Source organism: Bidens hawaiensis, unplaced genomic scaffold (genome assembly GCF_021521415.1).
Source record: "Bidens hawaiensis isolate Kalapana, Puna unplaced genomic scaffold, B.hawaiensis_p1.1 tig00012724_1, whole genome shotgun sequence".
NCBI lineage: Eukaryota > Viridiplantae > Streptophyta > Magnoliopsida > Asterales > Asteraceae > Bidens > Bidens hawaiensis.
This window is the reverse complement of record NW_027492052.1, coordinates 549,101-621,189: the sequence shown is the minus strand read 5'-3', so window position 1 is coordinate 621,189 and position 72,089 is coordinate 549,101. Positions and strand designations below refer to the sequence as shown.

The 72,089-nt window shown below is 35.7% G+C and overlaps 3 protein-coding genes and 1 long non-coding RNA gene across 6 annotated transcripts in view; 2 read left to right on the top strand and 2 right to left on the bottom strand.

The window, feature by feature from the left end:
- Window positions 1–19,826: 19,826 nt before the first annotated feature.
- On the bottom strand, window positions 19,827–35,386 carry LOC143541900 (protein CHROMATIN REMODELING 24-like). The gene is made up of 22 exons (XM_077034592.1): window positions 35,326–35,386; window positions 34,065–34,492; window positions 33,368–33,498; window positions 33,169–33,226; window positions 32,975–33,094; window positions 31,770–31,877; window positions 31,631–31,686; window positions 30,747–30,837; window positions 30,389–30,514; window positions 30,229–30,297; window positions 29,472–29,681; window positions 29,322–29,393; window positions 28,784–28,864; window positions 28,593–28,711; window positions 28,197–28,308; window positions 28,049–28,117; window positions 27,847–27,941; window positions 27,217–27,342; window positions 27,062–27,127; window positions 26,853–26,979; window positions 24,917–25,177; window positions 19,827–19,919 (listed from the first exon to the last, which is right to left on the bottom strand). The coding sequence occupies exons 1-22, from the start codon at window positions 35,384–35,386 to the stop codon at window positions 19,827–19,829; spliced, it is 2,679 nt and encodes an 892-aa protein (XP_076890707.1).
- An 11,095-nt stretch (window positions 35,387–46,481) lies between these two features.
- On the top strand, window positions 46,482–52,277 carry LOC143541931 (uncharacterized). 2 transcript variants are annotated; one of them, XM_077034617.1, is made up of 6 exons: window positions 46,482–47,025; window positions 50,031–50,178; window positions 50,274–50,450; window positions 50,546–50,635; window positions 50,712–50,793; window positions 51,719–52,277. In XM_077034617.1, exons 1-6 carry the CDS (start codon window positions 46,637–46,639, stop codon window positions 52,138–52,140), a joined length of 1,308 nt encoding a protein of 435 aa, XP_076890732.1. In that variant the 5' UTR covers window positions 46,482–46,636; the 3' UTR covers window positions 52,141–52,277. The 2 variants fall into 2 exon arrangements, with proteins under 2 accessions (XP_076890732.1, XP_076890731.1); XM_077034616.1 differs by having other exon boundaries at window positions 50,025–50,178.
- A 5,119-nt stretch (window positions 52,278–57,396) lies between these two features.
- Window positions 57,397–59,226, top strand: LOC143541908 (uncharacterized). Its single transcript, XR_013136826.1, has 3 exons — window positions 57,397–57,673; window positions 58,204–58,316; window positions 58,950–59,226. It is a non-coding gene; the product is annotated as an uncharacterized LOC143541908 (long non-coding RNA).
- A 9,641-nt stretch (window positions 59,227–68,867) lies between these two features.
- The window catches only part of LOC143541930 (TNF receptor-associated factor homolog 1a-like), a 5,610-nt gene continuing 2,388 nt past the window's right edge, over window positions 68,868–72,089 (bottom strand). The window contains exons 9-11 of one of the 2 annotated variants that reach the window (XM_077034614.1): window positions 71,921–72,068; window positions 71,000–71,445; window positions 68,868–70,307 (exon numbers count right to left, since the gene is read on the bottom strand). In XM_077034614.1, coding sequence (XP_076890729.1) covers window positions 69,059–70,307; window positions 71,000–71,445; window positions 71,921–72,068 — 1,843 coding nt within the window. In that variant the 3' untranslated portion in view covers window positions 68,868–69,058. The remainder of the gene's footprint in view (window positions 70,308–70,999; window positions 71,446–71,920; window positions 72,069–72,089) is intronic. The other variant, XM_077034615.1, reaches the window with a different exon arrangement.

Genomic DNA, 72,089 nt, shown 5'->3' with positions numbered 1-72,089 from the left:
GGTATGTTCACTGATCCGGAGAAAATACTGAGTATGGGTCGAACCGCTGAATCAGATCAGAAATTCGGTATGGGTGACCTCCATACACTATTTTTTGACCCTAAGAAAGAATCAGAACAATAATTATGCTCTGACGCCACCACGCGTCTCGTTCGAAATTTTGTCAGTATTGTCAAAAGGGTATGTTTAGTGATCCGGCGAAAAAACTAAGTATGGGTCGAACCAATGAATCAGATCAGAAATTCGGTCTTGGTGACCTCCATACAGCATTTTTTGACCCTACGAAAGAATCGGATCAATAATTATGCCCTGACGCCACCGCGCGGCCCGTTCTAAATTTTGTCAGTATTGCCAAGGGGTACGTTCAGTGATCCGGAGAAAAAACAAAGTATGGGTCGAACCGTTGAATCAGATCAGAAATTCGGTCTTGGTGACCTCCATACAATATTTTTTGTCCCAACGAAAGAATATCGGATCAATAATTATGCCTTGACGCCACAACGCGGCCCGTTCGAATTTTTGCCAGTATTGCCAAAGGGGTATGTTCACTGATCCGCAGAAAAAACTGAGTATGGGTCGAACCGCTGAATCAGATCAGAAATTCGGTCTTGGTGACCTCCATACAGAATTTTTTGACCCTACGAAAGAATCAGATCAATAATTATGCCCTAACGCTACCACGCGTCCCGTTCGAAATTTTTTCAGTATTGCCAAAAGGGTAAGTTCAGTGATCCGGAGAAAAAACTAAGTATGGGTCGAACCGTTGAATGAGATCAGAAATTCGGTCTTGGTGACCTCCATACAATATTTTTTGACCCTGTGAAAGAATCGGATCAATAGTTATGTCCTAACGCCACCGCGCGGACCGTTCGAAATTTTGCTAGTATTGCCAAAGGGGTATGGTCACTGATCCGGAGAAAAAACTGAGTATGTGTCGAATCGCTGAATCAGATCAGAAATCCGGTCTTGGTGACCTCCATACAGTATTTTTTGACCTTACGAAAGATTCGGATCAATAATTATGCCCTGACGCCACCATGCGGCCCGTTCGAAATTTTGTCAGTATTGCCAAAAGGGTATGTTCAGTGATCCGGAGAAAAAACTAAGTATGGGTCGAACCGTTGAATCAGATCAGAAATTGGGTCTTGGTGACCTCCATACAATATTTTTTGACCCAGTGAAAGAATCGGATCAATAATTATGCCCTAACGCCACCGCGCGGACCGTTTGATATTTTGCTAGTATTGCAAAAAGGGTATGTTCAGTGATCCGGAGAAAAAACTGAGTATGGGTCGAACCGCTGAATCAGATCAGAAATTCGGTCTTGGTGACCTCCATACACTATTTTTTGACCCTACGAAAGAATTAGATCAATAATTATGCCCTGACGCCAACACGCGTCCCGTTCGAAATTTTGTTAGTATTGCCAAAAGGGTATGTTCACTGATCCGGAGAAAAAACTAAGTATGGGTCGAACCGTTGAATCAGATCAGAAATTCGGTCTTGATGACCTCCATACAATATTTTTTGACCCAGTGAAAGAATCGGATCAATAATTATGCCCTAACGCCACCGCGCGGACCGTTCGAAATTTTGCTAGTATTGCTAAAGAGGTATGTTCACTGATCCGGAGAAAAAACTGATTATGGGTCGTACCGCTGAATCAGATCAGAAATTCGGTCTTGGTGACTTCCATACACTATTTTTTGACCCTACGAAAGAATCTGATCAATAATTATGCCCTGACGCCAACACGCGTCCCGTTCGAAATTTTTTCAGTATTGCCAAAAGGGTATGTTCACTGATCCGGAGAAAAAACTGAGAATGTGTCGAATCGCTGAATCAGATCAGAAATTCGGTCTTGGTGACCTCCATAAAGTATTTTTTGACCCTACGAAAGAATCGGATCAATAATTATGCCCTGACGCCACCATGCGGCCCGTTCGAAATTTTGTCAGTATTGCCAAAAGGGAAAGTTCAGTGATCCGGAGAAAAAACTAAGTATGGGTCGAACCGTTGAATCAGATCAGAAATTGGGTCTTGGTGACCTCCATAAAATATTTTTTGACCCAGTGAAAGAATCGGAATAATAATTATGCCCTAACGCCACCGCGCGGACCGTTTGAAATTTTGCTAGTATTGTCAAAGGGGTATGTTCACTGATCCGGAGAAAATACTGAGTATGGGTCGAACCGCTGAATCAGATCAGAAATTCGGTATGGGTGACCTCCATACACTATTTTTTGACCCTAAGAAAGAATCAGAACAATAATTATGCTCTGACGCCACCACGCGTCTCGTTCGAAATTTTGTCAGTATTGTCAAAAGGGTATGTTTAGTGATCCGGCGAAAAAACTAAGTATGGGTCGAACCAATGAATCAGATCAGAAATTCGGTCTTGGTGACCTCCATACAGCATTTTTTGACCCTACGAAAGAATCGGATCAACAATTATGCCCTGACGCCACCGCGCGGCCCGTTCTAAATTTTGTCAGTATTGCCAAGGGGTACGTTCAGTGATCCGGAGAAAAAACAAAGTATGGGTCGAACCGTTGAATCAGATCAGAAATTCGGTCTTGGTGACCTCCATACTATATTTGTTGACCCAACAAAAGAATATCGGATCAATAATTATGCCTTGACGCCACAACGCGGCCCGTTCGAATTTTTGCCAGTATTGCCAAAGGGGTATGTTCACTGATCCGCAGAAAAAACTGAGTATGGGTCGAACCGCTGAATCAGATCAGAAATTCGGTCTTGGTGACCTCATTACAGAATTTTTTGACCCTACGAAAGAATCAGATCAATAATTATGCCCTAACGCTACCACGCGTCCCGTTCGAAATTTTTTCAGTATTGCCAAAAGGGTAAGTTCAGTGATCCGGAGAAAAAACTAAGTATGGGTCGAACCGTTGAATGAGATCAGAAATTCGGTCTTGGTGACCTCCATACAATATTTTTTGACCCTGTGAAAGAATCGGATCAATAGTTATGTCCAAACGCCACCGCGCGGACCGTTCGAAATTTTGCTAGTATTGCCAAAGGGGTATGGTCACTGATCCGGAGAAAAAACTGAGTATGTGTCGAATCGCTGAATCAGATCAGAAATCCGGTCTTGGTGACCTCCATACAGTATTTTTTGACCTTACGAAAGAATCGGATCAATAATTATGCCCTGACGCCACCATGCGGCCCGTTCGAAATTTTGTCAGTATTGCCAAAAGGGTATGTTCAGTGATCCGGAGAAAAAACTAAGTATGGGTCGAACCGTTGAATCAGATCAGAAATTGGGTCTTGGTGACCTCCATACAATATTTTTTGACCCAGTGAAAGAATCGGATCAATAATTAAGCCCTAACGCCACCGCGCGGGCCGTTTGATATTTTGCTAGTATTGCAAAAAGGGTATGTTCAGTGATCCGGAGAAAAAACTGAGTATGGGTCGAACCGCTGAATCAGATCAGAAATTCGGTCTTGGTGACCTCCATACACTATTTTTTGACCCTACGAAAGAATTAGATCAATAATTATGCCCTGACGCCAACACGTGTCCCGTTCGAAATTTTGTTAGTATTGCCAAAAGGGTATGTTCACTGATCCGGAGAAAAAACTAAGTATGGGTCGAACCGTTGAATCAGATCAGAAATTCGGTCTTGGTGACCTTCATACAGTATTTTTTGACCCTACGAAAGAATCGGATCAATAATTATGCCCTGACGCCACCATGCGGCCCGTTCGAAATTTTGTCAGTATTGCCAAAAGGGTATGTTCAGTGATCAGGAGAAAAAACTAAGTATGGGTCGAACCGTTGAATCAGATCAGAAATTGGGTCTTGGTGACCTCCATACAATATTTTTTGACCCAGTGAAAGAATCGGATCAATAAGTATGCCCTAACGCCACCGCGCGGACCGTTTGATATTTTGCTAGTATTGCAAAAAGGGTAAGTTCAGTGATCCGGAGAAAAAACTGAGTATGGGTCGAACCGCTGAATCAGATCAGAAATTCGGTCATGGTGACCTCCATACACTATTTTTTGACCCTACGAAAGAATCAGATCAATAATTATACCCTGACGCCAACACGCGTCCCGTTCGAAATTTTGTTAGTATTGCCAAAAGGGTATGTTCACTGATCCGGAGAAAAAACTAAGTATGGGTCGAACCGTTAAATCAGATCAGAAATTCGGTCTTGGTGACCTCCATACAATATTTTTTTAACCCAACGAAAGAATCGGATCAATAATTATGCCGTGACGCCACAATTCATCCCGTTCGAAATTTTGCCTGTATTGCCAAAGGGTTATGTTCACTAATCCGGAGAAAAAACTGAGTATGGGTCGAACCGCTGAATCAGATTTAAAATTCGGTCTTGGTGACCTCCATACAATATTTTTTGACCCTACGAAAGAATCAGATCAATAATTATGCCCTGACGCCACAACGCGTCCCGTTCGATATTTTGCCTGTATTGCCAAAGGGGTATGTTCACTGATCCGGAGAAAAAACTGAGTATGGGTCGAACCGCTGAATCGGATCAGAAATTCGGTCTTTTTGACCTCCATACAATATTTTTTGACCCTACGAAATAATCGAATCAATAATTATGCCCTGACGCCACCGCGCGGCACATTCGAAATTTTACCAGTATTGCCAAAGGGGTATATTCACTGATCCGGATAAAAAACTAAGTATGGGTCGAACCGCTGAATCGGATCAGAAATTCGGTCTTGTTGACCTCCATACAGTATGGTTTGACCCTACGATAGAATCGGATCAGTAATTATGCCCTGACGCCACCACGCGGCCCGTTCGAAATTTTACCAGTATTGCCAAATGGGTATGTTCACTGATCCGGAGAAAAAACTGAGTATGGGTCGAACCGCTGAATCGGATCAGAAATTCGGTCTTTGTGACCTCCATACAATATTTTTTGACCCTACGAAAGAATCGGATCAATAATTATGCCCTAACACCACCGCGCAGACCGTTCGAAATTTTGCTAGTATTTTCAAAGGGGTATGTTCACTAATCCGGAGAAAAAACTGAGTATGGGTCGAACAGTTGAATTAGATCAGAAATTCGGTCTTGGTGACCTCCATACAATATTTTTTGACCCAATGAAAGAATCGGATCAATAATTATGCTCTAACGCCACTGCGCGGACCGTTCGAAATTTTGCTAGTATTACCAAAGGGGTATGTTCACTGATCCGGCGAAAAAACTGATTATGGGTCTAACCGCAGAACCGGAATAGAAATTCGGTCTTGATGACCTCCATTCAATATTTTTTGACCATACGAAAGATTCAGATCAATAATTATGCCCTGACGCCACCACGCGGACCGTTCGAAATTTTGTCAGTATTGCCAAAAGGGTATGTTCAGTGATCCGGAGAAAAAACTAAGTATGGGTCGAACCGTTGAATCAGATCAAAAATTCGGTCTTGGTGACCTCCATACAATATTTTTTGACTCAGTGAAAGAATCGGATCAATAATTATGCCCTAACGCCACCTCGCGTGCCGTTTGAAACTTTGCTAGTATTGCTAAAGGGGTAGTTCACTGATCCGGAGAAAAAACTGAGTATGGGTCGAACCGCTAAATCAGATCAGAAATTCGGTCTCGGTGAACTCCATACAGTATTTTTTGACCCTACGAAAGAATCGGATCAATAATTATGCCCTGACGCCACCACGCGGCCCGTTCGAAGTTTTACCAGTATTGCCAAATGGGTATGTTCACTGATCCGGAGAAAAAACTGAGTATGGGTCGAACCGCTGAATCAGATCAGAAATTCGGTCTTGGTGACCTCCATACAGTATTTTTTGACCCTACGAAAGAATCGGATCAATAATTATGCCCTGACGCCACCACGCGGCCCGTTCGAAATTTTACCTGTATTGCCAAAAGGTTATGTTCACTGATCAGGAGAAAAAACTGAGTATGGGTCGAACCGCTGAAACGATCAGAAATTCGGTCTTGGTGACCTCCATACACTATTTTTTGACCCAACGAAAGAATCGGATCAATAATTATGCCCTGACGCCACAACGCGTCCCGTTCGATATTTTGCCTGTATTGCCAAAGGGGTATGTTCACTGATCCGGATAAAAAACTGAGTATGGGTCGAACCGCTGAAACGATCAGAAATTCGGTCTTGGTGACCTCCATACACTATTTTTTGACCCTACGAAAGAATCGGATCAATAATTATGCCCTGACGCCACCATGCGGCCCGTTCGAAATTTTGTCAGTATTGCCAAAAGGGAAAGTTCAGTGATCCGGAGAAAAAACTAAGTATGGGTCGAACCGTTGAATCAGATCAGAAATTGGGTCTTGGTGACCTCCATAAAATATTTTTTGACCCAGTGAAAGAATCGGAATAATAATTATGCCCTAACGCCACCGCGCGGAACGTTTGAAATTTTGCTAGTATTGTCAAAGGGGTATGTTCACTGATCCGGAGAAAATACTGAGTATGGGTCGAACCGCTGAATCAGATCAGAAATTCGGTATGGGTGACCTCCATACACTATTTTTTGACCCTAAGAAAGAATCAGAACAATAATTATGCTCTGACGCCACCACGCGTCTCGTTCGAAATTTTGTCAGTATTGTCAAAAGGGTATGTTTAGTGATCCGGCGAAAAAACTAAGTATGGGTCGAACCAATGAATCAGATCAGAAATTCGGTCTTGGTGACCTCCATACAGCATTTTTTGACCCTACGAAAGAATCGGATCAATAATTATGCCCTGACGCCACCGCGCGGCCCGTTCTAAATTTTGTCAGTATTGCCAAGGGGTACGTTCAGTGATCCGGAGAAAAAACAAAGTATGGGTCGAACCGTTGAATCAGATCAGAAATTCGGTCTTGGTGACCTCCATACTATATTTGTTGACCCAACAAAAGAATATCGGATCAATAATTATGCCTTGACGCCACAACGCGGCCCGTTCGAATTTTTGCCAGTATTGCCAAGGGGTATGTTCACTGATCCGCAGAAAAAACTGAGTATGGGTCGAACCGCTGAATCAGATCAGAAATTCGGTCTTGGTGACCTCCATACAGAATTTTTTGACCCTACGAAAGAATCAGATCAATAATTATGCCCTAACGCTACCACGCGTCCCGTTCGAAATTTTTTCAGTATTGCCAAAAGGGTAAGTTCAGTGATCCGGAGAAAAAACTAAGTATGGGTCGAACCGTTGAATGAGATCAGAAATTCGGTCTTGGTGACCTCCATACAATATTTTTTGACCCTGTGAAAGAATCGGATCAATAGTTATGTCCTAACGCCACCGCGCGGACCGTTCGAAATTTTGTAAGTATTGCCAAAGGGGTATGGTCACTGATCCGGAGAAAAAACTGAGTATGTGTCGAATCGCTGAATCAGATCAGAAATCCGGTCTTGGTGACCTCCATACAGTATTTTTTGACCTTACGAAAGAATCGGATCAATAATTATGCCCTGACGCCACCATGCGGCCCGTTCGAAATTTTGTCAGTATTGCCAAAAGGGTATGTTCAGTGATCCGGAGAAAAAACTAAGTATGGGTCGAACCGTTGAATCAGATCAGAAATTGGGTCTTGGTGACCTCCATACAATATTTTTTGACCCGGTGAAAGAATCGGATCAATAATTAAGCCCTAACGCCACCGCGCGGGCCGTTTGATATTTTGCTAGTATTGCAAAAAGGGTATGTTCAGTGATCCGGAGAAAAAACTGAGTATGGGTCGAACCGCTGAATCAGATCAGAAATTCGGTCTTGGTGACCTCCATACACTATTTTTTGACCCTACGAAAGAATTAGATCAATAATTATGCCCTGACGCCAACACGCGTCCCGTTCGAAATTTTGTTAGTATTGCCAAAAGGGTATGTTCACTGATCCGGAGAAAAAACTAAGTATGGGTCGAACCGTTGAATCAGATCAGAAATTCGGTCTTGGTGACCTTCATACAGTATTTTTTGACCCTACGAAAGAATCGGATCAATAATTATGCCCTGACGCCACCATGCGGCCCGTTCGAAATTTTGTCAGTATTGCCAAAAGGGTATGTTCAGTGATCAGGAGAAAAAACTAAGTATGGGTCGAACCGTTGAATCAGATCAGAAATTGGGTCTTGGTGACCTCCATACAATATTTTTTGACCCAGTGAAAGAATCGGATCAATAAGTATGCCCTAACGCCACCGCGCGGACCGTTTGATATTTTGCTAGTATTGCAAAAAGGGTAAGTTCAGTGATCCGGAGAAAAAACTGAGTATGGGTCGAACCGCTGAATCAGATCAGAAATTCGGTCTTGGTGACCTCCATACAATATTTTTTGACCCAGTGAAAGAATCGGATCAATAATTATGCCCTGACGCCACCACGCGGCCGATTCGAAATTTTACCAGTATTCCCAAAGGGGTATGTTCACTGATCCGGAGAAAAAACTGATTATGGTTCGAACCGCTGAATCAGATCAGAAATTCGGTCTTGGTGACCTCCATACAATATTTTTTGACCCTGTGAAAGAATCGGATCAATAGTTATGTCCTAACGCCACCGCGCGGACCGTTCGAAATTTTGCTAGTATTGCCAAAGGGGTATGGTCACTGATCCGGAGAAAAAACTGAGTATGTGTCGAATCGCTGAATCAGATCAGAAATCCGGTCTTGGTGACCTCCATACAGTATTTTTTGACCTTACGAAAGAATCGGATCAATAATTATGCCCTGACGCCACCATGCGGCCCGTTCGAAATTTTGTCAGTATTGCCAAAAGGGTATGTTCAGTGATCCGGAGAAAAAAACTAAGTATGGGTCGAACCGTTGAATCAGATCAGAAATTGGGTCTTGGTGACCTCCATACAATATTTTTTGACCCGGTGAAAGAATCGGATCAATAATTAAGCCCTAACGCCACCGCGCGGGCCGTTTGATATTTTGCTAGTATTGCAAAAAGGGTATGTTCAGTGATCCGGAGAAAAAACTGAGTATGGGTCGAACCGCTGAATCAGATCAGAAATTCGGTCTTGGTGACCTCCATACACTATTTTTTGACCCTACGAAAGAATTAGATCAATAATTATGCCCTGACGCCAACACGCGTCCCGTTCGAAATTTTGTTAGTATTGCCAAAAGGGTATGTTCACTGATCCGGAGAAAAAACTAAGTATGGGTCGAACCGTTGAATCAGATCAGAAATTCGGTCTTGGTGACCTTCATACAGTATTTTTTGACCCTACGAAAGAATCGGATCAATAATTATGCCCTGACGCCACCATGCGGCCCGTTCGAAATTTTGTCAGTATTGCCAAAAGGGTATGTTCAGTGATCAGGAGAAAAAACTAAGTATGGGTCGAACCGTTGAATCAGATCAGAAATTGGGTCTTGGTGACCTCCATACAATATTTTTTGACCCAGTGAAAGAATCGGATCAATAAGTATGCCCTAACGCCACCGCGCGGACCGTTTGATATTTTGCTAGTATTGCAAAAAGGGTAAGTTCAGTGATCCGGAGAAAAAACTGAGTATGGGTCGAACCGCTGAATCAGATCAGAAATTCGGTCTTGGTGACCTCCATACAATATTTTTTGACCCAGTGAAAGAATCGGATCAATAATTATGCCCTAACGCCACCGCGCGGACCGTTTGAAATTTTGCTAGTATTGTCAAAGGGGTATGTTCACTGATCCGGAGAAAATACTGAGTATGGGTCGAACCGCTGAATCAGATCAGAAATTCGGTATGGGTGACCTCCATACACTATTTTTTGACCCTAAGAAAGAATCAGAACAATAATTATGCTCTGACGCCACCACGCGTCTCGTTCGAAATTTTGTCAGTATTGTCAAAAGGGTATGTTTAGTGATCCGGCGAAAAAACTAAGTATGGGTCGAACCAATGAATCAGATCAGAAATTCGGTCTTGGTGACCTCCATACAGCATTTTTTGACCCTACGAAAGAATCGGATCAATAATTATGCCCTGACGCCACCGCGCGGCCCGTTCTAAATTTTGTCAGTATTGCCAAGGGGTACGTTCAGTGATCCGGAGAAAAAACAAAGTATGGGTCGAACCGTTGAATCAGATCAGAAATTCGGTCTTGGTGACCTCCATACTATATTTGTTGACCCAACAAAAGAATATCGGATCAATAATTATGCCTTGACGCCACAACGCGGCCCGTTCGAATTTTTGCCAGTATTGCCAAAGGGGTATGTTCACTGATCCGCAGAAAAAACTGAGTATGGGTCGAACCGCTGAATCAGATCAGAAATTCGGTCTTGGTGACCTCCATACAGAATTTTTTGACCCTACGAAAGAATCAGATCAATAATTATGCCCTAACGCTACCACGCGTCCCGTTCGAAATTTTTTCAGTATTGCCAAAAGGGTAAGTTCAGTGATCCGGAGAAAAAACTAAGTATGGGTCGAACCGTTGAATGAGATCAGAAATTCGGTCTTGGTGACCTCCATACAATATTTTTTGACCCTGTGAAAGAATCGGATCAATAGTTATGTCCTAACGCCACCGCGCGGACCGTTCGAAATTTTGCTAGTATTGCCAAAGGGGTATGGTCACTGATCCGGAGAAAAAACTGAGTATGTGTCGAATCGCTGAATCAGATCAGAAATCCGGTCTTGGTGACCTCCATACAGTATTTTTTGACCTTACGAAAGAATCGGATCAATAATTATGCCCTGACGCCATCATGCGGCCCGTTCGAAATTTGGTCAGTATTGCCAAAAGGGTATGTTCAGTGATCCGGAGAAAAAACTAAGTATGGGTCGAACCGTTGAATCAGATCAGAAATTGGGTCTTGGTGACCTCCATACAATATTTTTTGACCCGGTGAAAGAATCGGATCAATAATTAAGCCCTAACGCCACCCGCGCGGGCCGTTTGATATTTTGCTAGTATTGCAAAAAGGGTATGTTCAGTGATCCGGAGAAAAAACTGAGTATGGGTCGAACCGCTGAATCAGATCAGAAATTCGGTCTTGGTGACCTCCATACACTATTTTTTGACCCTACGAAAGAATTAGATCAATAATTATGCCCTGACGCCAACACGCGTCCCGTTCGAAATTTTGTTAGTATTGCCAAAAGGGTATGTTCACTGATCCGGAGAAAAAACTAAGTATGGGTCGAACCGTTGAATCAGATCAGAAATTCGGTCTTGGTGACCTTCATACAGTATTTTTTGACCCTACGAAAGAATCGGATCAATAATTATGCCCTGACGCCACCATGCGGCCCGTTCGAAATTTTGTCAGTATTGCCAAAAGGGTATGTTCAGTGATCAGGAGAAAAAACTAAGTATGGGTCGAACCGTTGAATCAGATCAGAAATTGGGTCTTGGTGACCTCCATACAATATTTTTTGACCCAGTGAAAGAATCGGATCAATAAGTATGCCCTAACGCCACCGCGCGGACCGTTTGATATTTTGCTAGTATTGCAAAAAGGGTAAGTTCAGTGATCCGGAGAAAAAACTGAGTATGGGTCGAACCGCTGAATCAGATCAGAAATTCGGTCTTGGTGACCTCCATACAATATTTTTTGACCCAGTGAAAGAATCGGATCAATAATTATGCCCTGACGCCACCACGCGGCCGATTCGAAATTTTACCAGTATTCCCAAAGGGGTATGTTCACTGATCCGGAGAAAAAACTGATTATGGTTCGAACCGCTGAATCAGATCAGAAATTCGGTCTTGGTGACCTACATACAATATTTTTTTGGCCCTACGAAAGAATCAGATCAATAATTATGCCATGACGCCACCACGCGTCCCGTTCGAAATTTTACTAGTATTGCCAAAGGGGTATGTTCACTGATCCGGAGAAAAAACTAAGTATGGGTCGAACCGTTGAATCAGATCAGAAATTCGGTCTTGGTGACCTCCATACAATATTTTTTGACCCAACGAAAGAATTGAATCCATAAATATGCCCTGACGCCACCACGCGTCCTGTTCGAAATTTTGTCAGTATTGCCAAAGGGGTATGTTCACTGATTCGAAGAAAAAACTGAGTATGGGTCGAACCGCTTAATCGGTTCAGAAATTCGGTCTTTGTGACCTCCATACAATATTTTTTGACCCTACGAAACAATCGGATCAATAATTATGCCCTAACGCCACCACGTGGCCCATTCGAAATTTTACCAGTATTGCCAAAGGGGTATGTTCACTGATCTGGAGAAAAAACTGAATATGGGTCTAACCGCTGAATCGGATTAGAAATTCGGTCTTGGTGACCTCCATACAATATTTTTTGACCCTATGATAGAATCAGATAAATAATTATACCCTGACGCCACCACGCTTCCAGTTCGAAATTTTGTCAGTATTGCCAAGAGGGTATGTTCAGTGATCCGGAAAAAAAATAAGTACGGGTCGAACCGTTGAATCAGATCAGAAATTCGGTCTTGTTGACCTCCATACAATATTTTTTGACCCAATGAAAGAATCAGATCAATAATTATGCCCTAACGCCACTGCGCAGACCGTTCGAAATTTTGCTAGTATTTCCAAAGAGGTATGTTCACTAATCAGGAGAAAAAACTGAGTATGGGTCGAACCGCTGAATCGGATCAGAAATTCGGTCTTGGTGACCTCCATACAAAATTTTTTTAACCCAACGAAAGAATCGGATCAATAATTATGCCCTGACGCCACAATTCGGCCCGTTCGAAATTTTGCCTGTATTGCCAAAGGGTTATGTTCACTAATCCGGAGAAAAAACTGAGTATGGGTCGAACCGCTGAATCAGATTTAAAATTCGGTCTTGGTGACCTCCATACAATATTTTTTGACCCTACGAAAGAATCAGATCAATAATTATGCCCTGACGCCACCACGCGTCCCGTTCGAAATTTAGACAGAATTGCCAAAAGGGTATGTTCAGTGATCCGGAGAAAAAAACTAAGTATGGGTCGAACCGTTGAATCATATCAGAAATTCGGTCTTGGTGACCTCCAAACAATATTTTTTGACCCAGTGTAAGAATCGGATCAATAATTATACCCTAACGCCACCGCGCGGACCATTTGAAATTTTGCTAGTATTGCCAAAGTGGTATGTTCACTGATCCGGAGAGAAAAAACTGAGTATGGGTCGAACCGCTGAATCGGATCATAAATTCTGTCTTGGTGACCTCCATACAATATTTTTTAACCCAACGAAAGAATTAGATCAATAATTACGCCCTGACGCCACCACGCGGCCTGTTCGAAATTTTGTCAGTATTGCCAAAAGGGTATGTTCACTAATCCGAAGAAAAAACTGAGTATGGGTCAAACTGCTAAATCGGTTCATAAATTCGGTCTTTGTGACCTCCATACAATATTTTTTGACCCTACGAAACAATCGGATCAAAAATTATGCCCTGACGCCACCACGCGGCCCTTTCGAAATTTTACCAGTATTGCCGAAGGGGTATGTTCACTGATCCGGAGAAAAAACTGAGTATGGGTCGAACCGCTGAATCAGATTAGAAATTCGTTCTTTGTGACCTCCATACAATATTTTTTGACCCTATGAAAGAATCAGATAAATAATTATGCCCTGACGCCACCACGCGTTTCGTTCGAAATTTTGTCTGTATTGCCAAAAGGGTATGTTCAGTGATCCGGAGAAAAAACTAAGTATGGGTCGAACCGTTGAATCAGATCAGAAATTCTGTCTTTGTGACCTCCATACAATATTTTTTGACTCAGTGAAAGAATCGGATCAATAATTATGCCCTAACGCCGCCTCGCGTGCCGTTTGAAACTTTGCTAGTATTGCTAAAGGGGTAGTTCACTGATCCGGAGAAAAAACTGAGTATGGGTCGAACCGCTAAATCAGATCAGAAATTCGGTCTCGGTGAACTCCATACAGTATTTTTTGACCCTACGAAAGAATCGGATCAATAATTATGCCCTGACGCCACCACGCGGCCCGTTCGAAGTTTTACCAGTATTGCCAAATGGGTATGTTCACTGATCCGGAGAAAAAACTGAGTATGGGTCGAACCGCTGAATCAGATCAGAAATTCGGTCTTGGTGACCTCCATACAGTATTTTTTGACCCTACGAAAGAATCGGATCAATAATTATGCCCTGACGCCACCACGCGGCCCGTTCGAAATTTTACCTGTATTGCCAAAAGGTTATGTTCACTGATCAGGAGAAAAAACTGAGTATGGGTCGAACCGCTGAAACGATCAGAAATTCGGTCTTGGTGACCTCCATACACTATTTTTTGACCCTACGAAAGAATCGGATCAATAATTATGCCCTGACGCCACAACGCGTCCCGTTCGATATTTTGCCTGTATTGCCAAAGGGGTATGTTCACTGATCCGGAGAAAAAACTGAGTATGGGTCGAACCGCTGAATCGGATCAGAAATTCGGTCTTGGTGACCTCCATACAATATTTTTTGACCCAACGAAAGAATTAGATCAATAATTATGCCCTGACGCCACCCACGCGGACCGTTCGAAATTTTGTCAGTATTGCCAAAAGGGTATGTTCAGTGATCCGGAGAAAAAACTAAGTATAGGTCGAACCGATGAATCAGATCAGAAATTCGGTCTTTGTGACCTCCATACAATATTTTTTGGCCCAATGAAAGAATCGGATCAATAATTATGCCCTAACGCCACCCGCGCGGACCGTTTGAAATTTTGCTAGTATTTGTTCACTGATTCGGAGAAAAAACTGAGTATGGGTCGAACCGCTGAATCGGATCAGAAATTCGGTCTTGGTGACCTCCATACAATATTTTTTAACCCAGTGAAAGAATCGGATCAATAATTATGCCCTTGACGCCACAACGCGGCCCGTTCGAATTTTTTCCTGTATTCCCAAAGGGGTATGTTCACTGATCAGGAGAAAAACCTGAGTATAGGTCGAACCGCTGAATCAGATCAGAAATTCGGTCTTGGTGACCTCCATACAGTATTTTTGACCTTACGAAAGAATCGGATCAATAATTATGCCCTGACGCCACCATGCTGCCCGTTCGAAATTTTGTTAGTATTGCCAAAAGGGTATGTTCAGTGATCCGGAGAAAAAACTAAGTATGGGTCGAACCGTTGAATCAGATGAGAAATTCGGTCTTGGTGACCTCCGTACAATATTTTTTGACCTAGTTAAAGAATCGGATCAATAATTATGCCCTAACGCCACCTCGCGTACCGTTTGAAATTTTGCTAGTATTGATAAAGGGGTATGTTCACTAATCCGGAGAAAAACCTGAGTATGAGTCGAACCGCTGAATCAGATCAGAAATTCGGTCTTGGTTACCTCTATACAGTATTTTTTGACCCTACGAAAGAATCGGATCAATAATTATGCCCTGACGACACAACGCGGCCGTTCGAAATTTTACCTGTATTGCCAAATGGGTATGTTCACTGATCCGGAGAAAAAACAGAGTATGGGTCTAAACGCTAAATCAGATCAAAAATTCGGTCTTGGTGACCTCCATACAGTATTTTTTGACCCTACGAGAGAATCGGATCAATAATTATGCCCTGACGCCACCACGCGGCCCGTTCGAAATTTTACCAGTATCGCCAAATGGGTATGTTCACTGATACGGAGAAAAAACTGAGTATGGGTCGAACCGCAAAATCGGATCATAAATTCGGTCTTGGTGACCTAAATACAATATTTTTTTACCCTACGAAATTATCGGATCATTAAATATGCCCTAACGCCACCACATGGCCCGTTCGAAATTTTACCACTATTGTCAAAGGGGTATGTTCAATAATCCGGAGAAAACATTGAGTATGGGTCGAACCACTGAATCGGATTAGAAATTCGATCTATGTAACCTCCATACAATATTTTTTGACCCAACGAAAGAATCGGATCAATAATTATGCCTTGACGCCACCGCGCGGACCGTTCGAAATTTTGCTAGTATTTCCAAAGGGGTATGTTCACTGATCCGGAGAAAAAACTGAGTATGGGTCGAACCGCTGAATCGGACCAGAAATTCGTTCTAGATAACCTCCTTACAATATTTTTTGAGCCAACAAAAGACTAGGATCAATAATTATGCCCTGACGCCACCACGCGTCCTGTTCGAAATTTTGTCAGTATTGCCAACGGGGTATGTTCACTGATCCGGAGAAAAAACTGAGTATGGGTCGAACCGCTAAATCGGTTCAGAAATTCGGTCTTCGTGACCTCCTTACAATATTTTTTGACCCTACGAAATAATCGGATCAATAATTATGCTCTGACGCCACCACGCGGCCTATTCGAAATTTTACCTGTATTGCCAAAGGGGTATGTTCACTGATCCGGAGAAAAAACTGAGTATGGGTCGAACCGCAGAACCGGAATAGCAATTCGGTCTTGATGACCTCCATACAATATTTTTTGACCATACGAAAGATTCAGATCAATAATTATGCCCTGACGCCACCACGCGGACCGTTCGAAATTTTGTCAGTATTGCCAAAAGGGTATGTTCAGTGATCCGGAGAAAAAACTAAGTATGGGTCGAACCGTTGAATCAGATCAAAAATTCGGTCTTGGTGACCTCCATACAATATTTTTTGGCCCAATGAAAGAATCGGATCAATAATTATGCCCTAACGCCACCGCGATGACCCGTTTGAAAATTTGCTAGTATTTCCAAAAGGGTATGTTCACTGATCCGGAGAAAAAACTGAGTATGGGTCGAACCGCTGAATCGGATCAGAAATTCGGTATTAGTGACCTCCGTACAGTATTTTATGAACGAACCAAAGAATCGGATCAATAATTATGTCCTGACGCCACAATTCGGGCCGTTCGAAATGTTGCCTGTATTGCCAAAGGGGTATGTTCACTCATCCGGAGAAAAAACTGAGTATGGGTCGAACCGCTGAATCAGATCAGAAATTCTGTCTTGGTGACCTCCATACAATATTTTTTGACCCTACGAAAGAATTAGATCAGTAATTATGTGCTGACGCCACCACGCGTCCCGTTCGAAATTTTGTCAGTATTGCCAAAAGGGTATGTTCAGTGATCCGGAGAAAAAACTAAGTATGGGTCGAACCGTTGAATCAGATCAGAAATTCGGTCTTGGTGACCTCCATACAATATTTTTTGACCCAATGAAAGAATCGGATCAATAATTATGCCCTAACGCTACCCGCGCGGACCGTTTGAAATTTTGCTAGTATTTCCAAAGGGGTATGTTCACTGATCCGGAGAAAAAACTGAGTATGGGTCGAACCGCTGAATCGGATCAGAAATTTGGTCTTGGTGACCTCCATACAATATTTTTTGACCCAACGAAAGAATCGGATCAATAATTATGCCTTGACGCCACAACACGGCCCGTTCGAATTTTTGCCTGTATTGCCAAAGGGGTATGTTCACTGATCCGGAGAAAAAACTGAGTATGGGTCGAACCGCTGAATCAGATCAGAAATTCGGTCTTGGTGACCTCCATACAATATTTTTTGACCCTACGAAAGATTCAGATCAATAATTATACCCTGATGCCACCACGCGTCCCGTTCGAAATTTTGTCAGTATTGCCAAAAGGGTGTATTCAGTGATCCGGAGAAAAAACTAAGTATGGGTCGAACCATTGAATCAGATCAAAAATTCGGTCTTGGTGACCTCCTTACAATATTTTTTGACCCAGTGAAAGAATCGGATCAATAATTATGCCCTAACGCCACTGCGCGGACCGTTCGAAATTTTGCTAGTATTGCCAAAGGGGTATGTTCACTGATCCGGAGAAAAAACTGAGTATGGGTAGAACCGCTAAATCGGATCAAAAATTCGGTCTTGGTGACCCTGATACAATATTTTTTTACCCAACGAAAGAATTGGATCAATAATTATGCCTTGACGCCACCGCGCGGACCGTTCGAAATTTTGCTAGTATTTCCAAAGGGGTATGTTCACTGATCCAGAGAAAAAACTGAGTATGGGTCGAACCGCTGAATCAGATCAGAAATTCGGTCTTGGTGACCTCCATACAATATTTTTTGACCCTACGAAAGAATCAGATCAATAATTATGCCCTGAATCCACCACGCTGCCCGTTCGAAGTTTTTCCGGTATTGCCAAATGGGTATGTTCACTAATCCGGAGAAAAAACTGAGTATGGGTCGAACCACTGAATCGGATCAGAAATTCGGTCTTGGTGACCTACATACAATATGTTTTGACCCTACAGAAGAATCAGATCATTAATTATGCCCTGACGCCACCAACGCTGCCCGTTCGAAATTTTGCCAGTATTGCCAAAGGGGTGTGTTCACTGATCCGGAGAAAAAATTGAGTATTTCCAAAGGGGTATGTTGAAGCTTCTATGCAAGCTGAGGGATCTAGTCATGCTAATGTACAAGTTACTGAGTCTGTGATTGAACCTGCTGTGATTGAGCCTGTGATAGTACAAACTGTTGAACAACTTATTGAGGAAGAGGAGGAAGAAGAAGAAGAAGAAGAAGAAGAAGAAGAAGAGGAAGATAAAGAAGATGAGGAAATGGTAGATTTCGGTGATTCTGATGATTTAGATGACGATGATACACCTCAAGGCGGTGCGGGTGCGGTTGCTGGCAAGTCTGAGAAGAAGTTTGATTCTATTGGTGGTGATGTTAAACAAGATGAACCACAACATGAATCTGAATCTAAAAGTGCACCAGCCGAGAAGCCTTTGGAGGAATTAGAAGATTTAATTACTTCTAACTTTCGAGTTTCTAATATGGTGGATTATTTGGAGGAGGGAGAGATTCCTGTGGATAAGTGGGAATTGGCAAAGATGTTGGATGTTTCGGTTGATGATTTAACGTTTGATTTTGAAAAGGATATTCCTGATCCTGAAATTAATGAAGATTGGCTTAATAGAGACGTGGAATTTGAAGATAAGCCTGAATCTTTTAAATTTGTTGATGAAGCTGAAGAGTTTGATGCTTTCGATGAAGTATTCGATGAAGAAATCGAGATGGAGCCGAGTCCATTCGAACAACCAAAGAAAGATGAGATGGTGGAAAAGAAGGATTGGTTTCCTAATCGTGTGAATGAGCCACAAGTTTATCTTAACCCTGTGAAATATTATCAGAAAACTCAACAAGATGTTGCTTTGGGAAAGTGCATAAGTACTGCATACTTGAGTAAGATTCAGAAGATTGGAATTAGAAGACTATTTGGAGTGCAATACTTCAATAGTTTAATGGAGTTACAGTCGTTGCCGTGGTTTGATGTTTATGATATTTGCATGCATTATGACATGCTCTACAAGCTGAAGAGAGGGCATGTGAAAGATGTTTGGGAGTTTTTGGTGAACGAAGCAAATAGTGGTTTTAAGAAGTGGGCGCCTCAGGTTCCGAAAGCCTTTATGTACAAATCAAGGAAGCGTCCTGAAGGTGAGTTGATAAGAACGTTGAGATATTCAAGGCCAAACTCGCTATGTGTTATCCCGTTGTACCCAATGGAATAGGATTTTCATTCGTACTTCCTTTGTTGGTCTTATCTAGCGTTAACCGGTGAAGTGATCATATATTTGGATCATGGGAAAGAACAATACTATGTTATTCGAGTATATGATCCGACGTGGTTGGTAAACTATCCGTTGAAAGACATTGAGATATTACATGCAAACAGGATACAATGTAATGACAAGAAAGTGAAGTCGCAAGCCAACCAGTTCCAAAAAGTTGTGGATTTATGCTTTGATAAGAAGATTCATTCTGGAAAGGCTTGGGAGACAAATTGGAGGGTTGTTAGTGAAGAGCAGGACAGAGTGAGGGCTGAGCGTTAGGACCGAGTTACTCAGGCGTCATGGAACAAATTTCAATACATGCGGACTGGAGTTTCTCGTCCTACTTCTCAACAACGATCGACAAATCCGTCCTTTGAAGAAGCGAAAAAGGAATATCGGAAAAGAGTTTTTGGTATGGATTGAAGACAAATACCTAGCAATATCCAGGGGGTTTGTTAGAGCATTAATGTCTAATGCTAGGTATTGTGGGCTTAATATGTCATATTTGTATTGTACAAGGGCTGAAATTGTCATTTTAGATAAAATGTTAAGGGCGTATAAGTCTAACCTAGCGTATAAGACTTATACGTGGCGTATAAAGTCTTATACGCCAGCTAAAACTTATACGATCATAGGATGGTGTATAAATATGTGTGATTATGTCATTTTGAGATAGATTTTCTGATTTTTGGAGAATTTTGTAATCACTTGTACTTACACATTTAATGAATATCGGTGAATGTTTATGTGAGTTGCCATGTGTTTATCCCTTTGTTTAGTGTTTCTGCCATTGAACATCGTATAGTAAACATAACGTTTACGATCCGTTTCATATCGTTCCGACACGTATGATGACGTATTATGATCCGGTCCAAGGACTTTCAAAAAGCTAGGTATCTTAATAAATCAAGACTATTAATATATCTTTTATTAGTAAATCTAGTCTAATAATATCATGCTATTACGATTTTTTATTTTTTATTTTTTAAACGGCATGCTATTAATTTCAAGGAAAAAAAAGAAAGAAAAGAAAGCATTATTACATAAAATTAAGTTTTTAGGGCAAAGCTTCAAACCATTCTCACTTTCAAAGCTTCTACTCACTTGCGCCGGGGAAGAAAATATAGAAACTAGAAATAAAGATTAAAATAAAGAAGAAAGCTTTAAAACAACTTTCCATTGTGTAGTAGCATATTCATATTTATTTATTGAGCATTAAAAACTAGATCATGTTTTTGGAATCTTACCTAGAAATGTTCCGAGTGGATAGGAGATTCGTTTATAGTTTATTTGGTCTATTTTACCTAGAAAAATGTTTATTATTATAGCGGGTGCAAACAGGCCAGGTCGAGTTGAGCTAAGCCCAAACTCGAGTAGTCTTGAGATCGGTTCGTTTAAGTTAGTTTCAATCTCAAATTCTAAAGCTCGAGCTCGGCTCGTGAATATTTTTTCAAGCTCGAGCTCGCCTCCGCTTTGCTCGGGCTATGCTCTGCTCGTTTACTATTTATTAACTAGTTCATATTTATTGTTTTATTTATATATATAATATAAATTATATAAATGGTATGCTCGTTTAGACTCGCGAGCCGACTTGTTTTAACGAGCTTACATTTAGGCTCGAGTTCAGGCTTAGACTCGTTTGAGATCGAGCTCTTTTCACTGGCTGATCTCAAGTAACTCGCGAACAGCTTGACTCGTTTGCACACCTATTGCTTCACATGGATCTCTTTGGTCCTGTGAGTGTTCCTAGTATAGGAAAGAAGAGGTATTGCTTAGTAATAATTGACGACTTTTCAAGATACACATGGGTTTATTTCTTGAGTACCAAGGATGAGGCTGCTGATCTTATCAAGAATTGCGTGACAAGGATTGAGAATCAGTTGGATGTAAGGGTGAAGATTATGAGAAGTGACAATGGAACTGAGTTCAAAAATGGGGTAATGGATGAGTTTGGCAATTCTAAAGGAATACTTCAACAATTCAGTGCCCCTAGAACTCCTGAACAGAATGGAGTTGCAGAAAGAAGAAATAGAACACTTATTGAAGCTGCAAGGACCATGTTAGCAGATGTTTTTCTACCTGTCTCGTTCTGGGCAGAAGCCATCAATACAGCCTGCTATGTTCAGAATAGGGTACTTCTCAACAAGAGCCAAAACAAGAATCCGTATGAAATTTTGTTCAAAAGAAAGCCCTACATTAAGTTTCTCAAACCTTTTGGTTGCAAGTGCTCACTTTTAAATACCAAGGACTATCTCAACAAGTTTCAATCAAAATCATTGGATTGTTTCTTTATTGGATATTCAACACACTCAAAGGCTTATAGAGTCTATGTTAAAGATCATTTGAGTGTGATTAAGTCCTCTGATGTGATATTCAATGAAAATCAGTTTAATACTGTAGATGGAGCATCTTGGCTATTTGACCTTGAGAAATTAATCAAGTCTTTCAAGATTTATCCTGAAAACTTTGATGAAACACTCTACAAGACAAGTGTCCATGTGGAAGATTCTACAAAGAAAATTGATTTAGACAAATTATGGACCAAGGTTGCTGGTAAAAGGACTTAATATAGATTTATTAAGGATCCCTCAAGTGCTCCATATCTATTCTCAAGGCTTATTTGGCTTTGTCCATATCACCCCGAATTGACTCCGACCCCCTGATATTTGGTGAAAACTTTTTAATGACAAAACATTTAAATTTATTTGATTTTTCTTTTCAAAACTTCAACATATGTGAGGTTGAACGTTGGACTTACATGCCACGCAGTTCGGGCTTATAGGCCTTTCATTCGAAATGTTAAAGGACTTATATGATTGCCTCCACCCCTGTAATTATATAATTAACCCTCATGTTTGAATTTTCTCAAAAAATTGTGAATATTTATCAACTTTTGGTTGAATAAAATAAACATAAAAAGTTGTTCACATTTGTTATTTGTCATATGTATAAGATGATTCATTTTTGGTGACCAAATACCAACAGACTCGTGTATGACTGGATAATCACTTTTCTGCCCATCATGCGGAAAGATGTATATTGGAACATGCATAGACAACAATGTATCTCCACATAAAGTTTAGCATTTCATTATGTTTATATCATCTCAGATTTTACACATCATGGAAAACAACCATACATATCAATGACTGAACTAATTGACCTTTTAGCCTATTGAATTCATATGATTGACAAAATAATAAATGTACTATCATTTCACAAAATGTTGGATCAATTTTCACTTAAAACCTTTTTAAGCTTCTTCAAAACTTGAACTGAATAATCTTATCATGTCTCAACACCATAACAACTTGCTCTGTTTTTGTCAAAAATGTTTTGAGCTAAAACTTTCTTGAAAAACTTTACATTTGAGCATGCAATTTTGACACAAAGACATACTTTGACACAAACAGTAAGTAACATACTCAAGAACAATCATAACATGAATGACAAAATCAAAACAATTTGCATTAAAGACAGACTATGCATAGCCTATCCTATCCTAATCACATCATCATATCAGATTATCCACAAAGTCATAATCCACACAATCAAAACATTAGATAAGCACACACAAATAGATCATTTCAAATACTTATCCTGATATCTATCTCATTCACTGATAACAAACCTAGGTATCAGTGACACCTAAGTCACACCAATAATCATTTTAAAGCATATAACAGTTAAACATGCAATCAAACACAAACTTTACTCTCAAGACCATTAAAGATAATCAGTTAGCACACATAGCACAAATCATTAATCAGACCTCATCAGAGTTGATCATACATAAAGCTTTCAAGAGAAAGTTGAATTTGATTCTATCTAGTGGCTTGTTGAATAGGTCAGCCAAATTGTCACTAGTGTCAACTCTTTTCATTTCAATTGGTCCTTTCTCATTACAATCTCTAATGAAAATGATGTCTGATTTCAATGTGCTAAGTCTTAGAGTGTTGAACTGGATTCCTAACAATAAATAGTGCAGTAGTATTATCAATGAAAATAGGGGTGTTCAAGAAATTCAAACCATAATCCAGCAGTTGGTTCTGAATCCAAAGAACTTGTGCACAGTAGGCAGATGCAGCAATATACTTAGCTTCAGCGGTTGAGATTGACACTGTTGTTTGCTTCTTGCACTGCCAAGACACTAGCCTGTCACCCAAAAATTGACATCCACCAGAGTTGACTTTCTACTCGTGTTGCAGCCATCATATTCATTGTCAGTTTAAGCAATTAGATCAAAGGAATGGTTCTTTGGATACCATATCCCCAAATCAGGTTTTCCTTCCAAGTATCTGAAGATCCTCTTGACAGCAGTCATGTGAGAGACCTTTGGAGATGATTGGAATCTTGCATATACACATACATCAAACATAATATCTGGTCTAGAAGCAGTCAGATACATTAGTGACCCAATCTTTGCTCTATACTCATGCTCATCAACAGGCTCCCCTTTTTCATTAGGAATCATCTTTTCATGTATGTCCATTGGAGTTAAAGAAGTCTTGATATCTTGACACTTGAACTTGTTCAGAATGTCATGCACATACTTTGACTGGCAAATGAATATGTCATCCTTCTTTTGTTGCACTTGCAGACCAAGAAAGAAATTCATTTCACCCATGGAGCTGATGCAGTATTTAGATTTCATGACCTCTTTAAATTCATGGCACATTTGTTCATTGATAGATCCAAAGATGATGTCATCTACATAAACTTGTAGAAACAGTAAATCCTTTCCTCTTCTTTTGTAGGAAAAGATCTTATCAATAGCTCCCCTTTGAAAGCCATTAACAAGCAAGTGATTTGATAACTCATCATACCATGCCCTTGGAGCTTGATGTAATCCATACAAAGCTTTGTTTAATTTGTATACTCTGTTGGGATAATCAGGGTCCTCAAAACTTGATGGTTGAGCTACATACACCTCCTCTTCAATTTTCCATTAAGAAAGACAGATTTAGCATCCAATTGAAACACCTTAATATTTTGAGAAGCAACATAGGCCAGAAAGATTCTTATAGCTTCTAGCCTTGCCACTTGTGCAAAAACTTCTTCAAAATCAGTTCCTTCCTCTTGTAGGCAACCTAAAGCAACTAGTGTTGCCTTGTTCTTTATCACAATTCCTCTCTCATCCCTCTTGTTCCTGAAAACCCACTTGGTTCCAATGGCATACTTACCTCTTGGCTTATCTACAAGTTCCCACACTTATTAATCTCTAAACTGAGTCAACTCGTCTTGCATTGCTTCTACCCAACTATTGTCTTTTAAGGCTTGAATAATGTTCTTGGGTTCAACTTGGGATAGAAAGCAGGAGTACAAACAGATGTTTGCAGATTTTGATGCACTTCTTGTTACTCTTTCACTGATGTCTCCAATGATGTTTTCAGGTGGATGATTTCTTTCAACAAAGGAAGTTTGCATAACATGACCAGTAGAAATATTTGAGTCAATATTTGTATCATTGAGATCAGATTCATCAATGATCAAATCTGCTGTTGCATCATGGAATTCAGGAGCTTCTTCAGTAGTCTGTTGTGAAGAAAATGCAACATTGTTTCCAATATTCAAGTTTCGAAACAAAGTTTCAAATCTTGCTTCTCTGTTAGCTTTTTCTTGACTCTGTTCTTGTTGGTTGCTAGGATCTTCCTCATTCAATGCATGAACATCTTGGACTTCTTGATTGCCCTGTCATTAAAAAGTTTTCACCAAATATCAGGGGGTCGGAGTCAATTCGGGGTGATATGGACAAAGCCAAATAAGCCTTGAGAATAGATATGGAGCATTAGAACATAATAAGTGTTATCCATTTTAGTCTTATGCAAATTAATTGAACCTTAATCATATCACCAAAGAAATGAAATTCATGTTAAGTCTAGACCTGCTATTAACCTGCCTAAGCTGTCATAATAATCCTGAGAATGAAGTATTGAGAAGTGGCTTAATCAATATGATCCCATGTTGAGATCTTTTCACAAAAGAGAAAGAAAATGTTTTGGAAGGAATTAAGACTGAAATTTGATCTCTTAATGCACCATTTGCTCTTAAACATTGATCTTTAATGATAAAATTATTTAAAAATTGTGGTTTAAGTAAAAAAGAGTTGCATTTTACCTTGAATAGGTCTGAATATGTACTTTCGAGTAAGGTTTGATGATTTCCAACCTTATCGGGTAAACTTAGATGATTTTGTCTAAGTTCATCCATTTCGAGCATGCTTTGATGTTTTCCAGACTTTCGAGTAGACTTGATTGTTTTATTTGAAGTTTAACTCATTCGAGCAAGCTTAAAATTGAATATGTTTGATTATGTTGATTCTAGCAAGCTTTGATGATTTCTAAACTTTCTAGCAAACTTAGTTGTTTTATAGGATGTTTAGGTCATTCTAGCCAGCTTTGTGATTAAATATGTCAACTCTAGCAAGCTTTGATATTTTTATGACCATTCTAGCAACCTTTGCTGTTTTGATTGAATGTTTGAAATATTCGAGCAAGCTTGATGAGTATTTGTACTTTAATGATTTATTCATGTATTATCGAGTAAATATGTTACAAAACTAACTATTATACATTTATCTTCATTCACAATATATAGTGGATAGAGACATTCACAAAGTTTTGGATGAGTATCCGTTTGAAAGTTTGCGCCTTTTATTTTCATGTTAAAGTGATATGATCTCATTAATCTTCATTCACAATATATAGTTGTCTTTAAATATGTTACAAAATTAACTATTATACAAGTGGTTTACTTTTATTTTGTTGTAGTGTATCTTTTTGTACCTTTTTTTTTAAATTAATTATGATGTATGAGTTATGACTTATGATATCATCAGACTTGTAAAATGGATTCTGCTAGTACAGTTACAGTCCGATTTTTAAAACACTGCCTTTTCTTTAAACTATAAATTTCTAGAGAACATGTAAAAACAGCAACAAAGCTTTCTTCTAACCATAAATATTATATTTATATAATAACTTTTGATTACAATGTTACAGCTAACACTTTTCAGAACATGCTAAAAGATACCCAAGTATCAAAGGAACCATACAAAAGACAAAATAATCGTGAACCTTGATTAGTAGCAAGACATTTTGTAAAGTGGAACCTGAACCAAAACATAGAGATTATGTTGCACAACAAAATCTCATAGTTTCATTTTAAGAGCGTTAAGTAAACGCGTTTTCAACATTCGTAGCTTATGAATCTCCGCATAATGTTTTTGCAAGCGCGCCACCACTGCCCGAGTCAACCAATTACACTAGACTAAAAATTTAGTCATCTAAACTTAATGCTTAAACACCATATATTATTATAAGAATCCAAGCTTTTATTATAATCATAATAGGATGTACTCATGTACCTTGTTTGCATAAACTTGAGACACGCGATTGACTTGTTTGGTTTCTGATTCTGTTAATTTATCGGAAACATTTGGGGAGAGATTCTTCCTTTGCCCAACATCCTTTCGGTTAAAAGCAAATCGACCACTGTTAGAAATGAAGATAAACAATAATAAATTCACAATAAAAATTAATAAAATAATATTATTAAAATTTTGAGTAGACATACATATTAAAAGTTTGTTCATGCGAGTATCGCGAAGATGAGTTGCTCATGTATTTTGCTTGCCTAACCCTACAAAACCGAAAACAGCATTATAGATTCTGCAAAAAATCAAAAGGTGAAATCCTTAAAATGCCCTTGAAAATGATAAAGGGTCCCACCTTGTACGTTTTTCGTCTCGGAAAACTGGCATAGGGACAACTTTGGAGAATAGCAAACGGTGGTGACTGATACCAACCATACAAAGAGATTCCAAAAAATTGGTGTGGTGTTCTAGAGATGAATCCCTATATAATAAATAATATCATTAACTTCATTATCCAATAAAAAGTGATTTTAAGTAATTAAAAAATGGTAAAAACTAAAAAGGAGCCATTTTTAATCATTTAAATAAACTAGCAAACATGCCAAAGAAAAGTAATTAAAGAGTATGTTGAGAACAGCGTAAGCACGCGTACATATCACTTCAATGAAAATGATAAATTTAAAAAACAACGGTTAATTCTCTCCTACTTTTTTTAATATAAAAATGCGCACATATGCATACATACACGTGTGTTTACTGTATAGTGTATACGCATACATGCATTTAGACAAAACACTATCAATACCATATTAAAAAAAATCTCTTAAAACAAATTGAAGTCTACACACGGTCTGGTAAACTTTATAATAGTACACGTGTTAATACAATTCTCGCAGTTCTCAACATATTGTTGGTAATTATGAATGAATGAATATATGTGTGTGTGCATGTGTGAGTGCCCGCTATGGTTGAATGAATAACTAACATTTTATGTTCATAATCATGCTCTTTATGCAACTGTTGGCAAGTCAAAGAAACATCAAAACCCTGCTCTGGGAGACTGAAAAGGTCTTTTAAATCCTAAAACAAGCACAGAAAAGTTTAAACGGGTCAATGTTGCGCGTCAACCCTGCATTTTTCAACTTCTTGATAAATGACAATAATATCCAAGTTTTCATTATTCACACCTTCTGACTGAAATAACGAAGTTGATCTTCGCGTTCAGTAGCGCATTTGAATAAACCAACTTTATATATCTGTCCTGTGACCACTTAAAAGAGTCAGTTAATGGCATAACAAGAAGCATGAATAATGATATATTGGATAAAGTATGACCTGATTTCTGTATATCTTTTCTTCAATAGTACTGCAAGTAATTAGACGGTATACAATAACGTCTTTGTTCTGTCCAATGCGGTATGCACGATCAACGCTTTGATTATCAGTACTGCAAAAGAATTAAAAGATGATATGGTCACTTTATTTAACTAGTGAGAAGAGAATATATATATATATATATATACATACATACATATATATATATAGGGTGGGGTTATAATAAAATGTGAAGTATGTCTAAGAAGTGTAAGATGTAATCTGATGCGTTATATATGTTGATCTGACGGTGGATATGGAAAGTGTGCTTATTGTGCAGTGTGTTTTATTAAATCTAATGGTGAAAACACACTTCCTACACTTCTTAGAAAAAAAATCTACTTATATATATTCAACCTCGGATTCCAAGCAGGATCGATTACAATAACGCGGTCTGCCTTCGTAAGTGTAAGTCCCAGACCACCAACTTTGGAAGTCAAAAGAAATATTGGAGCTTTACCACCCTCTTGAAAATCCTGTTATATTAATATTAATATGAATTTTTACTATTAACTAAAATCATTTTCTTGCTAAATGAAAATACTGACATTAACAATCTTTAATCTGTCACTCGGTTTGGTAGTACCATCCATCCGCAAGAACTTGTAGCCTCGGGCATTAAGAGTATCCTAATCACGAAAAGCATCAAACAAAATTACGAGAAAATTTCACGGATGGTCCCTATGGTTTGACCTTATTGTAAGTTTGGTCCCCAGATATTAAAAGTTGCAAACTTAGTTTAAACATTTGTGAGAGAGTTTCATATTTAGTCCCCACCGTTAATCCCGGTTAGTTTTTAACGGGAAAGTGATGTCATGCGTCATTTATGTCAAAGGTTTAGTGAGTAAACGAAGGTGATGAAGTTATGCTAGGAGTTATGGAGTGGAGACTAAATGTGCAATGCTCTCAAATGTTTGGACTCGGTTTGCAAAGTTTAAAATCCGAGGACCAAACTTGTAATATGGTCAAATCTCAGGGACCATTTGTGCAATTTTATTTAAATTAAAATATAATATCAGTTTACTATATAAAAATAAGGAGTACTCTAATAATAAGCTTACAAATTTTGTTTTTTTTTAAACAAACCTGAAGAAGATTGAGCATTATGCGAGTTTGGGAAAAGATAAGAACATTATGACCTTCGGGAATCAGATTATCCTGTTGAGTTACATAAAAAAGAAATTTCACACTTGATGCAATAATACTAATTAAATTTAATGCAAACAAAACTCTAACCAGCAAAGACATAACAAATGAAATCTTGCATGAAACATTGTCATTATTCTCCTTAATGCCGCATTCATCTGCGACATCCGCTATGTGCTTTGCTATGTTTTCAGCAACCCATTGATCTTCTTGACTTAGCATTGATTCCATCCCGTGTAGAACATTTTTAGCGGCTCGTTTTGTTAACAGAAGTGGATGATCACATATCTTTTTCAATATCTATATATAAGGTTATATAAAGAAAAGATAAAAAGAATAAAGTGCCTTTTTCGTCCCAGAGGTTTGATCGTTTACGCAACTTAATTCAAAAACTTTTATTTTTTGCAGTCGGGGTCGGTTTCCAAATCTTGCCATTTTTTGTCCATTTCTCTAACCCCGTTAATTTTTTAACATTAAGTCAGGGGTATTTCTGTCATTTTACCTATTTGAATGAAAGTGGAAATTGCGATTAAACCTCGGGGACGATTTTATAAGATGAATATTTCATATTTAACCATCTCATCTTATAAAATCGTCCCTAAGGTTTGATAACTGCCACTTTCATGATTTCATCCATATAGGTAAAAGGACATAAATACCCCTGACTTTACGTTCAAAAAGTAACGGGGTTAGTGAAATGGACAAAAATGTCAAAATTCGGAAACCTCAAGGGTTCAACTGTAAAAAAAAGTTTTTGAACTAACGTTGCGTAACTAACTGAACAAACCTCATGAACGAAAATAACACTTTACTCAAGAATAATATGAAGATAAACCAACTATAATACCGTTAGAGCAGGTAAAGGTGAATAATAACCGTCTTTCTCACTCGTCAAAAAGGCTTCATATAGTTGTTGCTGCAGTAAAAGATATTAGTAAAATGGCTGAATGTGATTTCCTAACTTCTGTTAAAGGTGAATAATCCGTACACCGATCAACAGTCAGTACCTGACAAGGGGATAATCTTAACCAAACAACAATCTCGTTCTTTCTTGAAAGCTTGGCACCATCTTCACCAAAGACCTCGGCTTTTAGGCGTCGAAGAAAATATGGCTGAATGTGATTTCCTAACTTCTGTTTTCGGTTAACATAACAAATAATTATTTTAAAACATAGTAACTGTCAAGTAACTATAAAACTAACGGTTACTAAACTGTTTGTAGAATAATGAAAACCCAGTGACGTGTAATGTTTTATTAATCAACTATATAAATACAAGTAAACGTTATAAAATAGTAACATACAATATCCTAATAATGGTATCAGTATAATTATAAATATTCTATAAAACCGAAAGAACCATAACCTGTGCAACAGCTGAACCAATGAGCTTCTTTCTTTCGGTTGCATTTTTTTCTCGTCCACGAAGGATATCCTTCTCGTAATTGGACTTAAACCTGAGAGAATATGCAAACACAATAGTAAGAAAAGGAACAAAAAAGTAGTTAGAACTCACTTAGAAGTAGAGGTAGTAGAACCCGAGAAACTTGTTTTTAACAGCATAAATAGGCCTGTAAATGAACCGAACGAACATGAACACATGTTTCGTTCGTTCATTTATGTTTGTTTTTATGTCCAATTATTTATGTTCGTTTATGTTCATTTACATATGAACAGAAAATAATTAAATATTATCTTGAAGAATCATCTACTTAATGGCTTTATATTTGTTCATTTGTGTTCATATATGTTCATTTATGTTCGTGAACTGTTCGTTTAAATTTAAACAAACGAACATAAACGAGCACGAACATGTTCATTTTTTAAATAAATGAACACGAGCACAAAATATGTGTTCGTGTTCGTTCAATTCGTTTACATCACTCCTCAACAACAACAACAACAATAATAATAATAATAATAATTACTTCTTCAGGAGGAAGCCGATACTCTTCGCTCAACTATGTTCGTTTATGTTTTTTTGTGTTCATTTACATTTGTTCATATATGTTCATTAATGTTTGTTTATCTTTGTTCAGTTATGTTCATTTATGTTTGTATTCGTTTATAACTTCAACAAACGAACATAAATAGACACGAACATGTTAATATTTTAAATCAAACAACACAAACACAAAATGTGTTCGATTAAGTGTTCGTGTTCGTTTAAAGTTAAACGAATGAACACGAACAACCCTTGTTCGTGTTCATTCGGTTCGTTTACAGGCCTAAGCATAAATGAAACATTACCATTTCTTGTTACCCAAAAGTCCTGGACAACAGAAGTCAAACAAAGCCCACAGTTCCTAGATTACATTAACAAAAGGATCATCAAACATAGACCATCGTATTATACGAAAACAGATGGCATAATCATCAAACAACATACCTTAAGATTATTTTGCAGTGGAGTGCCTCTGATTATTATACGATGAGAACAAGGTATAGCGCGCAAACGTTTAGCTCTTTGTGTACTGGGATTCTTTATGAGATGCCCCTGCATTTAGATGTTCAAGTTAACAAATATTTTTTTCCCAATGTATATTAGTTTAACATGATAACAATTAACAAGAACTACAATATTACAACAACAATCCATTTTTACGAATAACGAAATTCCGGGCATTGTATAGATATATTTTTCGCTTCGGTGAATTTGACCCGTTTTACATGTATCCTTAGTAGCTAGGGGAGTGCATGGTGTGGTTCGGTGCAGTTTTGAGATAAAACCGAACCAAAAACCAAACTTTCAGTTTTTCGATTTTTCAAAACCGTTCGGTTTCGGTTTTTTTGGTTTTAGGCCTTCGGTTATCGGATTCAATTTGGTTTTGGATACGGTTTTTTATGGTTTTTCTATTCGTATATTGGGCCAAAAAAGTTTGACCCAAGATCTTGAATTGGGCTTAATATTTTTTTATAAAAAAAATAATGATTAACAAAATATTGTTTATTTGTGATAGAATATTAGAGCTTAAAAAAATGCCTGCATTCAAAATTATAAATAAAATGTCATAAATTCAATAGCAAACGTTAAATATAAAAAAATTCAAGTGGATAAAACATAAACGATTCAATCAAAAAGTAATTCAACATAAACAATATATATTTAATAGAGTAATTTTATTTGTTATTATTATTATTATTAATCACATGAATTAAACAAATAGTTATAGGTCGGTCGGTTTTAATGATTACAGTTTGGTTCGGTTCGGTTCGGTTCGGTTATTACGGTTTTTTCAATTTTTTTGGTTATTTCGGTTCGGTTTTTTCGGTTATCCACAAAACACAAAACCGCACCAAAACCAATATTGCGGTTTTAATAAAACTCAAAACCGAACTATCAGTTTCTAATTTAGTTTGCCCACCCAAGGGCCCACGCATAACGTTATTTTCATGAAATTAGTAAAATAACGTCAAAATTTATACAATTTCACTTTTGCCCACCCAAGGGCCCACGCATATATGCATTATATGTGCACATATGCGCATTATCCTCTATATACAGAGAGATATATATAGACTTTATGTAACCTATTATAAACACAGTTAATATACAATACAACTCCCGGTTTATATCTGCAAGCATGATAATACCTCATCAAGAATTATGTAATCCCATGTTAAAGCCTCCTCACCGGTCTCAACATTGTCTCCACATAAAGATTTGACGTTATGGCGAACGATATCATAAGTTGTAAGAAGAACACCATTATCCTAAAAATAAATCAAGATAAACCATAACTAAAGCACAAGTATATATTAACTGAATATTTCAGACAAAAGTATACCTGGAGTATGAATTGGTGGAGTTCATGCTGTCTCGTTTTTGCACATGTCCCAACGTATCTGAAAAGTTACGAAAACAAATAATGCTAGAAAAAAAACAAGAGAAAATCACGAGAATGACCGGATATTTTGACTAATGTTAACATGGTCATTCTCGTGATTTTTTCAAAAAAACGAATACCAAAAGTTATCCAAACTCACGCTCGTGTCTTCCCCGAAAGATTAACCACACCAAGTTCTTTCATCCAATGCGGTAACACTGTCTTGGGGGCAACAACTAATACCCTCTTAATCAAGTTTGCCCGAAATAATCCCGCCAAAAATGCACAAATCTGAAACAACATGAACAAATAAAGTCATTATACTTTCTAATGTGTCGAAAAGAGGATACAAATAAATGAACAGTTCATGACCCGTTCGACAGAAAGTTCGTTTATATGAACAAGAAGTTTTATTCGAGTAGTTAAACAAACGGACATGAACAAAGCCCCCGTTCGTTCAGTTGTGTTCGTGAACGTTCGGTAATGTGTTCATGAATGTTTGTTCATGTTCATTTGTATATGATGTTCATGATTTTTTATTTTTTTTTTTACATTTATTTATTTTATCTAAACATTTTATACTCTTTAATTATTACTCCTAACATAAAATAGGAAACAATATTCTCATATTGTTTTTTGCAGTGTTCTTATTTCCTTCCTCATTATTCACATTGATGAATACATCGATCTCAAACTCTAGGATCCGCCGTTTTTATTTGTGTCCGTGAATACATTCATTTTATTTGTGCTCATTCGGTTAGTATTCGTGAACACATTATTTCTTTAACAAACGAACATGAACAAGGCCTTGTTCGTGTCCGTTCGGTTCGTTTACAGGCCTAGATACAAATGCATACCTGCATCGTCTTCCCAAGGCCCATGTCGTCGCTCAAAACGCCACCCTTGCCTTCACAATGCAGGGACCAAAGCCACTCCACACCTTCAACTTGATGAGGGTATAACATGTTTGCAATGTTATTAGGTAATAAATAACTTAATCCCGATGAAGAATCTTTTGATTCATCATTTGATGTATGCGCCTTGCTAAATAAACCATCTTCAACGTTTACATGTTCAAAGACTTTATCGGGCTTCTGTTTGATATATTTTTCATTTGTAACCGAATGAGATGAGCTTGAAATTTGCTTGATTGGCCGTTTTCCATTTTCGAATAATGAATGTAGTTTACTTAATATATTTGTAATTTTACCAACACCGTTAAATACCTTCCCCGTGTTCTCTACATGACTACTATCACCTTTCATAACTTTTGATGGTACGTTCCCTGCATGAACCAAATATATAAATATGTTAGTAAATAACTTGGAGGCTGCATATATAGAATGTACTTATTAAAGTACATGACTGTTATAACGTATCGCAACGTTGAATCACGCAAGACAAAAATGCGCGAAACTTGATGTGTTGGAATTAACTTGGGATAAAAAAGACACAAAAATGCATATTGCATACACAAAGTGAGAAAATATGATATTTACTGCATGCATACACAAGGTTACAAAAGGTTGGTTTTATAGGTTACTAAATATGTGTTCTAACACCACCTAACATAGTGTATGAATATTGCTTTAGTTAAAAGTGAACCCATATTGTAATCCAAACTAACCCTCGATAACTTAATTATTTAATTAACTTTATTGTTCGAACTAAAAAAATAATTAAATACACGGTATTTCTTAAAAAAAATTATGAACATTCCGACCTAAATTTTATTAAAAACGGACTTTGTTAAAAAAATACTTTTTTTAAGTTGGGATGGGTTGTGAATGTGTTTTAAAAATCTAGTAGGTCTGGGTGTGTAGATAGAAAAAAGAGATATTATTATTTTAATAAAGATTGTGTTGTGAGAAATTGTGAATGGGTATAGCCGAAGGATTTGGCAGGGCCGGCCCTAGGGTAGTACGAGCTGATGTATTCATAACCCATTTAACCTATTGGGCTCTTCTTATATCAACTCGACCGATGTATTTAAAATTTAATTCCTCTCCCTCTCATTTTCATCGTTAAATGAAACTCGGGAACACATTTTTTCATTGTTTTGTAAATCTCTAACCTCACCTAATTTATATCAAATCAGGGTTAATTTAGTCATCTTACGAGAAGGAGAATCGGAATCGGTTGAAGGAATGTCATCGTTTTCGTCACGATTCTTCTTCATTTTCTGTACGTAAAATGAATAAAATCAAACTCAAATGTAAACATATATACATACATGCAGTATAATATATAATATAGCATATAAATAAGCTTGCAAACACAAATTTCATGAAATAAACATCAACGATTTACCTTTGAAATATGAGATGAAATGATGAATGATTTACCCACAGTAATACATATAACAATCCAAGACACTCTTTTCCCCGCCTATTTTATTATTAATACCATAAACAGGAATTATGGTAATGACAATAAGTCTATATTTGAAAATATTTGAAAGGGTAACATATCTCCGTTCTTTTCATTTTTACTAAATGTATCGTCTCCTTTAAGTTTTACGTACAATTTAAACTTTTATGTTTAAAATTTTGTCATTTTGTCATCTTTTATTATCATTATTAATTAAAAAAAGTTTTTTATTATTATTTAAAGAGTTTTTCTTTTCCTTTTTTAATTTTTTTTAAACTATAAAACACTTTTTGTTTTTTTAAATAATAAAAAAAATGTTTATGTAAAAAACGTTTTTTTAAATTAAGAATAATAAAAACATTTTTTTCTACAAGTATTCTAATACTTTTAGGGTGTATTTTTCTTTTTAAATAATTTTAGGGATAACTTACTTTAAAAAAGAAACATATTTTTTTCATCAATAAAACAAATTAAACAACATACGACTTGACCAACAAGTTGGTTCTTTTCTCATGTGACACTGATTTCATGTTTTTGAACTTATCAAAATATATTTAAATGATTTTTTTGTCGAATGTGAGGCATATGATAAGATAAATATATACAAAATATTTTATCATTTTTTATAAAGGTGTTATATAATTATTCTTTAACTCATTTTATAATGATAATAAATATTATTATTATAAAGAACAAATAAACACAAAGAAAGAAAATAAAAAATAAGCTTTATAGTATTTGATTTGATATTTTATAGGGAGACTTAGAATGACTAAAAATATTAAATGGGGTAATATGTTAAATAAAAATGTTGAAGGAAATGAAAGTTTAGGAGAGAGGGTATGACAAGTACACAAATAGGGTACGTTTAGCCTAACATTATTTAAAACTAGTAAATGTCTAAAATGGTATTAACACTTATATAACTTATGATTAAATTAAAAAAAAACATATTTAAAATTGTGTGGATAGTCGTTTGGTAAAGCCTACAAGGTTTGGGTGTGAGTCAACGTAAATTCGATTGGTATCGAATTACAACACCGGAACAAAACAAAAATATTGTGCAGTACGACAGCGAATCGATGCGAATTTAGTCAGTGTCGACGTAAATAGCAAACATAAATTAGTTATGAAAAAGCATACTATAAAAACATATTTTTTAATAAAAATCGTACTTAGACCCAAAAAAATTATAAGGGTTGACAGAGTGTGTCTTGAGCAACATCGGTACCGTCGTGAACACCAATTTGGGTGTCCCAGTGTCGGCCAAAATGAGGTCGCTCGAGTTGGCTATGCTGAGATCCCAAAGAAATGAGCAAATGAGGCTGGCGGGATAGGGAATCAGGTAGAAACAGTTACAGGACGGCGAGAACACCATTTTGAGTGTTGCGGTATCAAAACAAAAAAATGAGAGAGATGGTCAATGCACGCCAGTCTGTCTACCATTTCAAGTGTTGCGATATCAAAACGAAAAAATGAACGATATGTTTAATGTACACCAATCTGTCAACCCTTATAATTTATAAAGAATTTTAAAACATTATTGTAAAATACTATAAGCGAATTACTAAACAATATTAATTGAACGTTAGTTATATATGTCTAAATAATTTTGAATACTAGTTTTTATAATAATGTAATTACAGGAAATATATTGTTATTTATTTAATAATAATAGGTAAGGCTAGGGTGATTATTGTTTATTAGGTGCCAGGTTGTAAAAATGATGGAAAGTTGCATATTTGTGACAGGTGATGGTTTCACAAATAGTTTTAATGACCAATATATTTGTAAAAATCTACTTGGGAAAGAGGTAGATTTGCAACAGTATAAAATTTGGTTCATATTCTAGCTAAAATTAGTTTTAAACTTTTAATGACCAATCTAGTTTGTACATTATGCCATATGAGACTATGCGTTATGGCCAAGCGAGCACCGGCTTCAGCAAGTGGCACGAGCCACGTCGACTACGAACACCACAACACCCGAGCGGGTGCCGCGACCCTGGGCGAGCGTGGTCGTTTGGGCTAAAGGAAGAAGAGTGATGCTCGCGAAAGAATAAATTCAGCGGGTGCGAACGACAACGGGGTGAATTCAGCAGTGGCGCGACCGACAAGGGTTGAAGGGTGGGGTCCAGTCAACGCCACGTAACACTATATGACTGGATGAATTCACACGCCGGATTCTGCGACATCACATAGTCTGATAACCAGGACATGCTATTTAATACTATATTTAATATAAAACAACCCATCTGATTTGTTTAAACATTAAAGTAACTTCCGTGTGGGCGACATACCATGGGAAATAAACAGACGTTTCTAGTATGCGCGAGTTAGCATACGGTTTTGGTATCGCGGTCGTCGTACACATGGACACCAAGTGAACCGGGAAAAAAATATATACAAGTTAGTATATTTAAGATGCTACTATCTAAGAGAAATGGAAAAAAATCTTGGGCTCACAAAATTGTAACGCGTGACGTAACGAGTTACTTTTTTATTACTTATAATCTGCTACTAAATAAATTAGAAAATATACGTTTACCTTTTAATCTACAATTTACTTGGGTGTGTAATATGTGCTCTCTCAAAGATCAATGGTTCAAATTTTATGATACACTTTTGTTCAGTGCTGTAAACGAACCGATCGAACACGAACAAGGCCTTGTTCATGTTCGTTCGTTAAGAAAATATTGTGTTCACGAACGGTTCACGAACACTTACCGAACGAGATTTTATGTTCGTGTTCGTTCATTAAGAAAATTAATGTGTTCATAAACGGTTCACGAACACAAGCGAACAAAAATAAAATCGGTAGAGGCTGGAGAATAAGACTGATGTATTCATCAATGTGAATATTGAAAGCCCGTAAATGAATCAAATGAACACGAACAATGGCATATTCGTGTTCGTTTATTTAACTTTATAATTAATCGCACAAATATTTATGTTCATGTGTGTTTATTTATAAATGGACATTTGTGTTCGTTTGTTTAAAATCTAAACAAACACAACTAAGCAAAGATAAATAAACATATACGAACCAATGTGAATGAACACAAACAAACATAAACAAACTTAAATCTGAAAACACATAAATGAACACAAATTAACAAATATAAAACCTTTAAGCAGATTACATATCTAGATAATATTTAATTATTTTCTATCAAAACATAAACAAACGTTCATGAACATGAATGAACGAACGAAACATTTGTTCATGTTCGTTCATTTAGTTAAACGAACACAAATTTCGTGTTCATGTTCGTTCGTTTATTAAATAAATAAACATAAACGAATTTCCCGTCGAACAGTTCACGAACTATTCACCGAACGTTCGGTTCGTTTACAGGCCTACTTTTGTTATAATGTTAGGTAAATTTAGGAGTAGTTAAAATTTGTTTTTTTAATCTTACGTAAAACGTTTTGAATTCTACTGCTTTTGGGACCATTTATTATATTATTCCTGGCATAAAGGTATCTTCCTATGTTCAACTTGTGCCTACTGCACCGACAACCCACGCGGTTACATTTTGTGTGCATATCCACTCTCCATTTCACTAATTCAATAACTTATCTATTATTATATAATGCAATATTGGACTTTATATCTCTATATATAATTCAACTAGTTTTTAACCCTTGTATTACGGGGTTGTTTTATATTGTTTATTCTAATATTTATTTATTTTCTTAATTTATATTTTTTATTGTATGAAAGTTAATAATATACTTGTGGTTTGATGATAACTTGTTTCACAAGTAAATGAGATGTTTTAACCCGGTTTAAAAGCTATATGGTTTTGATGAGACTCAAGACACGTTTATTTTTTTTACTATGAAATTGGTTTTTAATTATAAATAATATTTATGAAAGTTAATAATTTACTATGAGACCCAAGACCTGTGTATTTTTTTACTATCAAATTGGTTTTTTAATTTAAATAATATATATATCTTTTTTAAAATAAATAAGATATTATTGTTTATTATATCCTATTTTATAAGATTTTTACATAAATAATTTGTTGAGAATAATTTTTAATTTAATGAGATGTTATAACTCATTTAAGAAATATCTGGGTTTGGTAAGACCATACCCATGAATTCGGGTCAAATACATGAGAAGCTTCCATTTAAAAATCAAGCAAATCTGGTGACTCCAAAAAAAGAGGGAGCGACCACATCGCGACACGTAGGATTTTTATGTCTTCGTTTATATATATTATAGATAAAGATGCATATAAATACACTATATATATATATATATATAAGTTCAAATAAAAACATTGTTTTGTGAGAAGTGTGAGAAGAGCTTTAAAATAAAACAAATCACATAAATATGACACTATACCATGTAAATAAGAAACAATATAATTATTTAGAAACTACCAATCTCAACCATTAGATCATAGATCCAAGGACCTAGATCTATTCTTATACTTCTCACAAAAATATTGTTTTTTAATCCATTATAAAACTATATGTTTATATGTTTTGTTTTAAATAAAAAGTGGATAACGTCTTATTATTATGTAAGTAATAAGATTTAATTAACCAAACTTAGAGTGTTATGGTGTGACTTAACTAAAAAAATAAACTAAAAATAGAAGAAATTGGTGATTGGCTAAGAATACATTCTTTTCTTAAGCGTCTGTTAATGACATGACATCCTTATCATTAACATCTGATGCGACAGTGCTCATTCCCAACTAGGATCAAGAATAATCAAATAAACACCAACTAGACCACTCCAAAAGTTCCATGTTAGCACTGTGCTTGATCCACGAGAACGAGCTAACTATAATGTTATCCAAGCTCTTCTTCACTCCAATCGTTTCGCTTCCAAATATATTTACGTGTCTTGTCTTCCACATCCACCAACAAGTAGAAAGAAAAAATCACGTAAACCGTGTTCCTCACCTTTCCATCAATAGCCCCCGCAAACGAAATAGAAACCATCAGATTAATTATGTCATAAACAAGTTAAGAATAGAGGTGCACAATTACAAACCAGTTTTAAACTTAAAACTGGTTCGGGTTGGTCAATAAAAGTCAAAACCGGGTTATGATCGGTTTCGGTTCGGGTTGAAACCGGTTTCATGAATAGTGACGATCAATTTAGGTTCGGTTTTTGATCGGTTTCGGTTTGGGTTTGGCCGATTTCGATTCGGTTAACCGGTTTGGAACCCGTTTTGGTGGAGAAAATTACAAACAGTTCCAAACCTACGTTTTCAATCGGTTCCAAACCGATTTCTACATAATCAGTTTCAAACTGGTTAGGTTAATATTCGGTTTGGTTAACTGGTTTATTTGTCCACCTCTACTCAAGAATTACCAGTCTAGGTTTAATCCTACTATACTATTAAAACAAATTAGTATGCCTCCACATGCCCTTTTCCTAGTGGAAGATTACCTTTCCTTCCAAAATTACCTTGCACCTCTTTATTTTTCTTACCATTTAAATAAATCAAATTTAAATTATATTCCTAATAATTAAAATAATTAATGTATTCATTTAAGTCAATAATAATACCGGTTTCCAAATTTCAATTCTTTCAACTTCATTACACCCTTTCCTTCATACTTAATCATACTTAATCAACAAAATCCTCCATACAATCGGCTATTATTTTATGTCAATCGAACAATGATTTGATTAGATCCAACATATTCAATTGACACCGTCGTTCGTCTAAATAAGGGCAATCGATGATAAACGGAATACTCAATTACATCCCGGAAACGATTGTTCGATGAGTAGATCCATGTCGATTGTTAATCAGATCTTCACTTCGATGGTTGTTTTACCGTCAATCGATGTTTTTTATGGTTAGTATTTTATATTGTTAGGATAGTATTTTTAATTATCCTAGGTTAGTATTTTATATTGTTAGGATAGCATGTTTAATTCTTAATCTTAATTGTTAATGTTAATTGATATTTTAAATTAATAATTCCTATGTTTCCTATGGTTAATAGTTAATGTATAATTCATTCGAGATTTCAATTACATTATATGCTAAATTTTTAATTTTTAATATGTCATTGATTCCAGTTTTCAATTATGGTATTTGTTAAATTTTTAATGTGTAATTGATTCCAAATTACAATTATAGTATTTTGATTTTTATTGATTCATATCATTAATAATACCTAACAACTTTTCAAAATCAGAATTTGAATTCGTAGTCAACTTAATGTCTAATTTTGTAAACATTAATTATAATATAATTGAATTTATATCAATTTGAATTCGTAGTCAACTTAATGTCTAATTTTGTAAACATTAATTATAATATAATTGAATTTATATCATTTATGACTTATGAGTTATTATGATTTTGTTAAAAATAAATCCCTAATTACATTATGCAAATTTACTATATTTATTAATCGGTTATTATACAAATCCCTAATATATTCTTTAATTTTACTATATTTATCAGTAGCAACATAAGTTTATATCAATATCAATTACATTTTTTGAAATCCCTGATTGTATTCCCTAAATTAACTGTATTTAGACCTTTCCATTTTTTTTAACAATTCAAACTTTATAACAAATACTGTTTATCTATATATACTATAATCAGAATAAAGAGATTCACACACTTCTCACTTACTTACTCTTCCATTCATATTTGTATCATTGTCAACGTTTTTCATTTTCTTTCATACGGAAAAATATTTTTTTTAACTCATCTAAAAGTTAATTAATGAATCTTGAATTTTTTATTTGTTACAAAGCAACATGAAAGCATCAAACATTACCATGTTCAACGGTTTGGATGTTTCGAACAACGATTGTGTACTGAATGTTCGTATACTCAGACTATGGCGTTTGTAGGACAACAATAAACCAGGAAAAGACTGGTCCATATAAATGATTTTATATCTTTCTCCCCCCCCCTCTATATATATATATATATATATATATCTTACGATTTAGCCATTTTTGCCGACTTTCTTTTCCATATTTTCCGGTAATGTATTTATTCTACGCTAATGGTCGATTCTTATGTATTATTCGCTATTGTCATTGTCATTTCATTTTATTTGCACTTTGTTGTTTGTATTATTTTTAATTCTAATATGATTTTCCTATAATCTGTTTAGGTTCTACATCAAACTCCAATATTCAAATTACATGTTGAAGTTTCTATAACTACTCTATCTTTCATACAATTAATGAGTTGTGATTAAAATTTCTCTAATTGCATCTATCCACCATTGGTAATTCTAACTAGACCAAAATACATGTATTTATTTTTAATTTAGCCGGAATAGTATATTATGTAACATTAATTAATTGTAATCATTTCAGGTTATAGCGACCCAACTTATGAAATAGCTAATTGCCTATAAGGAGTATTTGATGGAAAACTGGTTTTCTTTTTGTACAACAATGGATATTAAGTTACGATTATTTATGTATTTATGTAGGTTACACAGTTCATGTAAATTAAATCATTTTTATATTATCAATTTTTATTTTGGCTGTTAACACGTGTGAATCTTATCTTGAAACTTCTATCAATTGTTATAAATTTTTATGAGTATTTCTAAATAACCGGTTTGATTATAAATTTTGTAATTATATCTAAATTATTTAGTCAAGATTTCTCAAGCTGTATAGGTAACAGATTTGTGAGTTAATATGTGGAGTTGGTGACTGGGTTACTATCACGTTACTATTCATATTTTGTTTTTAGGTATTATAGATTTTTATTATATTGTAGTTATTTTTTTGAATGATCAACAAGTTATATTGCAGCTTTTAAACTTTCAGCCAATTATTCAAAGTATTACCATAATTATATAGTTATTTATGGGTATATAGATGTATAACTAATATAATTATGGTAACATTTAATATTTGATTTGACTTACAATAATGATTTCCTTTATTATATCAATATCAATATTTGAATACTTATCATTTAATACGCTCATAAATGCCTTATATAATATTATTGTTACAGGATTTTAATACTTTCAAAAAAATTAAAATTAATTAAATCATTAACTGGTTTTAAGATTTTTTAAATTTTGACATATATATATTTTTTATTTCTAATTTTATTTTTTACTTTGTGGTTGATTTTTCTTTTTATGGTAACGATGTCACCAAGTGGATTCTTAAACATTCAATTGACTTTCTTTATATTATTTTTGTGATTGTATTTAAATGTGATATGCTAAAACAAAAAGAGTTTAAGGATCATAACAATGCTTGCATTCTTATTTGATCATTTTCAAATAAAGTCTAGTGAGTAGTTCAGCAAATGAAATATTATAATTATTAGCAATGACTTACTACACATTCCATTTTTTGATACATTTAAAAAACATAACATTTATATAAAATTATTTAGTTCATATAAGTAAAAAATTCACAATTTTTCAATATATTAGCATATATTTATAATTGACATTTTTTATATAATTTTCTCTCGTGCAGTACACGGGTCACTAACCCATAACCTAGTAAATCATATATTTTTGAACGTTTTTCTTAATGTTACAAAGTTTTTGGGCATGTAACATATGAATTAAATAGATTTTACATGTTATTCTTAATGTATTTTTTTTGGTTTATAGTTTAAGTTATGAAGATGATTGAACTTGTAATTTTATTCTTATAAATACCTTATAATTCATATATAATTATATTTTTTTAGAAATACAACATTTTACAATTCATTATAGTGTATAACATAATATATATTTTCCACCTGTGTGGTAAACGGTTCTTTGATTTACTAACCCGTTTTGAACATTTCTCTTTTTATTTTAAGATAATATTTTTACAACAAAATATAGTTTTTGTAAAATTATATTTTAAATCCGTGACAATATTTTTTTCGAAAATATCATTTTTATGCACACAAAATGTAATATAATAATATCGGTATGAATTTTTATTTCTATAATAAATCACACAAAATTTTGGTTTGACACTTTGAATCAATAGTGGATAAATATATCAAAAACTTATTAAAAAAATCATAAATAAATATTATTATATGAAATAACTGAATTTATGTATTGTATATCATAATTGTCACGACTCAAGGTGGATATTTAAAACATCATTTATTATTTTCAATAATTTTTATGAACAATCTATTTTTTTTTAAGAAAAAATTTAATATTTTATATAACACAAAGCGAGCTACATCTGGATAATGGGTAAACGAGCAACAAGCTGCGTCGCTATCCCCTTTTGAATCGCAAAGCCCATCCTACTAAATATAAATCCTTGGTTCCTCGGGCTCTGCGAGTCACTGTGGACCACCTTCTGCACTCGCTCCAAGAAGCGAACCGCCTCGGGAGCTAGGGATCCAAATGTGTCGAAGGCAAAGGAAATGAACACGTGCTGATTCTCCAAACACGCTGCCTCATGCTTAGCAACCTTCCTAGATTCCGCTCTCAAAACCGCCTGTCCCGGTACGAAGCCATTGTTTCTCAGCCCCACCAATGGGGACACCCCAGTGAGATCAACACACGTATGCTTACCCCCTGCCCAGCCAAACACAAGAACGTCCGCAGGACGCAAGGTAGATCTTACCTCTCGCGGATCAGTCAGAAAGTTAACAGGTGCCTCTTTCTTGGCTGAGATCCCGGCACGCATAAGCACATCCCATAAGACATCTCTAACCCAGTCATGACGATACTTGAATCCCGGCAATTCCTTACAGTGGAGGGCATACTCACCAAATCTATCCAAACAAGCTTTTTTACAAATGGGGCATGATTTATCTGGAGGGAAAAGAGGAATCATAAGCCGGTATTTAGGATGACTCTGTATTCAACTACCGATATCCGTTGCCCAAGACCTTCAATGGGCACAACAATCTATTATTTTTAACACATAATCATTTTCTTACGTAACGACTTAGAATCAAGTTCGGAAATGTTAGATAAAGAAATAAAGAATTACTTGAAGATAATGTTGGATTCTTAAAATCGTTGGTTCAAGGATACCGTATGGTAAGCGATTGTTTTAAAAACGATCCCAGTATGGATTTAAAGTTGTGCATTATTGGAACAAGGCAAAAAGATGCACAGACTTACAACCTGCCAAAAATTTCTAAAGTTGCAGCGTTAATCGTTGGTGATATTTGTGACACAATAGATTAGTACGATATAATTGTAACGACTCAAAGCAGATCTCTAGCAAGAGTTGGAATATATATGAGAGACCCTTTTTCTACTTATGGTAAAAAATATGTTGCTTTACCAATAATGAAGAGTAGAAATTGTATTAAAATGCATATTTTGGAAAAGTAAGGTAAAGTTACAAACAAGACAACAAATATGGTTTATAAGGAAATATTTAGCAGTTTATGAATTTGTAATTTTTAAAGTTTTAAATTATGTTTCCAAACAATGTTTTATGAATATTATTTTTTAGTAAGTTTTTGTTTTAAGTACTTTGTTTACCTAGGAATATGAATTGCAATTATACCAAATAATTCTCTCAATAAACATATGAAACAAACTTTTATTATCTTAAATATGTATTTAGTTGACGATTTCTATATTTCATCCGTGTCATACACGGGTCAATAACCTAGTAAAAGAATATTATAATCATTTGTTTCCTTATCCTCTGTTCCTCAACTAATCCTTTCCATTTGGGTCTAACCACCCAACCAAACCAAATAATTAACTTATTTATCAATTTGGTTATAGACAGATAGATATAAGCCTACTAAATATATTAAATTAATTACAAACATTAGTATTAATTAAATAAACTAAACCAAACAACCAGCATAACCGGCGACTGACAATCACGCGCCATCACAACAACAATAATAAATTAATAACCGGTTGCCACGTCACACATCCGAACTATCTTTTAAGTTTTAAACTCATTTCTCATCCTTCAATTTCTTCTACAATTTAAACCCACCGATCGATCGGCGGTCAAATGGTCAAACTCCGACGGTTATTTTGATTGATCGGTGTTGCTTACGTCATCAATAATAATAATAATAATATTGACATGAACATTTGATCTATCTACCGGTTCAGAAAAACACATGGAGTTGATGAATCTGATGAGTTTCGTGAATAAACCGGCGGTTATTGAGACATTCGTCGACATATTCTTCTGTTTAGTGCCGATTTGGCTGGCGGTGATGATCGGAGTGGTGATTGGATGGGCCTGGACGCCACGGTGGACGAGTCTCGTCTTCCTAGGGTTCCGGTCCAAGCTGAGAAGCTTTGCGTGGACGGCGCCGCCTGGATTCGGTGCTCGGAGGCTGTGGCTGGCGTTCACGGCGTTATCGGCGTTTTCCGTTGGCCGGAGGATGTGGTCGGAGTTTAGAGAGAAGGAGCGGAAGGATGAGCTGTCGCCGCCGCGTGCGGCGGCGACGGAGAAGGAGGAGGTGGTGGCGGCGGTGGTTGACGGAAGTGACGGTCATGTGACGTAAGCGTAGTTTTTGTTTTGTTTCGTTAGGTGTTTTAAGTTGATTGTGATCAGTAGTGTTAGTGATATGTGTTGGTTATATGTTTTGGATAGTGTTTGAAATTTTTTTTTAGTATAATTAAAACTCTTACTTGTTGCAGTTTGGGCTCAAATTGCTTATCATTAGGCGTTTAAGTTGATTGTGATTAATGTTAGTAATGTTCGGTAGACGTTGACATGGCGTAAGCTTAGTTTTTGTTTTGTTAGGTGTTTTAAGTTGATTGCGATTAACATTAATGATGTGTATGATATGTGTTGGTTATATGTTTTGGACTCTAGGTGTTTGATAAAATTTGAGTATAATTAAAACTGTTAGTTGTTGCGGTTAGGGCTCAAATTGCTTATCATTAGGCATTTTAAGTTGATTGTGATTAATGTTACTTATATGTGAACATGTGATATGTGTTGGCTATATGTTTTGGACTATAGGTGTTTGATGATAGAGTTAGTATAATTAAAACACTTTACACTTGGTTGTTGCAGTTAAGAGGCGGTTCCGGTGGTTGACGGAAGTGACGTTGACAGGATTTGAGCTTAGTTTTGTTTCGTTAGGAGTTTTAAGTTGATCGTGATTAATTTTAGTGAGGTGTTGGATATATGTTTTGGTATCTAGGTGTTTGATAAAGTGTGAGTGTAATTAAAAGTTTAAAACTCATAGTTGTTGCAGATAAGAGTGTGATATCTTACATCGGTTGGGGAGGAGATCAAAACCTTCTTTAAAAGGAGGTGGATAGCTTCCCTACCTAGATGCGTTTTGCCTGGGGTGAACAACTCGTTTTTGTTTTGTTTCGTTAGGTGTTATAAGTTGATTATGATTAGTGTTAAGTGATATGTGTTGGTTATATGTTTTGGATTCTATGTGTTTGAAAAATTATTAGTATAATTAACACTGTTAGTTGTTGCAGTCAGGGCTCAAATTGCTTATTATTAGGCGTTTAAGTTGATTGTGATTAATGTTACTTATATGTGAACATGTGATATGTGTTGGTTACATGTTTTGCAGTTCGGGTTTGAATTGCTTAACTATATGGTTGTGTTTTATGGACTAGTGTACTTGATTCATTGTAGCTGTAGGAAGAAATTCTGACAGGATAATTTGATTGTGATGAATGTTACAGATTAAGTAATTCATTTTATGTGATGTTTACCTCTTTATGATAACCGTGATAAGTGTTAATTTTATTTTTTGGCAATCAAATTTTAGTATAATTAAGAGTTAAAACTCTTGGCTGTTGCATTCAGGTTTTGAATAGCTTGCTGTTGTAGTTAGGGTTCAAATTGCTTACCTATATGGCTGTATTTTATGAGCTAGTTACTTGAATCATGTAGCTATAGGAAGAAAATTGAGGTATTTTCTGAATGTATAACTATGCAGTCGATATCGCCGATATATCACCGATATATCAGTGATATATCGGTTATCGGTCCCTTGCCGATATATAAATCAGAATATCGATTCAGAATATTGGTACCGATAATATCAACGATATTGACTGATATTGGACTAATATTGACCGATATATCACCGACATTCCCGATATAAGTGTTTTAAGTCTTAGTTATCAGTTTTTAGTGTTCAATGTTAGTGTTTTAAGTATTAATCAATTCTTACTTGCTACGATTGTTAGTGTTTTGCAATTTGCAAAAGGTTAATAGTAATTGTAGTAGACAATACTGAATTATTAGTGTTAAATTACTATATATATGAATTTTACGTGATATTAAAATTACCGATATCTCACTGCGATAACCGATATCTCAGATATCGGTCATTGACCGATATCTGATGTTTTTCCGCATTAATTGCTTAGATGTATAATCAATATTGTTATGTGATTCTTAACGATCACGACCTAGCATTGTTACAGTTATAGTTTTCCCTTGCATTTTCTTGATATTTGACAGTTAACTTTTACTTTGTGAGGATTCATTTATCGAAAGGTAAGATTTGTTTTATATAACAGATATGTTGCAAGTGCATTTAGACTAGTTTTGGTGGTAATCATAATTCATATGCAAAGAATTAAAGAAAGCATTTGGAAGTTAGCATATGGGACAATATTATAAATAGCAATAGCATGATCCACTAGCTTACGCTTTGGTTACATACCGTGTATCAAACCTAGGAATGTTCTGATGAACTATTGACTTTTACGTTGGTTCGTTTATCCACCAGCACTATAATCCACCGTTATTCTAGTTCTATCTAGGTGACATCTTTATAATGTGAGCGCCTTTAATGGTAATCATTGCATGAGTATGGCTGTGAAGTATGAGGTCGTGTACTCGTCTTTACAAGATGCATGCATATTGCTTCTGCTTCGCGACTTGGCAATTATTACTCTTTAAATGGAAATTTTTGGTATATCAAGCTGCCGCGATCTAATAGCTATAACTATAAATAGAAATATTATTATTCGAATATACTTGAATCTACAATGATTAATATTTAATAACATTAAGTATTTATGATAACAATAATATTTAGAGTCAATTGTGTGTTTAATTATTCTCACTTATTGTGTTCTTATGACTCAATGTTTGCTTAGAGAGATGGAGAAGGATTAGTTCGCTTAACTTCGAGTCGTTTCGAGTCTTTTCAGTTAATATGTTTCATAAAGATCTAAGAGGTATCTTTAGCTCAGTCAGTAGAATTGGTAGGTTGCTAGATAAGCGAAAACAATGTTTATTATTGTATTAGTTGTGCAGTCATTGTTTGTCCTTTTTTATCTGCTATTTATTTGGCAGTTAGTGGTTACATATTTGATTTTGCAACTGTAAAAATTCGATATCTGTGCTGTGATAACCAATAGTGAAGATAATTGTTATTCCTTGCTGAAACTATGATCACCTGATGTGAGTTTCTAGATCTAAATGTATTAAAGTTGATGTAACACAATTGGATTAGCACATGTTAATTAGGCAATTCTTGCAAATCCGTTAATTATCTTCATTCACAGGAGCAGCATATCAGGGGGGACCAATGATATTGTCACCGAAAAGGATCTAGAATATTTGTTGCATCTTCTAGATGGTAAGGATGCTGTTTGGCAAAGTATGATTGAACGTTCCACCTCCAACATGGCTTGTCAAGCTTGGCATTATGAGCCCGAGGTAAATGTGGACGTTGATTTCTGGTCAAAACGAGTAATTTTTTATACACATTATGTTAAGTTATTATAGTAATAATAGTAATAATTTAATTTCAGAGTGGCCCTGTGGTGTACCGTAGCAGAACGGTTTTTGAAGACGCAACACCGGAGTTGGTTAGAGATTTCTTTTGGGATGATGAATTTCGACCCAAGTGGGACCCGATGCTGACATACGTAAAGATATTGGAGGAGTGCCCTCGTACTGGGACTATGATTGTCAACTGGGTCAAAAAGGTTTCACATTTACATTTAAACAAGTAGGTAGGGCCTAGGGGTAAATTGGCAATTTTTCTAACCATTAACGTGTATGGGTACGCGATTGCACGCAGTTTCCGTTTTTCTGTAGCGATAGAGAATATGTCATTGGTCGTAGGATATGGGAAGCTGGGACTGGGAAGGCTTATTACTGTGTTACAAAGGTAAGGGTAATTTGGTAATTTTCTGCTCAACATATATATGTTAATTACATATTTACATGAAGCTAAATTGGTGCAGGGAGTGCAATATCCGGGTGTGCGGAGACGTGACAAGCCAAGGCGTGTGGACCGTTACTTCTCGAGCTGGGTAATCAGGCCAGGTATGTTCAACCAGTATATTATAATTTTGATGTTGGTATGAATATATTTTATATTTAATTTGAGGAGAACTTAATAATTACAAAGGCAGACAAGAATATAATAGTAAGTACAAAAGAAAACGGTGTTCGAAATAATCTAAATTCAAGTGTGACCTTTGATTACAGTTTTCGTCCCTGTGTTTTGCCATTTGCCCATTTCAATCCACCTGATTAAATCTGTTAATCTTTTATTTCGAAAGTGAGGGTATTGTAGTCTTTTTACTTTAGACACCAGCTTTTAAAACCTCTTAAGCATTTCGTACATGACTGAACATGAACAATTGTTTATAGGCTTGCTTGTAAACAAACCGAACGTCAATGAATCATTTATGAACCTTCAGCGGGAAGTTCGCTTATTTAATAAACGAACGAACATGAATAAATTTAGTTAATGGGCATACACAAACACGTCTTGTTTGCTCACTTATGTTCGTGAGCGTTCGTATATGTTTGTTGGTTTATTCATTCATTCATTCAAATTTTTTAGGCTCATTACAATTTAGTCTTATTTTATTAACTTTTTAGACAACAAATTGTTCACGTTTATTCTAATTTTTAATTGGTTTTTAACTCAGTTATGTTTGCTCATCTATGTTTAGTTATGTACGTTTGTGAACTGCTCATTTATATTGTTAACGAACAAGCATAAACGGACAAGAACATGAACACGTTCATTTTCTTTACAAACGAATACGGACAAGAAATCCCTGTTCGTTGAATTGTTCGTGTTCGATTATTTGTTCAGTTATAGTTAAATGAACAAACACGAGCATGCTCTGTTTGTGTTCGTTTACAGGCCTACTAGTTTAAATGTGATACATGAGGTGGCTATATATACATTAGATGAATGCAGTTTTCATAGTTAGTGTGTGTAAATTGAATGCAGTGCAATCCCGAAAAGGCGATGGAATATTATCATCATGCGAAGTTATACTCTTGCATAGTGAAGACATGGGGATCCCGAGAGACGTGGCTAAGCTAGGTGTTCGTCATGGAATGTGGGGAACCGTGAAGAAACTACACGGTGGCTTCCGAGCTTATCAAAGTGCACGGAAACAAGACCCGACACTCTCGAGATGTGCACTCATGGCCACAATCGCCACTAAGATCTCGTTTGACGAGTCCGTGTCCGGAGAGGAAAAAGAAAATGTTATCACCGCCACTAGAGGCGGCAATGTTGGCGGTGGAGTTGACTGGAGATGGGTGGCGGTTGGCGGGGCAGTGGCGGTGGTGTTCGGGCTTCGGACCGGGACCATAGGGAAGGTGTTGTTGGTTGGGGCAGGCCAAAGATTTGGTAGAAGAAGATGAAATGTTGGGTTGATAAGGAGTATAATAAAGCAATGGATTGTTGGGTGGTTTGGATTTTTGTATACATAAGTTCAACGGTTTATCGGTACAAGGATTAATGTTTTTTTATATGGATTTATATATTTATATATATAAGATTTAATGTTTTATATAGGTTAAAAGTAGTAAAAAGTTTTAACTTTTGTTTATAAAGTTTTATGATATTATGAGTAGCTCAAAATTATTTTTTTAAAATATTTTTTAATCTTTATACTATTTTGTCACCAATAACCAAGCCTCTATGAACAAGAAACTAGACGTGCACAAACCCGTTATTCCTTTTGTTCTTTTTGAACCGGTTCATGGCGCAGTCGGGTTTTTGGCAAGTTTGGCTGGGTCGGGTTCGGGTTTGACCGGTTAGAGCTGGGTCATACTTGGTTTTGGGCCCGGGTATAGTTTTTGAGGAACTGAAACATGGTTTGTACCTACGGGTTGAGTACCTCGGGGTATAGTATTGCACCCGTTATTCCTTTTGTTCTTTTTGAACCGGTTCATGGCGCAGTCGGGTTTTTGGCAAGTTTGGCTGGGTTGGGTTCGGGTTTGACCGGTTAGAGGTGGGTCATACTTGGTTTTGGGCCTGGGTATAGTTTTTTTTGAGGAACTGAAACATGGTTTGTACCTACGGGTTGAGTACCTCGGGGTATAGTGTTTTTTTGAGGAACTGAAACATGGTTTGTACCCACGGGTTGAGTACACCTGGTCAGGCCCAGAACCAGATTTTATGCTCAAGTGTACAAGAAACTAGCAAATGATGATCTATCGATTTCGGGCTCCAGCCACAATAAGCACAAGATTCGATAATTCGAACGCTATTAATGGCTGCCCTCCGGACAAAGAAGTTAAAACCTTTTTGGGAGCCTTGTTAACCAATACCATCTTGTGGTCTTCTTCCGCCAGTAAATATGTATTTAGTTTTCGTCCTCAAAGCCCTAACGGTGTATGCCTCAGCCCTAAGTGGCATCGCTGTCCCTAATCCAAACATCGTTGCTCGAAGACATAAAGAAGGCCGAAGTCAAGTAGTCAACACACAACAAGTCTAATGCCGGCCGTTCCATCGGTTGTCTAGGAGGTCTACGCCATCATTATATATTTCCAAGTACATACGAGATCTCTTTTAAACATAATATTGAACCAAATTCTATTACTACCGTTGGTCGAGTTAATCACATTCACCCATAAACTACCACTTCACACCTTATACCTCCATTTCCATTATTCAAGTAACACAAGCTCGTCGCTTTATGCTCCTGATCGCGTAGCAGCCTCAGTTATTTAGCGCCAGATTTCTATCCCATGCCACCCAACATATATTTGCTTTTTAATCTTAGCGTCAAAGAGCATTCTCATATTTCATTCCATCCTCTCTATCACCTGTCACGAGACTTATAAATAAAGATCGAAAATGAGTCACTCTTTACCATCAAATCACACTTTATTTAACACGGTTTCAGTTTGTTGCAAAAAATAATATGACTCAACTCAGGATATTGTTTTACTAACAATTTTTTTAATAAAAATCCTTTGAGAATACCTTTTTTTTTTTCGAAAATAAGATATCAAAAAATGTAATGGTAATAAAACCTAGAACAAAAAAAGAGAGAAAGAAAATGAAAGATAAGTTAGCAAGTGGGAAGTAATGAGTGGTTGGTGTTGTAGCTTTCATTGCTTTTGAACCTTTCTATATATTTATGGTTGGTTACACAAAACAAAAGCTTTGAATGATAAGACACCGACTTTGATACTACCCTACAATTAATTTTCAATAAAACAACTCATTCATATTAAAAACTCAATTTTAGTTCACAAGGTATATCAAACCCTTGCGTTGCAGCGGTGTAAAATATTAACTGTTTCAATATGCTTGCTATACCAAAAGAAAGTGAAAATCCAAAATATGACCTTAATATGACTAAAAGTGTGTCGAAAATTCGAAACGTGTTCGTTTCATTGTTTACTTGTAATGTAATGTTCAAATTTGTGTTACCAAGGCCATGCGATGCAGTGGGTACCAAATAAAAGATAAAATTTGGAAAAAATATAACGTGTTCGGTTAATTGGTTATGGGTAACTAAATGAGTTAATAAAGGAAATTACAAAAAGGAAATGAAAAATGAAAATATAATACAATAATAAAAAGAATGATATTAAAGTAGTTTTTCTTTATAACCCATTAAGCCAAATTGGTGATACAAATTAAGCTTCACAGTTTACAAACACGTATGCATACAATAGGATACAATACTTGATAATCATATGTATATAAATTATACTTTAGAAGATCAAACTAAAAATATAGTAAACATTTCCATAAAATAACCTTACTAATATATTAAAAATCATTTAAAGGTGTCTATATATGTGTGTGTAAGTAAGCTTGTATAAATCCATAATAATAATATAATGAATTAATGGTGATCTTATGTTTATTAGAATTTAAATAGTGAAAATGACATACCCCTCTTTGGACCACTTTATAAGCATTCATTTATTATCAAATAAATTTAAAAAAAAAGAAGATAAATTTTGTACTTTAGAACACATTCTAATCATGTGACTCTAAACTTCCAATGATCATTTCTCTTCTTCTCCACACAACATATGTACATGCACTTCCTAATATTCCATGTTTAAATGGATAGACAACTTACAAAATCTACATGTTCCTTATCTAAACCATTCACCAACTTGTCAAATCCCCTTATTTATGCATATATGCATCTATAAACATGCATACACAATACACACATGGATGGACCAGTTTAGATATACTTTTTATTAAATGTATCATGTATGATAGTATACTATCAAAATTTGATTAATCTAGATCCTTTTGAATTTTAAATTAAATGATCAAGAATAAATCAAAGTTGCCATATAGAGTGGTTAACTTTGTTTTTATTCACATCAGCTTCATATCATATTCAAATTTCATTAAAAAAACATTCATTTTCTTCAACGCCATCAAATATTCACAAACTCCATTATAAATCATTATTATTGTGTATATATATATGAGAGAGAGAGAGAGAGCCCCATACTCCAGGCCCGCTCCAAGTTTGTAAATCCAAACTTCACATGCGAACGAGAGCCACAAACCAACCCTACAATGCATCTTTTCTGCCACCTCACTAACCGGCTTGAGTGGACCTTCCTCCAACGGACCACTGCGTTGAAGATGCTCTTAAATTACTATTTATCAAAACTGACATAAATATATAATACGCTACTGGAGTCGATAATGTTTTAGAGATAAAATATTATGAACGACAACTTAACTACTTCTAAATACTTCTATAAACCATCTACACTCATACCTTACAGAAAAAAAAAGAAAAGAAAAAAAAAATGAAGGTATAAGGAAAATATTAAAATACAAAACCTTGGGTACCATAAACATGATAGAGTATAAAGTTTAGGGCATATGCATATGAATATATGATATTATTATTATTATTATTATTATTATTATTATATATACATGTACAATAATATTTCTCACCATCCAAATATATCCACGTATGCATGTCATACAGGACGCCTGTCATTAATATAGACGCCATTCTCTGTTCTCTTCTGCAAAAGAATTAATTAACCAGTCACTGAATTCAAGCTTCAAACTTGAGTTAGTTAGTTGATTTCAAGGTCAGCCAATTTTATCTCAAATATGTTTTATTTCAAGGTTTAGATTTATATAGTTTAGTTTTTTTAATGTTTTTCAAGTTTGTTTGAATGTCTAGAAGTTAGAAGTTAGGGGTTTGAGGATGAGTATTTAGAATGGTTTATTTTAGTATAATTAGATAAGTTAATTATCATTGTAAGTGTTTCACGAGTTATATAAATGGAAAGAGTTGACCTTGGTAGAGATCAAATTTCGTGTTCGTGTTCTTGGGCTTGGTTTCCAACATGGTTCAGATCTTAATGTTACCCTATCTAAGGGTATATATTTATATAAACAAAATCAAATACATTTTATTCTTAACATGAAAACAGTGATAATCAATTTGCTGATATTTTTTTGTTCGTATTTGCTAATTTTCGATTATGAGACGTTAAAAGTATTTGCTGATTTATATTTTGTTGTTAGTATTAGATTTTTTCTTTTGCTGTTATTTTTTTGTTCTTGATTTGTGATTATTTTGTTGTAATTTTTAGGTTTTTTTTTTCCTTGTTATTATAAATAATTGTTTATGTAGATTGCTATTGTATTAATATTGTTTCGTACGTTCTCATTTCTTTTTAAATTGATATTGGTTCCTGCGTTCTCATGTTAATATTAAAATGTACATGAACATTCCCCTTCATTTATATATATATATATATATATATATATATATATTAGTTTCAGTTACTTGTGTCCTTAATTTTCTTGATAAATTTTGTGTGATTTTAGTTTTTTGATTCATTATTATTATTATTATTATTATTATTATTATTATAATTATTATTATTAATGCTGCTGTAGAATTTAAATATCCTGATAGTAACAACAATATTTGTGGGTTTATGTGTATGGAGACCTTAATATTTTAGACAATTGATGTTTATATATTGCTGCAAGTCAAATGATTAACAAGCTTACTTACTATTACAGGATTGCTTTATAGATATTACATTTGATCAATGACGATGGATACCGAAATAGATTTGGGCCGATGGAAGAAGGCGAATAGTAAACCAGATGCAGGTGCAGGTGCAAATGCAAATACAAAGGCGGATAATATGAACTTTGTGCGGTCCGATACCTTAGCCGAGCTAGTTTGGTCACCACAAACAGGTTTAAACATTAAGTTTGCTGAAAAGAAACCTTGTGTTATGTTAGAAGACGGTCCAAGTGAAACGAAGCGTTTAGATACTCAAAATGAACCGCACATTGCATCTTTAGCGACTCCTCATGTCGACACGAATAATAAAAGAAAGAGAAAATGCAGCTTGGAACAAAAAATAGTTTTTGAAAGTAAAAGAATTAAGAAACAAGTTGATCACTCGTTCGTGAACTGGATTTCAAACATGTCGAAAGGAATCAATGCTAGTAACGAAACCGGATTCCAAAATGTGTTTCAGCCACTTTTTTCACCAGAAACCGTCACATGAATTGAGAATAAATCCATTGGAAGATCGGTTTTGAATAATAAACAAGTGAGGTTATACGAAGGAGTAAGTAAAGAAGCGCCAAAGGGAATGTTTGACACCATAAGGCGGCTTAGATTATCGCGTAGGAGTAAGTAAAGAAGCGCCAAAGGGAATGTTTGACACCATAAGGCGGCTTAGATTATCGCGTAACGATATCCAAAAGTAAGAAATCTTACCTTCTATATATATTTCATTCGGCCGATATAATGTAATTTAATTATCATTAATATTATGTTATGTTATGTCATGTGGATGAATTCTCAATCGCCGGTTACACAATTAGATGGATTTTTTCTACGGTTGCGGGTTGCAAAGAGGGAGGAGGGATCCGAGGGATCAAGATACTATGTTGCATGCATATCCGGTATGACTGTCTTAGGAATTCATAAGAGTAAACTGTGATTTCCGTCCATATGGATTGTCCAAATTTGTGGTTTTAGTCCAATAGTTTATAATTTGCGTTTTTCGTCCCCGTGGTTTCATTTCACTTGCAGTTAAACCCAAACCCATTAACCCGTTAAGTCTGCCTAGTTATGTCCATCATCTAGGGTTTGGAATCGTGGTTCTTTGTTCGTCCAGGGTTTGAATTTTGGAAGCAGGTGTATCGATCGAAACAAATTGAAAAAGACGAACTGGGTTTATTTTGAGAGTATAATGACAAAATTGCCACTCATGTGTGGGGCACACCAATGGGCATAACTAGGCAAACTTAACGAGGTTAGTGGGTTCGTCTTTAATTGAAAGTGAAATGAAACCACATGGATGAAAAACGTAAATTTGAAACTATTGGACTAAAACCGTAGATTTGGACAAACCACAGAGATAATACCGCGATTTACTCAATTAATAATAATGTTGACATGGATGAAAATTTACTAGCAAATATCAATGCAGGATTACAATGGGAAACTCCATGGAAAGATATGAAGCAACCCATTAGAGTCAAAGTTGGAGGTGTTGAATGCTTTGTTGAAAGTCAACATATCTCTAATTGTGATTTTATAGAGGTAAATATTATTATTAGTTGTCATTTAACAAAATCGGTTATACGCTTAGTGGCGTAACGAGCCAAGTCGCTAGGGAGATACTCAAGATAGGCTCGCTAAAATCAAATTTGAGCCCAACTTAAGTGAGCTCGAGCATAGAAATAAGCTTGTTCGATAAATGAGCTCAAGCCCGAGCTTCACTTATCGAGTCCGAGTTGGCTCGCAAGCCTATTAACTATACAACTTTTATTCAATATACTTAATATGCATCTAATAATTAATATTATAATTATGTATAATCATGATAAAATAACTAAATAAAATTTATTATGTCATATATAAGATTTTTATTTTAAATATATATAAAACTATAACATTTATTATGTCATATATAAAATATATTAAAAATGTATATAAATTAATTGATAAATAATAAATGAGCCTAGCACCAGCAGGAAAAATGACCAGGACCAGATATTGAGACTTAAAAGTTAAAACTACTCAAAAGTCGAACTTGAGCTTTACTAAATAAAGCTCAAAGTTAAACGAGCCGAACTCGGGCTCCGTTTTGCTCAACTCGTTTGCACCCTACAAGTAGTAGTGAAAAACAACATAAATATGTTGTGGCGTCTGATATGATACGCGGTTTTATAGGATGAACTCATCGCGTGGTGGCAGAAAACATCAGAAAATCAAAAGATTGAGGTTGTTAAAGATTTGAAATCCAAGCTAGCTATGAGGAGAACATTAGGCATGTAGTTCATGGAAACAATTTCTTAATAAAATGCTGAGTGTGTTAACATTTGGTTTTGACCTTTTTTTTAACAAAAACATTTGATTATGGCCTTATGGGTGAAATTGCGCATGTTTGGCTATAAAGAGAAAACTCGAAAAGAGTTACCGTTTGGTACTTTGGTTAGTTTAAAAGAAAATTACACGTCAATTGTAAAGCATTTATTGTTTGTTGGTTGTGGATCGTGGTTCGTGCGAACGTAAATGCTGTCATGCTGAAATGACAACACGTATAAATGAGTTTGGGTCAAACTGGGTAGAGATTAAAAATGGCTTTAAAGAGGTCAAACCATTTGTTTAGTCAAACCCAATTTGTGCACCTCTAAAATATATAATGGTTTGAGACTTGAGAGATTATTGGCCTATGTATATGGATTTGAAAGCCCACTAAAATCAATATTTATGGGTTAAATGATCATAGGCCCATTCTATACTTCTATTTCTTTGACTAATCTAAAAATAATATAGATTTTTAACCATAACCTATTTATTTATCATTTAATTTGATTTGTCTTAAATATCTTGTGTTCATTTAACAGTTTTAGAAACAACTGAACACGTGACTTTGTTTATTTTTTTCAATTTATGTTTATTGAAAATTAGTGTTATTCAAAATTAAATATATTTTTTTTGGTATCGTAACTCATAAGTTACACATGTGTTGGCAGTTGGTACCGGGCATCTTCTAACTAAACAACATCGGTATCAGAACCGGTAGCGGATTTCATTTGATGTTTTTTTTCACACGAGATTAGTTTTTTTTCAGCATTACAACATAAATTTTGTAAAACCGGAGTTGTATATAGTATTTTTGGTATCGTAAACTATACGAATCTTAATGATTCAAAACAATTTTGAGAAACGGCATTTTCATCACCACAATGCGCGGACACCTCGTTTACTTGGTTTATAGGAAAGAGAAGGTCATTTACTTCTTCAAAGTATGCCATTGCGATTTGGATTTTTCCTTTTGTTGGTTTACGATTTATTTTAGTTTTTCAATTTAAGAAAACAATGAAAGAAATTCAAAAATTTAATATCAATTATGGCCGGCAAAGTGAAAAATATTTGTGTTTCTAAAAAAAATTTAATACATAAACTTATGTGTCAATACTCAATAGACCCGTTGGTTCATTGTTAAACTTTTAGAAGTGCAAAAAAATTGTTTAAAATTCAAAAACCGGTTTGGGTTAAAACCGTTCGGCTTGGTCTACAAAAGTCCAAACCGGTTTATGATTGGTTTCAGTTCGGGTTGAAACCGGTTTCTTGACTAGTTACGATCGGTTTCGATACGGGTTCTGGTCGGTTTCATTATAGGTTTTGACCAGTTCTTGCCGGTTTCTGTTCGGTTAATTGGTTCGAAACCTATTTTGTGGAGAAAATTATAAACTGATTCCGAACCTACGGTTTCAGTCGGTTCAAAACCGGCTTTTACATCAGTCGGTTTCAAACCGGTTTCTACGTAATCGGTTTCAAAACAATTCGATTTTCGAGTCGGTTTAATTAACCGGTTTATTTGGCCACATCTACTCTCAACCATGTGGTGAAAGTTCAAACACTATTAAATATGTATTAATCAGATGGCTTTTAGATGGTCAAGAATTAGAAAATATATGTCAGTCATAAAAATAAATTTAAAATTGAATAATGACTTAAAAAGGTTTATTTGTGTTTAAAAACTGCATAATGTTTTATAGTTTTTTCAAGATTTTTTTTCTTATTATCACTTCCCTATATATATTAAATGTAAATGAGTTTAGTTAATTAACTTGAAGCTAATCAAACTGTTTTTAATCTTATGATTTTATTTAAAAATGATATTGAATGACCTTTTTCTTTATTATATATCACAAAGTGTCATTCAATTCTATGGATGATATATTACAACTTACAAGTCACTCTAGTTACAAATTTCAATTGACATGTGTTTAATTATGTACATTTTTCAATGTTGTAAAAGTAGGTTTCCAAGGTCGAGTACATCCGAGTACTCGCTACAAGGTATGTCGTCGAGGCGAGTTACTTTAATTCCGCCTAATTACTAAGAATTAATTAAAGGTGGTCAACCTTAGTCAGAATCGCATCTAGTCAGTAAACTTGGGCCGATTTTGGCTTAAGAAAATAAAAACATAACTCGTATTTATTTAATATTAAATAACAAATATCAATTTTTTTTACTTAATAACTAACAAATTTTAGAATAATTTATTATTTAAAAATGTATTTCTCTTTTTTTGTACTAATCTTTACCTATTTTGTTATAAATATTAGTAAATTTATGATATTCGACATATATATAATATCCAAAAACTAATTTTCTTTATATTTACTATGTCCGAGTACTCCGAGTACACCCAACTCCCCAGTCGACCGCCTAGCGACTTTTGCAACCTTAACATCTTGTATTTTATTTATTTCTTTGAATCTTCATATTTGTAAGTGCGTTATTGACCATGACTTCTTTTAGGGGAACAAGAGTTTTTGACTTATGTCATAAATGTAGTTGCCAAACTTTACTAGCAAACAACATGTAGAAAATTGGCATGAGTTCCTAATTAGAAGTTGTTATCATTATTGTTGTTGATATGAACATGCATGATGGTTCCTTGAATAACGGTTTTCTTTTATTAAATTTCACTGAAAATTTTTATAAACATCTTGTAATATTAATAATAATTCGTCATGTTTGTGGTGCGCGCATATAATGTATATATATGTGTGTGAACCCTCGGGTGTGCAAAAGTGAAATTGCACTAATTTTGATACTATTTTACTAATCTCGTGAAAATAACGTTAAAAGTGGCGGACGGTTAATTAGGCATCATGTGGTGGTGTTGATAGTCGAAAGACAATGGTACATGCACCAATCGGCGGTGTCCCGATGGTTGAGTGTTATGTGCCTTATGTCCAAGGCTTGATGCAAAACTACTATCGAGCCAGGTGTCTCACCGGAAGCAGCCTATCTATTCTAAAGGGTAGAGGTATTGGTGGAATATACCGAGTACGATGGTGATGATGATAATATTAATAATAAGCAAACTACTAAACTGGTAAGTAGTGTTAATAGTCTTTTGATCTAGTGACATCAGGGTTTTGTTCTCGTTAAAATAGTATGGATTCGAGTCTCATAAAGTTGTAACATGATTAAAAACTAATTTAGTAAGTTAAAATGGAATTGTTTAAATAAACAATAGTATATTTTTATTTTTATTTTATAATTTTTAAACTGCTAGGCCCGGATACACAGGATCACCTAGGTTTCCAAATCTAATAATAATAAACAAAAGTTCGTTTCTTGCATATACTAAAACTAAACCGGTATCCATTTTTCAAGTTTCCAACATTGAAAACAAGAAACATTCAAACATATCCATGTGTAAATTCAAGCATAAACAATTCAAACAACCAAAAGCATTTAAAACATTCAACTAATTGTTGATATGTGTATTTTTATTTTAAGTTTTTGGCCTTTCGGGTATCGGATAACTTGATTATATGAACTTTTTAGAAATCCACATCCAAATATGAATATGAAAATTCGGGTTATTCAATTTTCAGATAAATTGAGTCGGTTTTGAATATAGGTTTTTTTTTAAATACCCCTATTCAACTTTAGAGCAAATTACTATAAGTGAGACTCGAACCAGTGACCTCTCGTAACAAAAGAAAAGTCTGAATCAATCCACACCTTTTGATTAAAACAAGAGAAGATTATAAGACGTAATTAAGAGATTCTTTTGGATAAAAGAAAATGCTTGCATATTAGTTTAAAGACAAATAACTTTTGAAAAACATGCTACAAATTAATGGATTAGAATGTAGATTATTACATTATTAGTTTAATGCATTTTCGTCTAATACTTGAGAAACATCAATGTTAATATATTTAAGTTTTTGGGGGCTTCTTGACTTCTTCTTAAGTTTAAAATATATATTATAAGATCTATGTTGTTTAGTTTAATCCATCATATTTGTTGGTGTTCTATAAAACTATTACTATCAAATTCATTTACGATGAGTGTTTTTATTTAGTTATCGAAAGTTTAAGTGCGCACAAAACTTACGATCAAGATGGAAGATAAGATTTGGGCCAGAAATAAGATGCATGTCTGTTATCACGTAGTCTTATATTTGATGATATAACTATGAAACAACGTCGTAAATAGATATTTTGAGAGTATAACAACTCGAATAATGTATACCTCACAAGTTTCTTCAAGTACAAGTACTATTGCCTGTAATATTGTAGTAAAAATGAATACATAAACCATATATTCAATAATAAAGTCTTATTACAAAACATTAATAACAATATAAATGGAGTGTGATTGGAACAATGACTAGAAATATAAAAAAAAAAAAACCTTTGAACAAATTGCAACTTCTTCCAAATACCATAAAATCTTATAGTTGGTTCAATAAAAAAATAAACAATGGATGTATAACTAAATTTCATGTATCAAGTTATTTCCTCGAAGACACGAAAATCAGTTAGAACGAATCCAAGGGCACATTATTCAAGTAACCTAGACGGTGTGCCTTCTTGGCATGGCTCACGAGCCATGGCACCATTACTAGCTAGTTCGGACAAGGTGGTCCACCGCTTCCAGGGATGTAAGTGCACCCAGATGGACCCGCGGGAGGAACAGGTACTCCCCTAGGAAGTGACTGGAAAACAAACATGTTTGACTTATGTAAGTCGATCAAATCATTTTTTATATGCAAAACTCGGCTAGCTTCGATTTGGTTTGCGTACACCAAAAGAACCGTCGCGAAGAACACACATGCAATGATCAATGGCTTCATTACTTTAGCTTGTAAATGAAATGAACATATGTGTTAGCTTGCCTATTTATATAGATAATCCAAGATTGGTGTTAGGTGGTTTCTTAATGTAAACAATTACAAGGTTTTGACTGCTGACTTGGAAGAATATTGTAACAAATTGAAATAGTTTTTGATAGTTGAATTGGTCCCAAACAATGACATTTTTATACCATCCTAATTCCTATCTATTTTTTTTTTTAAATAATCTACACTTTCTATGTAAAATTCGTTAATAAATATAACAATATTTGACTTAGTCACTTGGTTCAACAATTTAAAGTGCTTGGTCTTCATCGATCAAGATGAGTTAAAACTTAAAATGAACCTTTTTTCTATATAATTAAATATTATCAAACGATTATAATAAGTGACAGGTAAATGGGCAATAAACATTTATTGGAAGAAATTTAGTTGATAATACATGATTGGGTGAAATTACCGATCCGGGTTAATTTCGATTCGGTGGAAGAAGTTCTTGAATATCCAACTAAGAACATAAAAAACAAGGAGATGTGCCTTGCGATGCAATTTATATCGGCGATAACTTGTTGAATGATATGGCTATCTAGAAACGATCGTATTTTTAACAATCAAAGTTGGTGAACGGCGTCAACTCGGTATCCTTCATGTGGGTGAAACAAAGAAGCAAAAGAACATGCTTGGAGTGGGAAAAATTGAGCCGGTTCAACTTCGTTAATTTTCCGATTTAATAAGTTGTATGATTTAATTTTATTTCTTGTTTTTGGACTACTTTTGTCTTGTAAGTGGTCCCACTTTTAGTTTTAATAAAACTCGCCTTAAAAAAATGGACAACCTTCGCCACATCACCATTTAAAATAGCAAAACCAAAGATGAGCAAATGCTTTAATGCAAAGTATATAAACATGTGTTGATTCTGTAAACAAGCTTTCTTGTAAGACAACTTTGCCTAATTCTGTATTCAACTAGGGATGGCAAAAATCCCCGAATCCGACGGGGAAACCCGAAAACCGGCTTATTTCGGGTCGGGTCGGGTTTTGTTTTTTCGGTTATTGTTTCGGGGATTGTTTCGGGTTCGGGTTCGGGTTCGGGTTCGGGTACCCCCACCCCGACCCGCCCCGATATAATATATAAATATAAATATAAATAATATATATATATATATATATATATATTAAAAACCTACATCCAGACATCTTAATTCTTACATGTTAATTTTGACTAAAATAGCTTGAGGTCAACCAAATCCAACACCAATGGTGAAGCGATAACTTGCACCGCCGCAATCCAAGCACCGCCACACCACCTTGCGTCACTGCCTCCACACCACCTTGTGTCGCCGCCTCCACCCGCCATCGCACCAGCTAGCACCGATACCGCACATCCACCACTGGTTGTTGCCGCTGCTACATAATCAATATGTAAGTTTTGTGATGGATTCTTGAACAGTTGACCATAGACTTCATAAGCATATTACTAAGGTTTTGGTCAAAATTACCCAGAATAGTCAATTTCGGGTCGGGTCGGATCGGTTTCGGGTTTTCGGGTTCGGGGACGGGGCGGGTCGGGGGGGTACAAAAAACCAAACGGGGAATCCCCGAATTAAACCCGACGGGTAATGGGGCGGGTACGGGGATGGTTTTTGGTTTCGGGTTCGGGTTCGGGTTAAGCAAAACCCGCCCCAAACCCGCCCCGTTGCCATTCCTATATTCAACGCAATCACACAAAATTAAGGTGGTGTTTGTTTTTTGTCAGAAGATCTTCCTGACCTCTTATGTCTGCGCCGCACAGACCTTTAGGCTTGAAGACTGTTTGATTTTTAGAAGACATTTCATTAAAAAAGGTCTGCGTGCCCTCTTTTTCACGCAGACATGGACCACCCACTTCTTAAATCTTGTAACATCTTCTCCATTCTTTCATCCCCTTCATTCCATCAGGTCTTTCAAACCCTAGCCCTCTTTCATTCCATCCCATCACCCACTGCCTCCCCACCTCCGGTGAGCCGCCGCCACCTGCCCCCTCCACCTTTGGTGCGCCGCCGTCACCTGCCCCTCCACCTCCGGTGCGCCGCCGCCACCTGCCCCCTCCATCTCCGGCCATCTCCAGCCGCCGCCGCCGCTCACCTCCGCCCCCTGCCTCCGTTAGCCTCTCTCTTTCCAGCAAACCGTCGTCGGACTCTCTCTTCTCCTCTTTGGTTTGTTAAGGTTTTATATTTTGTTACAATCTTGATTAAAGTGATCTTCTTTAGATTACAATCTTGATTCTTGATTTTCTCTTGATTAATTTTCAATTACTTGGTTAATAATGGCTCGAGTCATAAGTGACATTAGTGTATTAAAGTGAAACCCATGACGATTGATTCTTGATTCTTGATTTTTGACCCGTTTCATTTTAGTTTTACTTTTTGATCCATTTTGTTTATGTTTAGGTTTGATTTGTGCATTGGAAATATGTTTGTGTTTATGCTTGAGTTATGCCTTGAAAATTGTTTGTGTTTAGGTTTTATTTGTACCTTGAAAAATTGTTTATGTTTAGGTTTGATTGTTGTTAATTGGTTTGTTCAATTAGGTTATTAGGCTTTTGTTAATTGAATTCTTGTTAATTGATTTGTTCAATTAGGTTCTTATTAGGTTTTTAGTTGAAAAAAAATTGTAAATATTGATTTGTTGAATTCTTGTTAGTTTTTAGTCCAATTATAATTTTGCATAATTGTTCGATTATAATTAGTTTTTAGTTAAAAACACTTTGTAGAAAGTTCAGGTCTAACGAAGATCTTGTTGCTTGTTACTTGGAATTGATTTATATGTTTTAATAGAAATGTTGTTGAATGCTTTTTGTCTATGAAGATCTTTAGATATTGAATGTTTTGGGTTTCTTTTTGTCATATACATTAACGTGTTTATTGTTTGTTAGTTTGTTATATTAATGTAATATTACGCTTTGTTAGGCGGTTACTAAAGTTCGGGTTGCAAGAATAAAGATCGATTCGGGCTTCAAAAATAAAGACGTCGGTTTGGGTTGCAAGTATGACTACGTCAGTTCGGGTTGCAAGTACGAAGACGTCGGTTTGGGTTGTAATAGTGAAGACATCGGTTCGGGAAGTTATTGCATATTACTTGAAACGTATGTTATTTTTAAACATATATACATTTGTTGTTGTACTTTGAAACTTCTTTTGTATACTTGAAACATGTTTTGTATATTATTTGTATTGTAGTTTCTGGAAATTATTTGGTTCTATAACACTGGAATATTGGTTCTTGGAAAAAATTGTTTAGTTAAATTTCTGTTTATTTTAGAAGTTTGCAGACGTTAAAAAACAAACAGTCTTTTTCTTGCAGACTGCAGAGGTTTGGTCCACCTCTTCTGCTACAGATGTCTGCAGATGTGGTCCGCAGACTGCAGACATTTTACCTCTTAAAAAACAAACAGCACCTAAGATGATACAGTAAAGTTTCATGGGTCTGAATCCAGTTAATTAATTGTATGTTAAAAGAGTTTGTATGGCATGTGGGGGGTTGAAGAAATAAATGTAGTGCAATTTCTATGTTGACTATATTATTCTTATTAATATTTTTTTATGAAGAAAACGTTTTTGCATACCCAACATCCAACCTACTCTTTATTTGGATCTTTCTTTCGTGTGAAAATGTAATAGTATTTGACTATTTTATGTTCTGTGTTTTTAATGACATAATATAATGGTAAATTGGTAAGTTTTTAAATTTTGTAAAAGAAAAAAACTACAAAAGTAGAATATATTTACAACTAGATGATGAGTGTATACACACACACACACGTGTGTGAATGTTATTACTCTATAGAGAAGTCTCATGTCGTAACGTTGTTCTAACTTGGCTAGGGCTAACGTGTTATATATACAAATATCATAAATCAAAATTCATTCCACTAATAACTAAAAACATTACAAAATTTGAATTTAATATATAATCTTAACTTCTTGCTACTAAGTTAGAAGTCTTGTCAAATTTCTCTAATGTTATCCGTAATCCTCTCGCATGGCTTCAGTAACTTAACGTGCATGAAAACTATAAAAAAAAAAAAGCATGTCTGAGCATAATGCTTAGTGGTGGATACTGAAATCATAAAACTTGTAATTTATAAACGTATAAATTTGTATCTTGTATTCTTGTAACATGTTAACTTGTAACTTATGTCTTTCGTGTAAGCTTGAATAACTTGTTAATTACTCTATAGTGACGTCTCACGTTGTAACGCCGTTCCAACTTGGCTAGGGCTAACGTGCTATATATACAAATATCATAAATCAAAACCCATTCCATTAATAGTTAAAAGCATTACATAAATTGAATTTAACACATAATCCTAACCTTCTTGCTACTATATTTGAAATCTTGTCAAATTTCTCTAATGTTAACCATAGTCCTCCCGCATAGCTTCATTTACTAACGTGTGGGGAAAAAATAAAAAAATAAAAAAACACAAGGTGTGAGCATAATGCTTAGTGATGGATAATGAAATCATAAAACTTGTAATTTATAAAAGTATAAACTTGTATCTTGTAATATATCAACTTGTAACTTATGCCCTTCGTATAAGCTTGAATAACTTTATAACCAGAAGTATCATTATAGCATAACATCAAAAGGTAAAAGTAAAAAAAAATCATCAAAGATCGGCGATCATATAAAAACGGTTTCATAAGGACACCTAAGAATGTGGTCTAGATACGCATACGATTTCAGAGACTGATAAGATTATCATTTACTTATGAACGATCTCCGAACATACTGACAGATTGAGACGATGCATCATTTTCTACTATCATAACATTCACCTCAAAATACATAACTAGTTCCTCTAAAGTAAACACGTAAAACAGACAAAACAATCTACACGTCTTAAAACATATATCGTAACGCCAAATCAAAGCTATTTGTCGCCTTCGGGTCCAAAAACGTATCGAGCCATAATTAAAAAAAAAACAGTTGGTTGATTCAAAAATCTATAACTATCACAAATAAAGTTGTAAATATAAATTTTTGCTAACAAAGTCAAACTTTAAATCTCAATCCACAGAAAAAAAAGAAAAAAAAAATTCTTTCAAAATATTTAAAAAAAAAAAGGTTTTCTTATCAATTATCACCATCTCCTTCTTTCACATACATTATACTAACTTCATTTCACTGCCCACTTGATGGTCTGTATAATGTATAACTACCACCATTGATACCTGGCGGCATGGGATACGCATACCCGTCACCATCCATACTTATCAACTGATCATAAGAAAGATCCGACCCTCCAATCTGCCATCCGTTCTGGCCCAACCCATCAATCTGCCCGTTCGCGTATTGCAAGTTCGGTTGTACCGGAGCCATCTCCCTTGAGAAGTCAAAACCGCCACCGTAACTGTGCTGCAACTCTTCATGAAAGCTTTGAGTTCGGTCAAACCTGCAAGAACTTGTTGACGGAACCTGGTCAAGTGACCCACCTGGGAAAGTGAACTGGTGACTAAGATGTCGAGGCCCGTTATGAAATGGCAGGCCCAGACCCAGGCCCAGAGTTGACGGATCCGGCATCGCGTACTCGTCGTTGAGTAGATCGTTGATGATATCTAAGTGTGGGAACTCGTCCACTAACATGCCTTGAGGTTGTGAACGGGTAATGTTATCAGTCCACTGGGGGCCGTTTTGAAGTACGATATTATCATGAGACATCATGCCGAATGAGAAAGTTGGTCCGGTTTGACTAAACATGGGCTGAGAATACGAGTGCGAATGGGTCTGACTGAAAGAAGATGAAGTTGCTGAAACCGGACTCCCCATCATAGCGTTACGGTATGACGGTTGACCGTAGGTTTGACCGATGGGTGACGGGTCCCGGCCGAGATACCCGGCTGCACTCACGGAGCGAGACAGAAACGGTTCGGATTGAACCATTGAGATGACTGGGGTGGTAGTTGTTGTACTGGGTCTGGACCCGTCAACCAACGGTGCACTCAAAGGCCGAGACATCGGTGGCACAGTCTTAGTCAGCGAACTGGAACTGGTCAATGGCTTAGTCAACACTTGTTGAACCACGGGCTTCTGAGCCGGGTTAGTCGTAAGCGGTCCGGTTTGAACCATTGAAGACTTTTCAGGTGATTTTTGGGTCACAGTAATCTGAGGGTGGGGTTTCGACACGACTAACCCATCGGTTGGGCTTGGTGGGCCCACTGGGCTCACTGGTTTATCGGGTTTTTTTAGGTCAGGTGTTTTAAGGGCACGCAGGGAAGCTTTTGAAGGACTTTTGGGTGAAGATGGTGTAACCGGAACAGTTATCTCATCCTTAATGCTTAGTTTTTTTTGCATATCATCTTGCAACGAGATTGCAACTACATCACACTCTGCTTGCTGCTGACCAATATCCTTCCCGCGGTTGGCTTTCCCTCTACATAATAAGAAAAACAAATGTTACACAGATCGAAAACAACTCCCACTAGGCCTACACAGATCAAAAACAACATCACTCGGTGAAGCGTTCGTGAACTGTATGGTGGAAAGTTTGTTTATGTTTGTTCATTTACTAAACAAAGGAATATGAACACATTTTCTTTTGTTCATTTATTTAAACAAACAAGCATGAACACATGTCTTGTTCGTTCATCTGCGTTCACGAACGTTCGTTCCATTAATGTTTTCTTTTAAATATCCATTCGAATTAAACTATTACTAATATTAATTTTAAAATCCATTAAACTTTCATAACTTAAAACCTATTGTTTGGATATCTTTGTTTTCTTTTGAAATATTGGATGTAATGATGATAGCATTTAGACTTAATTTGGATTACTGCATTTACTTTTGATACTTAGAATTGGTGTTTTTTATGTTGTTTGTGTTCATTTATGTTTGTGAAGCGTTAGTTTAGAAAATGAAAAAAATACACAAACACGAACACGTTCATTTTCTTAATGAACGAATGCAAACAAAAAAATCTGCTAGTTTAATTGTTCATGTTCGTTTCTTTGTTCAGCTAAAGTTAAAACACTTAAACATACGAACAAGAACAAGCCCCATTCGAGTTCGTTCGATTCGTTTACAATACTAAATCCCACCAACAACAAAATAACGAAAACCGACCTGCTAGGTGAATTTTGAGTTTTCTGAATATGTGAATTCGCTCGTGGCCCATTGGTCACAACTGATGGGAGTGAATCGGTTGAACATGTTGATGAGCTGTCATCCATAACTGACAAACACTTTCTCCCGCCATTTTGTTCAATAACAACGCCGCTGCTACACGTTTCTGTTAACGGATGATGAGGTTCAGAGGTGTCGGTATCCCAGTTGACCGGGCTTGAATCTCTATCATCTGAATCGGGTCGATGACGTGACTCAGTTACACAATCTACCGAGTCAGAAACATCGGAAATGTCTTCAACCGGGTCGGGCCTCTTTAACAAATCTGCATCATCGTCAATCTCAATCACAATCGGGCTTTGTTTTTTAGGATTTTCCAGTATTACCACGCCCGGTTTTTCATCGTGTCCTTTATCCTTCGATTTCTTGTTCTTTTTCTGTTTTGCCTACATAATATAAGATTCATTAGCAATATTATTATTAGAATATTATAATAAATAACATTAGAATAAAATGACCCGAGATTTAAATCATCATAATTTAGCGAGATAGGGGCTCGACTCAGCCAGTTTATACCCCTGAAGTTAGTATTTAAAAGTGCTGAAAAGAATAAAAGAAAAGAAAGCAAAGATAAAAAAATCAAAAAGAAGACAAAAGCAATTATGAAAATTACAGATTTGGTCCTATAGTGATAAGGGTAGAATTACCATTTTCAAAAAAGTAAATATAGTTTATAACAGCAGTTAGTGTAAAATATGTAACCTGTTACAATAAAGTTAACATAAAAGGACAATCGGTGTGATATTTTAAGATAAAGGACGTATTTCGTAATTTTGTCTTGTTATTACTATAATTATTATTATTGTTATTATTATTGTTGTTGTTGTTGTTGTTATTATTATTATTATAATAACCAGAAACCTGTTTTTTCTTCGATTTCTTTTCTTTATCAGCTGCGCGTTTTGCTTTCTGTTCACTTTCGGCCATCCACGCTTCCTCTTCTTCACGAATGAGTTCTTCTTGCCTCTTTAAAGAAACCGCTTCTTGGTATGCGACTTCTATTTTACTGCTGTATTAAATCAGTAGTAAG

What these genes read in the sequence shown, in the direction of transcription:
- LOC143541900 (XM_077034592.1), bottom strand. Translation starts at nt 35,386, where the DNA reads ATGAAGAAGAATCGTGACGAAAACGATGACATTCCTTCAACCGATTCC. An exon ending in CATTTGTTATGTCTTTGCTG is followed by an intron (nt 29,394 to 29,471) that starts GTTAGAGTTTTG and finishes GTAACTCAACAG; the next exon opens with GATAATCTGATTCCCGAAGG. An exon ending in CTCAAGTTTATGCAAACAAG is followed by an intron (nt 25,178 to 26,852) that starts GTACATGAGTAC and finishes TTTTAATGACAG; the next exon opens with GGCAATCAAGAAGTCCAAGA.
- LOC143541931 (XM_077034616.1), top strand. Translation starts at nt 46,637, where the DNA reads ATGGAGTTGATGAATCTGATGAGTTTCGTGAATAAACCGGCGGTTATT. An exon ending in CTTATTACTGTGTTACAAAG is followed by an intron (nt 50,636 to 50,711) that starts GTAAGGGTAATT and finishes AAATTGGTGCAG; the next exon opens with GGAGTGCAATATCCGGGTGT. An exon ending in GAGCTGGGTAATCAGGCCAG is followed by an intron (nt 50,794 to 51,718) that starts GTATGTTCAACC and finishes AATTGAATGCAG; the next exon opens with TGCAATCCCGAAAAGGCGAT.